Genomic DNA, 60948 nt, shown 5'->3' on the forward strand with positions numbered 1-60948 from the left:
CCTCACAATGCTGCAGCACTTTCTTTCTGCAGGTTGCCAGACTCTCCTGAGGTGCATCGTGATTTTGGGTGCCAGGGGGTTGCAGAGTTAAACTCAGGTCCTCTCTCTCCAAGAAAAGAATGCAGGACAGGTCTTGTGACAACCAAGGAACCCAGGCTGCTCTCCAGGAGACAAACCCACTGAGGGCTGAAGACAGGAGGGGAGAGAGCAGCAAATCCCCCCGCCTTGGCATGCCAGCCTGCCCAGAGCCCTTTGGCACAGGGCACCACGCTGCTATGGCCAGGCCAGGATGCCACCCCCACAGCCCCAAGCAGCTCAGGGCTGCCCACCTTGGCAAGCACACCAGGACGGCTCCAGGGCAGCAGCTGAGCACCCATCGGAGCCGGCACACAAAGGAGACGCGGTGCGGGAGAGCAGCCGGCAGGGTTACGGCCGCGCCAAGCACGGTGTCTCACCTGGGATCAGCACGCGCCAGGGATCCCCGGTGGCACCGGCGAGGCTGTGACCCCGGTGTGCCAGCTCTTCCTCACTTCTCACTGCTCCTGGAGTTGGGGCCGTATTGATCTCACGCATCACCTGTGCCAGGACACAGCTGGGCTCATGCTGGGTCACCGAGGAGAGGGAGAGGGAGAGGGAGAGGAGAGGGAGAGGGAGAGAAGAGCTGTGCCACCAAGCACCACCCCCAAACCCACGTCCCACGCATGGCCAGGGACAGTCCCCTGCCTCCCCAGGGTCCCTTCAGGTGCACTTGGACAGGCAGGGGCTTGGCTGCCCACCCTGCCCGTACTCCCCCAGCCGGCCCAATGACCCAGCAGAGGGGTAACCATGTCCCCCCGCAGACATCAGGCTCATACAGCCCACCCAGGCAGAGGGACTGGCGTCTCCCAGAGTGGCGGTGCACACAGGAGCCGTTGGCCCACAGATGCTCAGCCCTCTGCTGCGAGGGGAGGTCTGTCCTGCCCCTGCTGCAACGCACGGCCGCAGATCCACCCCAGCGGAGCAATGCCTGGCTCGGGACACGTTCCCACACGTGCTGCAAAATCCCAGCCGCTGCCCCAAGCAGGCGATGGAGAGGTCCCGGGGTCAAGCTATTAAGCCTCCTATCTGTTTAAACCCTTAAGCTGTCCTGTGATCTTGGCCAGGCATCCCCGTGCTGGAGCCCACGGCGGGGAGGGAGAGGGGCATTCAGCAAACGATGCTGCAAGCACCCCAAGGAGCCAAGGATTGGGGGCTGCCAGGATTTAGGGGGGGGGAAGTGGCAGAAGCAGGGTTTGGGGGGCTGCCAGCGGGCAGGGAAGGCTCCGCGGCACAAAGCGTCCCATTTTCCACCTCTGCCCAGCCCTTGGGCTCCTTTCCACCACGCCTGCACGAGCCCAGCAGCTTCCAGCCCCTGAAGGCATCTGCAAGGCCATAGGAGAGGAACAGATGGGGGGGCCAGGGCAGAGACTGGCGGATGGATGGGGTGGGTGGATGCATGTGTTGGCTGTGGTGGGAGAGCCAACCAGCCGTACCTGGCAGGACCAGGTTGTCCTTGGGCACTTACCCCAGGCAGCGGCTTGGCCTACTGCTCGGTGTCTCCTCAGTGTGTTCCACTGCTCTGGTGCATCCAGTGGCTGAGATGTGGCTGCTGCCATGTGCCCAGGGTCCTACCCTCAGCAGGGTGGGCAGGAGGGTGAAAGAAGCCACAAAATGCGAAACATGCCCTCAGATGAACTATACAGATGCCACAGCAGTGCCAGCTCATTGCAGGAACATCCTGCAGGCAGGAGAACTCCTGGGACACCTACCCATGAGATCTCCACCCTACTCATGCAAGATCTTCAGGGACAAGGGAAGAGCCAGAGCTAAGGTGGAACCTCCAAAAGCCAGGAATGAACAGGCTGCTCCATAAAGCTCCAGGCCGGCTGGGTCTGACCCAGCCCTCTCTGCCACCAGCCACGCCACCAAGCAGACTTCTACTCCAGCATCACCCCAGCTGCAGGTAGGATGCACAATGTGTATTGTCACCCATGTCCCTTGAAACCAGGGATGTGCTGCAAACACTGCTCGGGCTCAGGCAAGCTTGGAAAAACCAATGCTTCCATTTTATCTTGGTCCCCAAGTCGCCCAAAACAGAGGAGACCCTCCCAGCCAGCCCTTGTGAGATGCTGATCCAGCTCTCCAGCCACCACACAGCCAGGTCCCAGCCTCTGCTGTTGGCTGTGGTGTGGGTCTCCGCTCCTTCAAGCTCCGACAGCACCCAGAGTGATCGAAATGATCCTTCTTGTTGCTGCAATGACATCAAACAGATGTAAGCACTCGTTCTGCCCATGACTGTGCCTTCCCCCAGCCTTCAGGAGGGAAGCAGGCAAGGAGCCAGAGCTGGCAAGCTATGCCAGCAGGTTCAGGGGCATTTTTTGGATGGGACAGTGTCAAAAGACTGACAGACCCAGCTGCATACCAGAGCCCTGGTTCTCTGAGCTGCTCTCAGGAATGAAAATAGAGTGACGCAGACCTTCCGAAACTAGCACCCCTGTCCTGAGACCTTCCCGTGGGTCATCAGAGCCAGCAGAAGCCCTGCCAGTGCGGTTTGTTTTCATGTTCCCCCCTTACTCCTCCTCATTCTCCAAGACTCCAGGTCCCAGTGTTGTTCTTCGGATACGGGCATCACCCCTGGAAAGCTGCAGGATTGCTTGGGTACCCAGGAAGAAGCCTTGTTCCCCCTGTCCCAGGTTTCTTGGGGGTAAACCACGGAGAGAGAAGGGGGTCTGGCGACGCACACGCAGCACACAGAGCCTCCCCTACCACCCCGGCTGCGGCGGGACCCGCGGGGTGCACCACGCTCCCTCCAGCCTGACATCTGCTAACTCCACCCAGGACAGTAATAAAAACGCATCCGGCACAGATGGGGAATAATACAGCTGCAGCTCTCCGGCTTCGTTATCTGCACGCAATGAGATCTCCCTCCTCAAAGGCAGGGGACAGGCAAGGAAGGGACTGGAAACCCGGCTTCGCTCGCAACGCAAGCCCGGAGCAAGTCTTGGGTGTCCTGGGCTTGGGCTGAGGCTCCTGCCAGGCAAGGTGACAAGGGAGCCAGGCTCACCTGCACCTCCAACAAGCAACAGCTGCCCCGAGCACCCCCACCCCGGCAGCACGCCTCTGCAAGCACTGCGCAAGTCCCTCCGCAGCTGGAGAGCTGGGAAGGGGTGCTGGGCATCACCTCTGGCCACAGCAATGGCACCACTGGGGGACTCAAAGCCATTTCAGAGACTTGGAGCTCCCCGTGGCAGAGATGGACAGTGCTCCATCCCCCTTCCCATCCCACCACAGCCTCTGAGCAGTGCCCCAAGGCTCAGCACTTGAGGGAGGGTGGGCAAAGCCTAAGCTAACCCCCCAGCGCCCCAGCCACACGGCAGAGAGGGCCAGCACCCGATCCCCTGCTCCCTTTTGCAGGCTGTCCCCACACGGGACACGAGCAGCAGGTTGAGTGACCACCACACTCACCTTGCCACGCGCTGTGCTAATTTTTAAACACCACGATAGTCAGTTGCACCTTTTGCAGAGCCAGAGCCTGCCACGTAAACTCAGTTATCTTCAGCAACCAAACCTGCAATCTCCCCAGAGAATGAAATCAGGGCTGTTAGACCAGGACTATTGTTTTCGACCCCAAATTGCTGTAGATCCAAGATCGTTCATTGTCTTCTTCGTAGGTTTGTTAAAAACAGCCTGACAGATTAACCCATGCTGGAGCCAGGCTAGAGCCAAGCCAGAAGGGACTAGAAGGGAGCGGAGTGAGATCAAAGCAAGAATCGAACTCCAGGCTCCTCACTCAGAGGCAAAGCCTGCACCACGCTGCAGGGATCGGAGGAAGGACCAAAAAGCAGATGCCTCCAGCACCACGCTGAGGCTTTCCTGCGTTCACAGCCAAGTTCATCACTGAAGGGCAAGGCAAGCACTGCGGGCATGCCACGCATGCCCCATTAGCACTGCCGACACATCACGGCAGCCCAGAGGCTTTCCTGCTCCTCCCAGGGTGAGAAGCACATCTGAACACCCCCCTCAGCCAGCCCCAGGGAGAATCATCCCCCATCATGTCCCAGACAGGGCTGGGGAACAGGACAGGCTCTGTCAGGGCATGAGGTCAAAGCTCACATTCCCAAGACCCCCTGGAGCAACACAGTCCCATCTTCAAAAGCGATATGGCTTTCTAGGCACAGCAGCTGAGCTCCGGCCAGACACCATGGACAGGTTTTCAGAGAGATTTCAGCCCCTCATAACCCAAATTAAAGTCTGGAGGGATTTGCAGAGGCAGCTCTTTGGGCACACCAGTACCTGCATCCATGAAGCTCCTGAATTACTCGGGCATCACAAAGTCTCCTGCTCTGGGGCATCTCAAAGAGTCTCCTGCTCTCCTGCAGAGGCACTGGTGTCCCCAGGTTCTCTGGGCAACATCTGAAGCTGGCAGCAGCTTTTCCATTTCACTTGGGACACATCAGCCCAGCAGATTCAAGCTGCCTCGCTCTCAGGAGACAGAAGATGCTGCCACTGTTTCGCTGAACCCTCAAAAGAAAAGCCCCAGCCTGCAAAACTGAGCAGCATCTTCCAAAACGTGAAAGCATCCAGAAGCCAAAGCTGGGGAGAGGCATCAGTCTGGTGGCCACGTCCTCCCTGGGACAGGTTTGTCCTACTCCCCTTAGCGATGTCTTTCACCAAAGAGGCCAAACCACGCCAGGCTCACTGGGGCTGGACACTGGGGGACAGGGAGCACCCCTGCAGGGACATCTGCAAAGAGGGATGGGGTGCCTGGGCAGCATCACAGGTGGGCACAGGCTGCTACAAACCCGGATCAGGGTCCCTGAGAGCCCGCTCTGTGTGCCCGTGCAGAAACCACCACGCAGGGACACAGCTTGAGAGCAAACAGGCGCTTTGGGTGAACTTGCTCAGCAGCCAGGGGGATGCGGGGAAACCCAGGCTGCTCAGCACAGCCCATCCAGGGAACAAACTCCCGCACGAAACCCCCTTGCCTCTCTCCTCTTCCTCCTGATCCTCTCTAAACCAGTTCAGCCGGAGGAAGCCAAAAGCAACAGCGCCTGGGCTGCTCCCGGCAGCAGTCGGAGCCCAGCTGGACGCTGCTCATTCAGCCACGCTCTGTTGATGGCGAAGCCCCGGCGCAGTTGTAAACAGCTCAGCAGTTTGTACACTCTTCCAGTATTGATGTTATACAAAGGAGCTGGAAATGTAAATGATTGCACTAGACCTACAGCCGGTGGCTGCTGGTGCAGACGGCCTTCAGGAAAATAATAATAAAAAAGAAATTAAAAACAAAATAAAAATCTCCAACCCACTCCTTGGCACTGCAAATAGGGCCTGACTCTGGCCAGGAGCGGAGGAGCAAAGCTTTTACATGTTTGCCATCTAGTGGGCTTGGGAAAGCCTGCACAGAGGTGCAAAGTTTCACCAGGTTGCAGGACTGGAAAGAAAATCACCGCAGTTTGGCCGAGATGGTCGCAGTTCTGCCCACTGATGCTTTGCAACGGAGTCAAGGCAGGGTGGCAGAGCAGGTCCTTGCAAAGTATCCTGCTCGTGAGACCCCGGCTCTGGAGGTCACACATCTCGGGACAAGACAACATCCATCAGGGGCCAGGGGTCTGCACCTGCAGGGTATGAGCATCAAAACCCACCCCAGGGCAGCTCAGGTGGCCGCATCTCATGGATGCAAGGATGCCGCCTGCATGACATCTGCTTTGCCTGTTCATAGAGGAGGCTAACTACTATTTTTAGGAATAATATTTTCATTTTTACAATCAGCGGTTTCAAGGGAAAAGGGCTTAACATTTCCACCATGCTCCCAGCCAACTTGGCTGCTAGCTCAATTAAAAATCATTTGGGCTGTAAGGACCCACACAGGCCTGCTGCCCCATAGCCCACTGGAGTGTCTTTAGGATCATAAAGAAAAAGGGGCATAAGAAGAAAGAAAAACACATGATACCATGCCATAGCACTAACAAGTAAACTGTTTTAATTTTCTCTCAAATAATAATTCCTAAGGAGGAAAAACAAAGTTTGTTCAGCTGTAGTTAAGGTTGAACAAACATAACACTAATCGCTTTTGCTTTGCCTCTTGGAAAAGTGTGTCAGATTTGGGAAAAAAAAAACCCAAACAAAACAACCAAACCACCAAAAGTACCCCAACCACCACAACTCTCAGCCCCTGGGAAAGCTCTGAAGAGCCGGTGCTGCTTCACCTCCACGGGGTTTAAAAGTCTTGCTGCAACCTGGAGCAAGTGACCAGCTCCCCCCACACCTGCCCAGCTCCAGCAGCACGTTTTCACCCTCCAGAAGGCTCCAACCATACATCATCCCACGGGAATCGGCTGCACAACTGCTGGCAGACCCTACGGCATGCCGAGATGGCTGCAAGAAGGCTTGAGCACGTGGGATCTGCTGCCTGGCCCCATCTCACGGCCTTCTTTGCCGGCATCTCACCACGCTCCCTGCCTTTGGGAAGGGGGGGACCTAAGGAGAGGCAGCCCAAAAGGACAGAAGGTGGAAGGAAAAGAGAGAAGGATGCTGCAGAGGGAGGGATAGATGGAAAAGGAACACTTGTGGAGAATACGAGACAGGTGGAAGGGGTTAGAGGTACAACAGAGAAGCAGAACGAAGCCAGAGGATACTGGGAAGGCATGTGGGGGGCCAAGAGGTGGGAGAAGACTGCCAGTGGGAGAAGGGAAAGCAAGGGAAATTCAGCGGGAGCTTTCCCTCCCCTCCTCCAGCCTGCAGGGACAGTTCAGTGCAGCGCAGGGTGTCACTGCTCCAGTTAATCCCCTTTGGAAACACCAGGCTGCTCCTAAACCGCTCCTCTCAGGTCACCAAGGATTTGCCAACTAGCCCACAAGGAGCAGACAACAAGCATCTGCAGAAAAGGGGGTACCTTGCCCACCCCACAACCCCGTACCCAACCCAGCTGTACCACCCCTCTGGTTTGTCCCCACGGGGTCCACCCGCAGCAGAGGCCAAGCACTGGGGCAGACCCTGGTGCCCAGCTCCCTTCCAGCTTCACCCACAGCTCTGGCAGCGGTGCCGCAGCCACCCTGCACGCACAGGGACCTGAGCGGGCAGGAAAACTGAAAACCTCTGTCCCAGATGGTAGATTTCATCCCAGGGAAAGCTGCCAGGAAGCAGGGAAGGGGACAGCACGTCGCGGCGAGGTTAGCTGCACGGGCAATAGCAACCCATGTGCTCAGCAGCAGTGAGAAATTCCAGGTTATTTCTCACAGTCGACTCCGTCCCTGCGTGTTCCCCCTCTGCACGTAGGTGACAAATTACCATCTTTGTTATTCGAGCACATACCGAATCAGGGTGATCAGTATTTGTCAAAGAAGGGAAGAAAAATACATTGCGCAAAACATTTCAAGGTTTATTTTAACAGGGCTTTCAGTATCAGTCAGTGCCAGGTTCATAAGCACCTCTTGGGACGGTCGGTCCTGGTTTGCCATGAGACTTTTTATTTTTTTTCCCCTTCCCTTTTTCTTTTCATTAATTCAAAGGAAATAAAAAAAAAAGCCTGCTGCCTATCCCATCGGAGGACAAACCCCGCGCTAAGCAATGCCAGCTCTGCTGTACAGCAATGACTTATGCAGAGCTGGTGCTTCCCGTTGCATCCATGCGAGCCCGAGACAGGCAGCAGAGGCTAAACCCCTGCCTGTACACGGAATAAAACACTTTTCAATCCCCAAGCAGTAACGGGGCTGGACTCATCTCACCCTGCACCAGTGGGCAGAGCTCCCAGGAGATGCCAGTCCGCACCAGGCAGAGGGGAGACCCACACCAGCCTCCATGGCTGCTGGTCTCCCACAGCATCAGGTGTACTGACACAGACAGGCAGCTGGCCAGCCTCAGAAAGGCCGGCGGGCTCATTTCTTTGCCCCCCACCACCCCCCCAAATCCAAAAATCACTGCAAGCGCTCCCCAGTCCTGTAAAAACCATGCCAACAGCAAGTGGTACCTGCTGGCTTACCCCCAGAGCCCCACTGCGGATGCAGAATGTGAGCAGAGAAATGTGGCGATATGGAAGATGTTTTTTCTTGCGCTTCAGAGCCAGATCTGTGGGTGCTGGAAAGCTGCGATTGCTGCTGTACGCTCCGGTGAGACTGAAGGCAGGCGATGGTACAGGACAAGCTTCAGAGCGACCCACAGGTATCCTGACAGCGCAGGACAGCAGGGCGCAACGCCACAGCAGTTACAACCACGGTATCTCCCGTTTAACCCTACAGGAGCCGCTGAGTGTCCAGCTCCGGTCCCACAGACCAGGAGAGCAGAGCAGATCCCATCCTCCACCAGGATCTGACCCAGGGTCACAGCTAGATCAGTGCTCCTTAGCTCAACCTTCGCTGGCACAGGAGGCTCCTTAGCAGGGCCAAATACCTCCAGGGATCTGCCGTAACCACCACCTTGGTTGCCAAGTATCCCCTTGTGGTGGCCACAGCAGCCACCTGCACACCCCAGTGTTGCCACCACTCGGGAGGAAGCCAGGGATGTCGCGCTCCAGGATGGGCCAGCCAACACCCCTGAAAATTGAACTTAGGATGAAAACAGAGAGCAGCAACCATGCAACAATACCACTGCCTTCTGTCCGCCAGCCCCGCCGCTTCTTCCCACTTCTGCGTTTCAGGAAGCGGAGCTGCTTCTCCTCCGGAGCTGCATTGCTCAGACACGGCCAGACTCCCCCCGTCAGCACACCGGCAGGTCGGACACGGCCAGATCCCCCCGTCAGCACACCGGCAGGTCGGACACGGCCAGATCCCCCCGTCAGCACACCGGCAAGTTGGACATGGCCAGATCCCCCCGTCAGCGCACCGGCAGGTCGGACACGGCCAGATCCCCCCGTCAGCACACCGGCAGACCAGCCCCTTGTGCCTTCCCGCAGGAAACAAGCAACAGCCGCTTGGCTGCCAGGACGATGCCTCCACAGTTTCTAAAAGCAGTGCCCGAGTCAGACACTGCCCAGGCGAAAGGAAGAAGCCGGAGCACGTTTACGGGGCAAACCCTTCACATGCCATTAGCTCCTACGCAGATCCAAGCATCCCCTCCACACCCTGCAGAGCCCCGCACCTCCACAGCGCATATTCAGCTCAGACAGGGCATGAAGGATCCCACTGCACCGTCGGGCCACGGACGAGAAGGCTGACACACTCCTCGAGGGCCAAAGCAGCCGCTTACCTCGCTCGGAAGACATCGGTTCCCAACCCACACGCAAAGGTGCTCACTGCAGGCTTCCAGTCGCCGTCCGACATCCGTGCCGCTCTGTGCCCACGGCTGCATTGCCGAGGGATTGCTTCTCGCCCTGCGGCGAGCCTCGGGTGTAAGGAAGGTACCCAGCCCAGAACTGGGACGGGCAGGTGAAAGGCAGCAACTAACGCATCGAGAAGCAGGGGGCCGCCCTGCTGAGAGCTCTAGGAGGCAGGCTGTACTGTGCTGGCATCTCAAGTTCTCCTTGGGTACCAAATTGCGAAAGGCGGGAGGGAGAGGATTTGGGAAACAGAGAAACCAAAGCAGGGCAAGCCACTGAGCGGGAGCACAGGACTTTTTGAAGGCTCCGTCCTGACAGGAAGAGAAAAGCCTTCAAACCAGCACAGCATCATGAAGAAGGGGGCAAGATACCGACCTGCTTCACTGCCACCACAGCTCTCGGCAAGGGAACCTCCCCACCCATCTGATGCTCTCAAAACATTCAGGAAGAGTCAAGAGCTGTGAGTTTCTCCTGGGTAAGCCTCCTTTAGCTGTAACCATGCTATCAGGAGCACAGGGAGGTCACATCCACGTGAGGGATAGCACCCTTTAGACTCTAGAGCCCATGCTAAACTTGAGGAAGACGTATGCAGCACTCTGCTGCCCACCTGTCCCTCTTTCCAGGGCTGCATGTCAGATAAAAGTAACCATTCCCCCTCTGCGTGGATGTGAGGCATCCTCTCCCCTCCCCGTGCAGTCACAGCTACACTTTGGCGAGCATCATTACCGCTGAAAAAGAGATGCTGGTGTCCTCCCACACACTGAGCGTTGGCAGGTCGGCAGTGTCCCAGAATTGTGCAGAAAACACTTTTATTCAGGAAAGAGGAGCCAGACTTTTCAGCAGCAACATTTCCTGAGGCGTGGGATATCTGCAGGTACCGCGCTGACGTTTTTACACAGCTCAGGGAAATATCAGCCCATCAGACAACAGGCAGATGTATCTGGGGTCAGTTCGGCAGGAATAAGCCACACAAACCTGCCCAGCGTTCATCCAACTCCAACCAGTGCCTCCAGTGACTGTACAGATGGGACCAGTACACAGCTTGTACTGTGGGGTTTAGGCTTTTTGCTTGCACGCTTACGGCGACATCTTTCACACGGGCACTGCTCTAGCTTGAGAGGTGCAGCAAGTGGAGGTGAAGGAGTGAGCAGATGAACACACATTCCCTGTATGTGTAGGCGCTAACCCCAGGCTGCACTACATAACCCTCAGCAGGGTCCCAGTTTCTTCAAAACGAAGGAAAAGCCAGAAATTCAGAACTAACAGAAGTATTTTCACACACGCATGAAGTCTAAAAGTCAGGAACTTAGTAAACATCTAGTTCAATTTTTTGTTTACGTAGTTTAGCGCACTAATACTGATGGTAAGGTGATAGCAAAGCTGTGCCCCAGAGCTCAAGCCCACCCCTTACCAGAAAGCCCGTAAGGCAGCTGCTGTACAGCCCCTGGCTCGCATTTTCCTGCTCCAGAACTCCACCACCGCACCCCGAAACCTCCAGTCACCTCCCATGCACCTACTAACCCGTGTGACCCTTACAGCTGATTCATTTAGTCCCTCATCAGGCTTTATTAGCAGCACCCATGACCCAGGCACGGCTGGAGGCCATCCAGGAGGCCCAGAGGGCTGCTGGAGTGGAGCCCACCATGTCCCACCCTGCCAGCTCCTGCTCCGAGCTCCGGATGCTCCCTGGGTGTGGTGCGGGGAGCGCTCGGTCCAATTTGCTGCAGAAGCTCTTACCAGCGGCTGACGTAACGGAGGCTGATTTTTCATCTCATCCTTCTGTCCAAAACCACCAGAGGGCAGCTTGAAACATAACCATTTCCAGGCTTGGCGGCATTAAATATTCCATTTCTGAGCACCGAAACCTGCCCCAACAGTAACTTCAAAGTGACACCCCACCCCACCCCACCCTCTCTACCCTTTGGATGAGCTTCAGGTGTGACGAGGCAGCTGTTGATGTCTCAGGGAAGCCCTCTTCCCTGCTGTAAAGTATTCCCAGTGGCCTGCCAGCACGCATCACAGCGGGTCTGTGTCTATTTGTCTATTTATTTGTCTATATAGCAGCAGGCTCACCTTGAAACTCAGGCCCAAAATCTCCTGGGAGTAAGGAAAAGACTTTACTAATTTCGAGGGACCGCTAGATTGGGCGGTGAGCAGACAAACACCCTGCCTTTGTTACTCTCAACCTCTGACAAGGCTGGGAAGCAGGCAGAGGGCAGCAACATCAGGCAAGGGCTAAAAAAACCTCCAGAATCCATACCCAAGAGAGTGCTCAACATCGGACAAGAGCCCTGCTGTAACATCAAGAGTTTCATTCTGCTCCCCCTACAATCCAGGCTCCTCTGTCTGAGCCAAAATAAATGTCTTTTTTATCCAGGCTTTTTATCCTGGTCTAAACCCATGATAAATTATATTTTTATCTCACCTCGCTATAATGGGGAGTTGATTAGCTGGCAGCAGCTTACCAGGGAGGGAGGAGGTCCTGGACTTGCCAGTGTGTTTATGACTGGGCAGCAGGATCTCTAGTTAAGATAACCTTGTTGTTGAGCTCAAGCCTGTGCCCTGCTACCAGTTTCTTACGCAATGCTGAGCAAGTCATTTAGGGCAGGAGTTCACAGGACAGCTCCCAGCCACTGACTCCCTGCTCATAGTTTCTTTTTTCCCAGGCTGGGTTTCAGGAACTGATTCAGCATATGAAAAGGACGGGACTAAGGTAAAAAAAAAAAAAAAAACCACACACACACCAGAAATGCATGGCCAGGAGCAGGGGTCTGCTTCTTTCACCAGCAAGAACTAATTTAATTCTTAGTTCAATCCCTTCAGGATTATTCTTTACAGGTTCTGAAGCAGTACTTCCCTCTTTCATGCTTGACCTTCCCTACTTGTTTTACCACTCGCTAGCAGGAAGGTCTCCAGGCACCCAAATGGTGACTTGCAATCCTGAGACAGGAGACCAGGGGGTGAAGAGGAAGAACAGCAAGGAGGAGCGTTTCTCAGAGGAAGCAAAGAATGGGCAGCCAGAGAGCAAAGCAACGCATCTCCCCAGCACAGGACCCCAAAAGCACCCCACATAAAATAGTTACACAGCGACAGAGAGGCTGGTCTAATAGAAGTTAAGGCAAGAGGAAAGCTGGGTCAGGGGCAGTGCTGACAAAAGCTCTTGCAAATCCCACTCAAAAGTCTGTTTTTAAAAGGAGGCAGCTGCTGCCAGCTGCAAAATGAGACCTAGATGGTGGCCAAGTAAGAGAGGACACTGCTGCCGCTTGGGAAGATGCCAAAATCATCAGTCTGTTTTTAGCAGCAAACAGCAGAGATGGTAGGAGCAGACCTGCCAAGTGAAACCGTACCCCACAACACCACCGCGTGCTTCTCAGGGGGCCCTTCAAACAAACTCCAGCCAGGTCCCAAAGACCCAAACTCCATTTGCTGCTGGAGGACAACATCCACGTAAATCTTACCTAGTACAAATCCAACCAGCACACTCCAAAAGCACCCTGGGATGTGAAATCAAGCACGTAAAGTATGGACAGCTTGGGAGATTTGCACATCGATCTGACCTAACCATCACTGAGCTGCATCTTGTCAGATCTCCTTTCTGGGAGTCCTTTAAGAAAGGAAGAGCAGACAGACATGACCCAAGCAGAGACAGTGAACAAGGCAGAGGACCATCCCCAGGTCAGATGAGGCACCGCGCTGCTTGGAAAGCCTTTTAGGTGCTGGGCAGCATTTGCCCGGTGGCGTACCACAGTTTGGGCCACACCGTGAAACAAACAGCTGAGGAGCCTGGGTGACTCAGTGGTGCTGGTAAAGATGCAGTTGCTCCCAAAAGCTCCTCTCTCAGAGGTCTTATCAAACGTGCTCATCTTTCCTTACACGATACCCTACCCACGTTTTAATAAGGGCCACACCTAGGTAAGTATAATGCACAGTGCTGATGGCAAGAACTAGCACATTACTAGGGAGGAGAGGAGGAAATACGGCTGAGCAAATGAACTCCCACCTGGGAAAGCTGCAGAGCTCAGCCTATCTCGCAAACACTTAAAAAAAGATGACTCTAGCTGCGTCCGTTCACAGCAGCACCATTTCTTTCAAGACATAACATCGCTTCCCATTGCCCCATCGAGAAACAGGCAAGGGGAGAGCAAGTAAAAGCTCACGTTTTCAGCATGTTCCTGATGGCACAGCACAAGGGAGCTTAGGGACAGCTTCTGGTTTACCAAAATCCTATCACCGGTCGGAGTTACAGCAGCCGTGCAGAGACCATGCCTGCACCAGAAGCTACAGAAACAGCAGGGTAAGTTACACCAGCTGACACACAGTGGGGAATTTCCACATATTAACCAAATCAGCAAGGGAGGAACTGGGCATAAGGGTGTGCTTAAAGTTATCTCCTGCTCAGGGAAGCAACCGCTGCCCTGGAGCACTCTTCCCACCAGTAATCAACCCTGGAGTCCAACCTCTTGTTTTGGATTTCTGATGCAAGTATGTCCCTTACAAGAGAGGCAGGACTTTTCTCCACGTTAAGTACTTGCCCATTTAGCTGACAGTCCTCAATTTCCACCTTACAACTCTGTTGACAACAGCACAGTGGGAAAACAAACTGATTGAAGCTATTTGTCACCACAGCATACATGTGTTTACCTGATACAGCTGAACTGGCCAGCCTGTGCGTGTGCTTCCACCTCCTCCCTAATCCTCTGAGCCAGATCTGCTCCCCTACCTCCTCTCTTGCAGTCATTTTAGCATCAGCTTGACCATGAAAAACAGGCAGTAGAGTCCACTAGTTCAGCAGGAAAGCGTCCTGCAAGATTTTACTTCTCCATGCTGAATGTAAACATCTTCCTATACAGCTTAATAGAGTTAATATGAAGGATGGGAACACGCAGAGCCGAGGCAGGGAAAGGGGGATGATCGCTGCTTCAGGGACATCAAGCAGCTGATAAAGATACAGAGCAGCCTACAGAAGCACGAGCTCCACTCGCTACCTGCTTTTCAGTAAAACTGATTTAGTACCAGGAACTGGAGGTTCACACGAGAGCCAGCTGAAACCCAGAACTCGCTAACCTATTCCTTGTGCAGGAAAAACCAAAGCATTTCATTAAGGAATCGCTGTGTGTCCCAGCCACTAAAACAAGAAGCTGCTCTTCAGCTTCCATGCCTTCCATCCTTGGAGCAATTTTAATATCATGCCTTCCCATCAGAGATTTTTAGCCCTTTACAAGGGACACCATTAACACGTGTAGCAGCTGGTTAAGCAGCCAGCCCGGCCCTCGCGAGTGGTTTGTGCTAGCGAGCTGCCACGGGAACCTCAAGAATCCTCAGAGATGAGAGAGAAAACAGCCTTGAGCTGTGGGTGCATCCTCAGATAGGCAAGTCCTCTACGGTAAAAGCAGTCACATCAGACAGCCCGGCTCACACCATGTGTTAGCTTGCCAAACTAGTATCAAGGGAAGTGGCAAGCATTCCCACCTGCCTCCAAGACCTTTGCTTTGGAAGAAAGCGGAGGTTTTGCCTGCTTTTGTGCCAGTTTTGCATGCCTTCACGCCGCGAGACAGTCATCAAGGAGCTCCTACAACCTGGCAACACAGAGCACATCTCACATACCCAGCTTAACACAGACCTCACTACTGAGCTCTAGCGGGGTGGAAAAAAAAGAAAGCATGGAGTGAAAAAGCTGGTGAGCTAAGGGGTTTGAGCTTCTTTAACAGATTCCACCACCTTGTCCTCTCTTGGGACTGGGACAGCCATGTCCTAGCAGATTTATGGAGCTATCAGACAGATTTTTGCAAAGCTAATTCAACACCGAGGGGAAGGAAGCAGCACCACTCCTTGAAGTGGATGTTTTTCCATCATCCAGTGCCTCCAGGATTCCCTCCAGAGCCAAGTTTAACCTCGTGGCACCAATTTAACAGAACAGACTTTATTTCTTTGCCAAATGGACCGGCATGAAAGGACTGGCACAGATGACTGCCATAAAAATCTATGCAGAGGGACCAGACAGCTATAGGCAACCCTCATGTAAGGATCCATCCAAGACAGAAAAAGCTTGACAGGGTAACCCTGCTACTTAAAAGCAGAAATCCTAAAGCGTTCTCTACTTCAGAGGCAATTTCCTGCTTGATTTCATGCAGGCAAACCCTTGGTCACCAGTCCTGCTGCTGGCTTTAGACAGACAAATTTGGTTTAGCTATTAGAAGGTGCAGAAGCCCATTTCAGTCTGCTGCGAGCACATGGAGCAGCCACCAACGCTGAACTGTCACCAAGCGTTACAAGTACCAGCCGTCCTTTGAACTGGGAGCCACAGACCTACAGCCAAGCCTCCCACCAGAGACAGCAATTAAAAACTGAATTGCAAAGTTGAACAGCACCACTAATTGCTAGGGAAAGTGAAAAAACACTTATTTTACACTAAGCTTCTGGATTACAGCACTCACAAGGCAGCTTCTTAAAATAAAAGTGACCTTTAATAAGGCCCTTTAGAATGTGTTTTTATCATTAATACAAGTTATGCATCAACAGTGTGAGACTTCACCTTTTCTTTAGGGAATTAATGAAAAGGTGTAATTAACCCTATGTGCATTTCTGGGAGGGAGATGGGTATGGTGTCATTTGTCCCTTTAGGGTTTTTTTTTTTTTGCTATCTGCCCATGAAGGGGGAAGAACAGGAAACTTCCCCAAAGACTAGCTTCTTGACAAAAGACGTGCAAGAGCCCAATAACCCCCAAAAGCCAACTTTTCGTATTTGGGAACACACACAACAAGGAGCATTCATTCCACTGAGAACCGCCGTATCCTCTCCTCAGCGCTGGGTATGACAGCAAGGACATTGCAGCAAAGATTAGAGCAATCTCGACAGAACTGAAGCCAGCAGCAGAGATGAGGGAAGACATGAGCTGACAGGATTAAGCATTAAGGAGAGACCCAAACTAACTTGCAAGGAGGAGAGTAGGGCTCACAAGGGGATAAAATCTGTATTTACAAGTCCTCCACACTCAAGAGATAGGCAAGGTAAATAACTACCCTCAGGCAGGCTTGTGAAGATACTTTATGTTTAATACATCTGAAAAGAATGCATATACAAAGAACTTAGACATGAAAAAGCATTGGTTCAACACTAATGAGTCTACAAGAAATCGGAATTTTGGAAGATGGAGAAGATTCCTTAAGTCTTAAAAAACTTCGAATTTGCAAGCCGAAATATATTTTTGGTAAAATCCCTCCAACGTTGCAGTCAGTCTACATAAAGACCCCGCACACAATCTTCAGCGGGCTGGAGCCAATCTTACAGGTTCAAGGTTACTTAGAAGCACAATGCAGAAAAAGGGGATTCCCTCAACTGGTCCCTATATGGTGCCACGCTAAACACTAGAAACCCTTCCCTGCAGTCCCCTCCTACTGACACAGGTCTAGCTTTCCACCCCTCCCTGAAGGATGACAAACCATCCAGCAAGAGATGCACCACCAGGGCCAGCTCCAGAACTCGTCTTTTAACATACACCACCTGCCTTCAGAGTGTCCAAAGAGCAGTGCATACACTGGTCACAGTAAAGTTTCTCTAATAATTAAGGACTGGCAAGAGATGGATTTGTTAAAAGCCAACTGCATCAGTTGGGCGTGCTTGAAAAGATGCCGTTACTTCTTCACCACGTGACAAAAGCTTAGAATGTGAAAGATTAAGAAAGAGACTGGCAAGCTAGTTTCAAGTCTGATGGTGCATCCAGAGAAAAAGATTCTCCTATTCCTAAGGCTTCATAACTTAGAGGATGGGGTAGAAATTCATGACCTGCACAGTGGAAAGCCAGGGGAAGAGATACAAGGCAACTTCAGAGGAGATGCAGATACATTTTCTACACTCCTCCTTAGAGGAGCACCAGCTTGGGACATTTTACTTTCCTGTATTTCTCTTAGTACTAAAGTCTTCTCACACCCAGGCTGCTGGCTGGCTGCAGATAAGCCCCAGAAGTTCTTGAAACCAGAACCAAGTCTTGCCAGACTTGCATAGGGGACAAGGCTTCAGTAAAACAGCCTAGAATTAGTCTGTTACGGAAAAAGTCATCACAAGCATGCCTGGATTTTAAACAAAAATTAGAAACAGTAAACAAAATAAAAAACTAGTACTGATCAGTGTTTTCTGATAATACATAATTACTCAAAATTAACTAGTTTAACTGAATTGAGGGGGCACTGGGGAATAAACACTAACATTCTCATCTCACACAAGGATCGTGTGGGGGAGATGGGAGTGCAGGGCATTTGTCATTATTGCGAAAACAAATTTTAAAATTTGTATCTTTAGTTTGATTTAAACATTGCTTTTAGTATGACATCAAACACCAGCTTTGCAGAAGGGGCCATGGAGGGATGTTCATAGCAGCACACACCTGCGAGTCTTCTTCGGCTCCGGAGGCTCCAGGGCAGCCAATATCGCTTCGTCAAATACATTCTTTAGGCCTTTCTGAAAAGGGGCAAAGAGAGAAAGGGGCAGTCTCATTTTTAAGTTTTCACACAAACAAAACCACAGAAAGCCAAGTGGCAGACAAACCCCTCCAATGCCGAATCGAGGTTTGCCATCTACAACTCCCAGAGTCTCCTCTGCGTTGCTGTGGTTCGCAGTTCCTTAGCACAGCAGCTGATTTTCTGAACAGGAACGCGAATCCTTCGAGACCAGACCAGTATACTTCACGAGAAGCAAAAACACACGTACCAAAGTCATTTCCCTAAGGCAATTTTTTTTTTTCATTAGTTGGCTACTAACATGTTTCACATGCTAATGACAAAGCAGAAAGTGCCGCATACAAATGGAAGAGCTCAGTTTGGAGCACGTCAGGTACAGCAGCGCAGGCACCCAGGTGTCAGGGGAGAGAAGAGACAAGGCAAGCATGCAACGAGATAAATCGGTCCGGTACACACGCTGGTCACACCTCCGGCCCCAAACACCCGATGGTTAGAAGCAGCCAGGTAGAGCCCAGAAGCTGTGCATGGCATCAGAGAAGTCAAGATGGGAGGAGGACGAAGCAGGTACTGTACGCTGCGTTAAGTGTTAAACTGAAGCCAGGAAATGCAAATCGGAATAAAGCTTCATCAGTCATTTATACAAACAACTGCAATTTTTAATTTCAAAATTTAAAGACAAGCTACAATTGATGTTTTCTCCTTCAAACAATAAAAATCAGAAGCATGATATTAAGAAGCAGCTTTACATCTTACAGTAACAGGCTTAAGGATCTATTATTGAAACGAAGAGGTCTACCATGTTAGGGAAAGCAAGAATTTTAACAGTTCATAAAGCAGTAGCAAGTACATTGATATTTCCTTCCCCCCAAGGACTGACAAATACTCCACTATAGCACAGACAGCCAAAGCAATAGCAACAGAAAAACATCTCACTGCACAAAAGGAGAACCAGAAAACCCTTCACATTACAGCGTAACTTGCAGATCACCGTTTCATGTACTTTTGTCATGCAAATACAGTTAACAAGAGTCACAAGTAGAAATTGAAAAACACACGCATCGTTTCTTCCAGCTGGATTCAGGAAGATCAAACAACATGTCTCATTCTTTTGATCTTTCTTTAAATAATGATGTTGTAACCAGATCCTTTCCCCCAAACAGCCTGAATTATAAAGCTACCCACATCTGGCAACCCAAGCAGCAGAGAGTTAAGCGAGTCCAGTTCATGTTCCACGGTCACGTTTTACTAAAGAGCTTAAATATATTGTTTTCAGTCCAAGAGTTAATACAGAGGTTGCTCTAAGATGGTAAGCAGACACAACAGCTTTCAATCAAGGTGGTTTTATTCTTTTTTTTTTTTTTAACCAGGTTTCTACAGTAGTGGGACAGAGGAAGCAGCAGCAAGAGGGGAAGGAGAAAGTTTAGAATATACAGCACTTCCTTTTGGGCTGAGTTTCCGGAGGCTCGAGGGCAGCTAGGATAGCCTCATCAAACACATTCTTCAGACCTCTCTACAAGACAGAGGGGAGGAGAAAAAACAGCAGCCAGGTTAGAGGATTAGAGAAAAACAAGCAGATACAAAGAGCATTCAGGATAGACCAGGCTGAATTCACAGAGGCAGTAAACAGATTTACTTTGCAAAAAACAAAGTAGATCCCAGGAGGAAATCTCATGTAGATGACCCAGAAGTCAATGTCAGAGACAGACAGGACACGTGACAGACCAAGTTGGACAAAATGAACACCCAGAAGGGCAGAGGCACAAACACAGCAGCAACTGGCAAGAACACAGGGGTGGGAGGGGCTACACAAGAGATGGTGCTTTCCACTTCACTGCTGAATGTACACTTTGGGAGTTTACAAGGGAATAAACACAGGGGAGAGCAGCTTGCCCCACCACGGGGATCCAAAAGGTCAGGTAAACCTTTTGTAGTCACCCACTGCGGATAAGCAAGCACCTCAGATGCACCGACTTACTGCTGCCAACTTCCCCAGCGGCAGCTAGTCCAGAGCAAGGACTCCAGACAACTCTTCTACTTTGTGAATTCAGCCCCTGAATAACTGAAGATCTCCAGATGGCTGGGAGAACAGGATCTGGGATCGAAGCAGTACCTCTCTGGTAAGCCATCATCACCTTCAGACATTAGCTATCGGTCTTTTAAGAAGCGATGCAATACCTTACCAGCGCTGCTATTTCGACATTGCGAGCCAGCATGGAAACGATGCATTTCAGTTATTCAGTTTAGTTACCAAAGCAAGTATAACCACTCAAGTCACGGGAAAAACAGCAACGGTGTTAGGATTGGAATAACGGAGCTCCAACACCAGACAAGCAGTCACAGAGCTGCAAGGAGTCTGCAGGGATCACACCGGAGCACGAAGCATGCGTTGGGTTTGCTGTAAGCACAACAGGAACACTGCAGTGTGTTACCACTCCCACAGAACCCTGCCAAGTTACACAGAACACCAGGAGTGAAACCTGGCTCAGTTTATGCTAACTGGACTCGCCTAAATCTACTGTCATGAGTACAACCTTCATAAATTCAGAAGAAATGCTTTATCCCAGCTAAAAACAAACAGAAAAACTTGAATTACTTCCTGTAAATAATTGCAGTCTTTGCAAAATTAAGATTTTAATTTTCTTTTTTTTTTATATCATTTAAATGTAACTGGTTTCTCCCTCACAGGTTCGACTGGGTATAACGCTTTAAAAAGGTCTTTAATCTTATTTTACTGAAGCACATACACGGGCAATCTCTAAGGCAATTCCATCTGGAAGCATTTAAGTCCATCACGTTACAAGCAAGATTATACTTGAAAGAACAGAAGTTAAGAAAATTACCATGTACAATCATCCTGTACATCTTCCCCAGCAACTTTTTTTTTTTTTTAACCCAGCTGACAAAAGAGCTAGAGACCTCAGATAAATAATGCCTATGTGAAGTACTAATTAAAATTCTTCTTTCTTTGCAAGAATGAAGTCGCAGTATAAACTCAATTATGTACTGTTAGATAGATTAAGAACCCAGGCAGGCCAAGAGTCAAGAAAATCTGCTTCCTTAATTCTCCTACTCAGGGACTTCTCTTTCGGTTTCCTGTTGCACAGGAGAAAATTTGTTCAAGAGAACAGAATCTGGGGTTTGTTTTGAAGGACCTAACAAAAACGTGGGATAAGGGAAGAGGAGAAAAACAAACAGCACAGGGACAAAATTGTTGTGAAAAATGGGCCTGGGGTTAAGAGCCTGGATGATACAAGAGTAGCCACAGGAAGGGAACTGTGTTGGATGCCACTGGCACACAGACCTCAATACTCTGGCTCAAGTAATGGCTCTGTGCTGCACTGGGGAACAGGCAGAGCTCAGGCTCCCTTCACCCCCTCCATTCATGGACAGTTTAAGACCCTTTATAAAAATCTGTCAACCCAGCATCGGGGGGGGGAGGGGGGGGGGGAAGGAACCAATTTCAAAGTTCTCCCTTGTGTTAGGTACCAGCATTGAGCTTCAGAAAGTCTGCTCAGACCATTTAACTCTTAAGTGTAACAGAAGCAACTATCATTTTAGTTGTAATCTATTTGTCAGTCACCCTCTCCTAATAGCAGTGTTACCTACTTTTTACAGTGGTATTGGGTACTATTTTTTAGAGAAAAGTTGAAGACAGACATTGAAAGTGCCTTCATCACAAAAAGGGATTCCACAACCTGAGGAAAGGAGAGAGAACTGACCCCTCAGTACTGCAGTCATCCAAACTCAGGGAGAAGATACTCTGTCTTTACAGAAAAGACTCAGAAACTCAGCCTCGTAAGGACTCACCTCGTACTTGCAGAACATCGATTCTTCCACACAAACAAGCAAATTCCTCCCAGGAGAAAAAAAACCAAAATGCTCTGGCTCCAGGATTTTATGATCACTTGCTACTGTGGTGTCAAAGTCGTTTGTAAATTAGTTGAGAAGGAAAAAAACAGCCTAGACTGCCGAGGTGAACTGTGCAGACAGGAGCCAAGGTAAAGAGAGATTGAGCTAGGCAGGTAGTCTAGCTTTAGTTGAAACCAGCTACTACAACACTGCCTGGCAGGTAAGAAAACAACCCTCCTGGCTAGGGAAGCCAGCCGACTTGTGTTTAACGAGCTGCCAGCTAGATCAGTGCCGGGAACTTCAAACAACCCTTTGTAGATAATCTACACTTCTGTTTGGCAGCTGTTACTGACAGCTGAGGAAAAAGGTGTTTTGTGAGGGGAGTCAACAACAAATGAAGATGAACAGAGCAGATGCGAACTGACTAGTCTTCCAGGTGAGAAGGCTTCTGAAACCTCCTCCCAGGTTACTCTTGATTCCTAAAACCATCAATGGGTTTGCAAGCACTAGTGTGCTGGAAGAATTCAGGCTGAGCTTCCAAGTGCGTAACGATGTTCTCTGCAACAGATACAGTTTAGTCTATCTGGAAGTGGGGAAAAGAGGAAAAAAAAAGGATAAACACTGAAACTTTTAATCATGTCAGCTCTTACTCGGGTAATTCTAGGTGCTCCCGTGCAATTTGAGCAGACTAAACAAGGCAAGTTTAAAGATAGAGGAAAGGGTCTCAGTGAGCAATACAGGACAAAAGTCCTGGTATGTATTTATCTAATTATCAGGTTCTACAGCCTAGTTAGCAGCAGCACTCAGGATGAGCCAGACACCATCTATAAAATGGTATTTTGGGACTGAACGGATCTAAGAGAATTACAGCACAAGCACGATTAACCCTCAGTTTGCACGTGGGCAGTAAGGAAGCACAGCCAAGGCCACCTTTTGATCAGGGATTCCCAGGATGAAATGCAGCGTGCCTTGGCACAATACCTCCAGCACCACTGTCCTGCACCTTTCCATCAAAAGCCTCTTCCTTCTCAGCAAACACTCAAAGCTTTGTTACAAAAAAAAAGTCTCAGGATCCCAGATGGAAGAGTCAACATGCAATCTGGGCAAAAGGTGCAAGACAAGGAGAACTTCAGGCTCCATGATGTTTGGCAATAAAGATTTGTACTCAAGAAACTCTAGAGATGAACACACAACAAAACTGAGAAGAAGAGTGAGGGACGATACTGTGCACCCCTAGTTCCCTGCACATCAGGTAGCGACAAATTCTTTATACAGTAACATTAAGGAAATCGTTAAAGAGTTGTAGCCAATTCTGCAAGAGTAGGCACACAAGATTCCCAGGGCATCCAAAGTCAAGGCAACATGCCAGCTAGCCAGCCAACAGCTCCCATCCACTCCAGCCTAGTATTCCTAACTTAAAGGATAACCAGGTTTCCTGGCCTCAAATCAGCTATTTTAGCCTGCTTTAGACTCACATTCACGAGTTAGTCCACACAACGTCACCACGTTTACATCTTAAGAACTACTTCATTGTTATTTTCTTTCAACACTTGCCTCTTAAGGTGGACACAGGAAACTTAGCTCATCACCAGCTGCACAGGATGAGAAAGAAGCTCTCAACTATGAAGGCTTCTAGTCCTACGAAGTACCAAAACTGACTTCTCCAATAGGGTTTTTATTTTTCTTTGCCTGCTCTCTTCTACAGTGACCTGCATTGTGTCTTAACCCACCTACTGTCCATAAGACACCCTCTAAGTTTTCAATAGTTATCTTCCTCCAACACAAAAGCAAACATGGCAAGCACATCCTCCTCCATCACCCCTCTACACTATGCCTAATCTTCACAGGCTGGTTTTCTTCATACCACTGCCAGCTCCTTGTTCCTTAGATCAACAGGACAGAAGAGAAAGCTACACCGTCAACAGCACAAACAGAGCTTATATACCCTCTCACATCCATATTGAGTTGGTTTTCCCCAATACTGAAAAAAAATTATGGCATACAAGCAAACAAAAATAGTCAAAGACCAATCCTCACCTGCGTAAGTGCAGAGCATTCCACATATTTGACAGCCTTCAGGTCCCGGGCCAGTTTTTCAGCCGTCTCTGGAGTTATGGGCTTCTGCTTATTCTTGGCAAGTTTCTCAATTGTTGAGGGATCATCTCTTAGATCAATCTGGGTCCCAACAAGCAGGAAAGGAGTCTTTGGACAGTGGTGAGTAATTTCAGGTACCCACTAAAGACAGAGAAGACACAATTATTTGTTACTAACCACCTAAGATAACGCCTGATGTATTTCCAGAACCACTGCAGCAGCCCCATTTTTAGGCAGAGTTCAACCAACCTTTTCTTTCACATTTTCAAATGAAGAAGGAGACACCACTGAAAAACAGACCAGAAATACATCTGTCTGTGGATAGCTGAGGGGTCGTAATCTATCATAGTCTTCCTGACCTAGAGAGGAGAAAATGAACACAGTATTAGACCCAGACAAGAAGTACTGCCCTTTACAGGTGGTAGGGTGCATATTCTGGCACAACAGTATTACTGTGATTAATCCTAACTCTTAAGCAAATACACATGCCCTGAACCCAAACATTCTAAGATCCTAGTTTTCAAATCCAGAATTTATTCAGTTGCTATGTCACAGTAAGCTGCCTAAAGTCACAGGAGAGTTGGGAAGTCTGATAGGAATATGATCTAATAAATTTTTAGATCAAACACGCTTTAGACTGCATAACGCTTTTCTCTATTATAATGAAGTTTCAGAACATGGATCTAGTTATAGATGAGGTCTTCCGCACCTAGTCCATTCATTAGAATTATTATGCCATCAAATTTCATTATCCTGCAAAAACCCTGCAGTTTGGAGGGGAAAAAAAAGCAATTTTGTTTACTAGAATGTTCTGACATGCTTGCAAATGCTTAGTGAAGTGTCCTCCAAGCAGTAAGAGGAGAATGCTGCTGTTACAGGTGAGACTGTGTTCAGCTCGTCCAGCGGCACTCCCCCAAAAATGCACCAAATTCCTGGCGCAGGCTGTGCCTCAGGGGAAGCCAGGCTCTCCCCTCTGGGTCCGACAGACAGCAGGCAGTCCTTGCAGGGCACCATCAGCACTGACCCACCAGCCTGACTCTGCTTGAGCTCATCCTTAAACTTCCTCCTGCTCAATTCAGCAGTATGCTGTTTTTAGAAACTACACCTGGCACTAGAGAAACTACTGCACCAGCTGGCAACCAAATCAGGACCGCTTGCTCAAAATGCCTCGGATTTCAGCTGACACTCTCTTGCCTACAATGCAGGACAAAAACCTCTGAGATTCTGAAGGAGCCAACCGAACCCTGGGGACATCTCAATGGAGAAAGAGCTACAGTTTGAAGATGGAGGTCTAACAGCTTGTTACAGCTATCATGCTTAGCTGGACACAGAGGAGCTAAGCACTGATGAAAAAAATTCATTGCAGTTAACAGACTACTCGAGAAAGCTTTGTCTTCATAGCCCAAGTTCAAAACAAGGACTTTGATTTTCTTTCTAAATTGGACAGTTAGTAATACAGGGTTTATCCATTGTTAAGATCTGTAATTTGTGCTGGCCACTATTTAGCAAAAAGCAGGTGACCCTTAAAGCACAAAGGCCACTTCAGAAGCCCAGCTCCAAAAGGAAAGCCTTTACATTCACAAGTACGTAGCATCACCCACATGTGCTAAAGCCACTTTCTTAAGTTTTCAGAATTACTAGATGGTTACTGCACTCATGTTGCTAGACAGTACACAGATCTGCCCGTCTATGCATGCAGCAGCTTCCAGAGCCCTGAACCTAGAGGACCTCCACAGAAAACCAGGCAGAAAAGGACCCAACGCAGCTTTTACCCACACAGGTAGAAGAATGCTTATAACAGAGACCCATCTAAGTACTGATCCCTACAGCAGCCTACACAATGTCCAGGAAGGAGCCTCTCTTCTCTACTTACCTCCTTTATCCATGAACTAGGGAGTTTGCAACACCTAAGCACACGAATCACATTTGGGAGAAGAATGTGAAGAGCTAATTGAAGCTCCAGTGTTTAATTGGAAGCCTAAGACCATTTCATTCATCAAATAAAGACACTAATGATGCATCTGTACGAATACAGCTGGCAACAGTCAGGTTAAGTTCTATCAAGACAATTTTAGGTAACAGCTTATCAACTAAGCTCTCTGGAAGGACTCTCCTGAAGAAGACTTCACAATACCAGATGCTGCCATACCACTTTGATATTATTACAGGTTGAGGACTGGTAACTAGCAGTTGAACCAGTTTCTACCCTTTCTTGCTAAATCTTCACACGTGCAAAGCAATGTGTGTAGCTGTTTAATCACTGTGCAGCTCTCCAGCCAGAAACTGAGATACAGTCTAACAACCATAAACAAAGAAGCCTGCAGATTTATTTTTCATTTTAAAAAGGCACACAATGCGAGGGCTTACAGAACTCCAGACATCCCGATTTCATCGGTGTTAAGAACACGGACACACATGCACATCCAGGATTTTGTAATGTTAGTCATTCTGTCTTGACATTTGGTCAAAAAAATAGGCTATTTACTAAATAAAAACTACACAGAATCCACGTATTTTATTCAACACAACTTCTTCCTGTAAGTTTTGTTTAAAAACATAAAACCCCTTTATCTTTCAGGTATCCTGTAGATGAGAGGTGCAAGTTTGTAAGTTGTCATCTGGTGTCACAAAATAGCTCTAAAAGAAGTAGAGGGTTTTCTTGTCTTGGTTTGGTTTTCTGTTGTTTGGCCGGGTTGGGTTTGGTTTTTTTTTTTGTTTTGTGGTTTGTTTTTTTTTTAATAAGTAAACTGAATTTAGCAAAAAAAACCCAAAGGTCAGGAACAAAAAAAATGATGAAAAGGGAAAATCTTTCTGGAAAACAAAACAAACCGTATGTCTTCATGTTCAACACCACCTCAGCTAAATCTTGGGCAGTTACAATGATGCAAGCACTTGATTTCTCACCTGCAGTATCAAAGAGGCCTAGGGTGTAAGGCTCTCCTCCAATCATCACTGTTACAGCATAGTTATCGAAAACCTGGTAAGAAAAGAGAAATATTTAAGAGGATGTGAATAAGCTATTTTTTAAACCATCACCCTACTCACCTTGCCAGACAACCCCCACCTTGTACAATAGCCACCTGCACAGGATAACAGAAGCCATCAGGCTTACAACACTATCATCATTAAGGCTGTTAACAGGCCAATTCAACTGTGAATAGGGGTGCAAGAGACATTTCCATGAGGTATCTAAAGCAAAGGCACCCTAGGCACATTGCTGCATTCAACAGGTTAAAAGCAAAACACCTGCAACAGCTCTTGCCTGTAATTGCAAAGAGGTCTGCCACATCGCCACAGAAATTTCAACCAGCATGCCTGGGTCTGTATACAGTGAACACATCCCCACAAAGACAGAACTGATAAATTCCAGCCCTGCCCTTCAGGGCACAGAGGTACGAGGCTTCTTCTAACAGGACCCAAGTCCTCTGATGTTCATCTTTCTGAGCATCGATGGAATTCAATACAGGGTCCATCTTTTCAACAGGAATTTATCCTCCATCTCTGGAGGAAACCATATAGTTGGCCACAATCAGTCTGTGTCAAATTCACTCTCAATCTAAACTGAGACTTGCACTCCAGAAGACCAAGACAGATTGTCTCGCTGTACAGCATGTGGCACAACAATCCTGTCCTCAAGGGCAGACCGACTACCAAAAATGTTTCACCCAGTAACTTGTTTACAACACAACTGAGCACAAGGGCCTACACAAAGCTTTCTCCTTCAACACCCACATACTCAGCATTAAGGAGTATACCGTCTGAGGTCAGTATCCTTCATTTCAAAAACAATTCTATCTTCAGAACCACGATAAGACAGCATTTCAGAAAGTAACCTCAGCAAAAAATCCTTCCCACTGGAAAAAAACACCAAACCCTGTCCCTGCATACAGTGCTGCAAGGTTACCCAGAGAGTGTCGAGGTCTCTGAATAAGGATAAGGAAGCCCTGCTTCAACACAGACCTAAAGTCTGAGCAGCCCCACACCTGCAGGAAACTGCAACATCGAAAAGGCTAGCAGTCACCTCAAAAGCTTTTCATGGAGGCTAGGAGGAAGGAGCATGGAAAAATGAGGAGTCACATGCATGTATTTAGAGGGCTTTAGTAAGAGCTTAGGTCCTTGAAAAAAATCCCACTAAAAACGGAGGTAGGACCAGCAAGACAGCACTTCAAAGCTGAACTTCCAAGAGGTCAGATGTCTCCTTTCCATTCCACCTGACACCACACCGAGTTTTTTCAACTTCTCGCAGCTCCCAGTGACCAAGCAAGCAGCTATGGCCAGAGCATGCTGCATACCCCCAAGACCACCAGCTAGAAGCAGAAGTCCACCTCGTACAATTTTCGATTAGCATTCAAGATTTTTAAAGCACTGCAAGAGATTTCACCACTTACCTCCATCATCTGCAGCCCGATCCTTTACACATTGCACTGATTTTGCCTTACTGAACACCTCAAAGCATCCAGCTACAAATAAGACCTTCAGGCTGGAGGAGTGCGGAAGGCATTTCACATCACAACTACTACTTCAAGACTCCAAAGGACAGGTTCAGGATGAGAACTCATCTATTGCCAGGTACAGAACAAGAAACCAGTATGCTCTGCGCTGAAGGTCAGAACACATTCACTCTTTCAGGTATCAGATGGTTGGCAGCTTCATCCCCCAAAGATATCCCCTCATTTTCACCCAGTGGACAGGGAGTCGATAATACTACTTGTAGCTGCCCTTTAGGGGGATCAGCATGCACTCCCCCTCATTTTTATTTTATTTATTTTTGTTTAAGCTCTCAATTTCCAAAATGGGAATAATTTTTTTTTTAAAAGGTACAGCCACTATTGAAAAGGTCTGGGATTCAGCCCTAAGGAGGCCAGGATTGCAAGGCTAGCCTTCAGAACAATCCGGCAACTAATCTCACAGCATAATCCACAGACGATTCCACCCTCAGTGACACCAAACAGGCTAAAAACCAGAGCAAAAATTAGCCCAATAAGGAGTTTTAATTCCTGCCAGTGCCAGACATCCCACCACAGCAAGTGGATGAGTTTGTTACAGGACTCACACCTGATCTGCCACTACCCAAACGTTACCAGTGCCTTTCCACAGCCATACCCCTCGCTGCCATTTTTGTGAATGGCAATGACATCAAAACCATGCAGGTGACAAACCATGTGCAGAACCAGTATGAAACCCATCTCCCACTGGGAAATAGCCTCAAAAAAGTGAAAGGGTCGCAAAACACAGAGCCAAGTGAAAGACTCATCTGTCAGTCTGAACTGGCGCACTCTCCAGCAACATTTTGGCCACAGAGCTGCACAAGCACAGCCACGCAGGGCGACAGCACGGGCAGGTTACACCAGCCACTCCAGTGCTCGCACACACGGAGTAGCTCGGTTTGAGGCCAGCCCGTTAGTGATTTGCCTCAGCACCCCAACATTTACTAACTTTTGTGCCCTGTACTGCTGGACACCCTGAAGAAAGAAAAATGTAACCTTCCTCTCAAGGGAGGCCTTGCAGCAGCTGCTGCAGCTGGATTCCCAGTGTCTGTGGGCACACTGGCCTTGAGCTACCACCAGTGTTTACCAGGATCTCAACAACAGAACTTTATCTCTGGGTTCTCTTCCTGCTTCAACGTTCTCGTTAAGCAGTTTTGAGTCCTACCTACTTTTCTCCAGGGTCCTTATTCAGCCACAAACATTCTGAGGACATTAAGGCTTGTTGGCTCTTGGACAGCTTGCTTTCATTTTGGGAACAATGCTACCTGTTACATTTCTTCGCCTATTTATTACAAGTATTAGCTGGAATATCAGAGGTTACTTACCAGTTTCCAGAGTCTGAAATACACCTCTAGGCCATACACAGAATTGGGAATAGGCTGTGATATCCCCAGAACAGTGAGTTCCTCAAGCCGTGAAGTACAGAGGTAAATACTATTCCAGAAACACGGGACAGTTTTAAAAGGCGCTATAAATAAGCCTTAACACACCTTGGTCACACTTTACTGGCAAGTAACTTGCTTTGTTTTTCCACACTGCTCATTAGCAGAGATTTACAGACAGTACTACAATCTGCAGGACAGCAGACAAACTCGCAAGCTTTCAAAAATACACATTTTAAGATTATAACATTTTTCAACATAATTAAGGGTCATTTCGCTAGGGGCAAGTATAGAAACACTCGCTGCCTGAACTCACCGACCACTTTCATTTTGTCTTGACCATAAAGAATAGCTTAAATAGGGCAAGCAGTCTCCCACAGGTTCAGCACAGGATGTGGTTGTCCTAGAAGCATCACAGCTGGCTACTTGATACGCCTCAACTTGAGAATGGCAAAAGGCAGTTTCAAACGTAACTTTCTCTCTACCCATCCCTAAGAGAGGACCTCCGTGAGGGAAGCTGAACGTGGGTCTCCAAGCCTGCAGCACAACCCTCAGATTCCTAGCAGCGACCACTGCATCCAACCTGAACACCCTCGGGTTTAGGAGCCCTTTCATCTTTAGTTCCTGCACTACAACTAAACACAAACATTTTCATTCTGTGGAAGCCTGTCCTATTCTTAAAACTTTCCATTTGGCAGGCTGCAAAAACAACTTTAGATAGCGTACAAAGCCAATACCTCAAAAAGAGGCAGTGACATTCACTGCAACTTATCTTCCACAAAGAGAAAACATTTTTATGAATTTTTATGAAGTAACTATTCCAAAAGAGCTGTAAGGCAGAGCTACCTGGCATCTCAGAGGAGCTATCTGTTCTTTTAAGTTGCTTTATAATAGCAGAAAATATTATTGACTCTTTCACCAGCAGGTGTTCAACCTCTTTGCAAGGCATTTCCAGATCCGAATTTGTTTGAAGTAACTCGGTAAACTCTTCAATTTTCCTATCAGTAAAGATAGATTTTTTGGGTCCATAACAGAAAACTAGTAAAAAGAGCATCCAGATGTCAAAGTCTCTTGCAGCAACCACACTAAAAAACTGAACCGCCTCAGTGTCAGTGTGCTGATCTTGTATATGCAACATTAAGAAGAAAAGGACTGTTCTATTAGAAAGATAATGCACATGCCTCACAGGCAGTCAGCAAACTGCTCCCAATCTGATCTTTAGGTAAGCCAAGGGATTCAGTATCTCAAAAAACTGAGCCTGTAAAACTCAGAAATGTTATTCATAGTGAGGGACTACACACAAAGTTGGCAAATGTTTGGAAGTTCAAATGAATGAGACTGCGTGGTCTAAATCCAAACATATTTCTCATGCTTAGCTGGAGCGAATTAGCCATGCTCCACAGTTCACTGCACGACCTCAGGATCTTTCAGAGTTGCAAAGCACAAATCTGCATCCGAAAGCATTAACTGTAGTCACTGACTATTTTAACAACAAAATACTACTTTCCCTAAAAATGCAGATGTAGCAAGAACCGAGAGAGCAAGCTGAAGAGCAGGTGTTCCTGCTGCTTGCTCTCCACTTAGCAGTCCTAACTGCAAATAATTTTGTTCACTGAATCCAGCCAGTGGCCATCAACAAACAGAAGCTCAGAGTCCACAGAGCAATTAAGCAGCAAGAACTGACCAGACACAGGAAAGGCATCCCAGCCCTACCCCATAATATGAAAGATAGGTAGCAGCAGTGTATCAGACCAATCGTTACTTTTCCATCACGTATTAGTCTCCAAGAGGAAAGCAGACTGTAGGGACAAGTATTAGGGCATGCACGCTATAAAGGTTAGTTATAAAGGAAACTCATGCTACCCGACCCCATCATGCCCAAAGAACTGGAGCCATTCTCACACTTACCGTTGGTACATATTCCGATGGGAATTTATTTGTTGTGTAAGAAATTAAGAGACAGGTTTTACCGACAGCACCATCACCCACGACTACGCACTTGATCGTCTGCATTGCTGAAGTCAACTAGAATATCAACTCCAATGAGAACCTAGGAAAAAAAACACACATATTTAGATGTTTCTCATACTCACTAGATAACAGTACATTTCACTGATGAGCTCTGATGGGAGCCCAAACCACTAACAGCACATTTGGGATCTAAAACCAGGACATTTCTAAGTGAGTTGGTAGATCCATCCCTCCATCTCACACACACACAACAGGAAGCTGTGCATTTGCATAAATGCAAATACCTCCTCCGTACAGTTAGACCCCTCTCACTGCACACAATTGCCAAACACCACCCAAGACTACGGCACCGTCACTTTTCTGCACTGGGAAGAAGGACTAGGTAAATACAATCTCTCTAACACAGTGCCATTTTTGACTAGTTATCTAAAGGTGGGCAAAAAAGGTCTTTAGGCTTTTCCAGACTGTTTTTAATGCATGGAAGCATCCAGTCTTAGATGCACTGAAAGCCTAAGCTTGGGTCTTGATAGCTGCTAAGTAACACACATGCCTCCCAAGAGATCTTCCCTCTGGAGAGCCCTTCAGCCAAGAAACCTCAGCAGGAAACAGCAGTATAAGCTTTGAAACTAGTTTATGGGATAAAAATAAGCACGTACAGACAGAAGTAAACATGATTACTCCTCCCCTCACCTTTAAGGCCTAAATACAGTTCCACAATCTTTTGGTTGAAGTTGCTACCTAACACATACCCCTATCCCCACTCTGAAGCAGCTAACAGCACTGAGCAGCTCAGCAGGGCACGCGGCTCCCAAGGAACCGGATTGCTCTCCAGCCATTACAAAATCACGATGCACCCAGCTACTTCAACACCACCCCAACACACACTTTAGCACGTGAACTAAATCAGTATTTGCCACCAAGAGCCCCTCCAAACATGAGCTAGCTACCTCCAGTTCCAGGCACAGCTGCCTTTCATTAATGTATTACTTTAATTAGAAAAGCAGCAGGCCTCTGGCCATTCATTCACATACAGGTGTGAAATCCTGACCCCAACAGCCTAGTGGCAAAGCTCCCACTGACTTTCAATGTTTCCATATTATTGGAAGTACTTTTATTTACAGCAAGGAAGACTTGCAAACCAAGTTACCCCCTGCCAGGGTGTGGGGGGAGGAAAGAAGAGACATCCCCTGCAGCAAATTTACCCTCAGAAAGGTGGCAATCCTTTAGCCTAGCAAGGATGTTGCAATGGCTCTCAGTTCTGGGTAACTGCATTAAAAAAATTGAGTCAATCCCTACTGAACTATGTATTCCAGCACTTCCTGGGGATTTAACTTAGAGTGATCTGGAAGAAGTCCAGTGCAATTCCAAGTTTTTGAGCGCTCTGGTCACAGCTAGCAACATGATTTGATATTGCAATTCACATTTCCAAGGAAAGACAATTGCTAGTGACTCAAAACAAACCTCACGCCACTAGCTTTTTCTTCAGGTGCTGCAGGGATGCTCACAGATTTAGACAAAGCCAGCTACCTTCACAATAAACATCCTCAAAAGTTCCTAAAAACAGGACTTGAAGGGGAATACTAATCACACACACACCCCGTTCCCACAAGCCACAGAGATATCCACAAACAGTCAATTTTAGGAAATAGCAGCAGACTCTTTCTCAGAGCAGGACATCAGCCAGTACCTGGTACATCACACACTCACATTGCTATCTATACATCTTCTTTCAACACATACAGATGATTAAGGATTTGCACAGGCATCAGGCATTATCGCCACTCCTCTACTTGATACTGTATTTCAATATCAAAATAATAGAATTTGTTGATTTATGCATCAGACCTCAGTTTCACACAAGACAACCCAGCAATATGCACAGCAAAGCCGTATCAACAGGCCCTTTATTAATACTACAAAAAAGTCTGAAATCTGGCCCTGAAGCGTGCACACATTTATTCAGAATGACAAAGCAATTGTTTCCATTTCAAAAGACATTTTCTACAGCTCAAACGTTTGTATTTAATATTAGTCAATATTGCCTCAGCTGCGAGGGTGCTCACATAGTTCTGCCTCACCACACTGGTGGCACTGATCACAGAGAAAAAGGTCACATTTTAGAATTTAAAAGTCACCAGAAAGCAGGCAATGGAACAGAGCAGCTCAGTCCCAAATTAAGAAAGGCTTCATGCTCTAAACAAAGGTGGAAAAGGATGAGTCACTTGTTGAGTACGTTTTAAAAGGAACACACATCAAAACAGGTATCAGGCCTAGCTAACCAGCTCAAGCATGCTCCAACTAAAACCAGCCTGAATTACCAGCATGCTCCGCAAGCTTGCCAGCCTTATCCATGCAATACGGCACCGTCATTGGCCTTTTGGTTTGGGATTTGCCCAAACACAGCCAGCCATTCAGCTGTGTCACTGCACAGCACAGGTAGCAGCCTTTGCTAATTCCTTTCGGAGTTAATAAATCAAGTGCAGAACAACTCTTCGCACTGGGTTTCCCAGCCACTGCTCATATGCTTTTTCAATTTCAACTGGCACTCATTACAGCGCCCCCCAGCCCCAGGGAGCCCCTGCTCCAGCTGTCCTTGCTCACTCCAAGTGCTATCACAGAAGGATCAGCACATCCACCTCCAGGCTAACAGCACTGTGCAACCACCCCTTGGGAGAAACCCGGCCCCACTTTCCACCCTGCCCTCCCCCCAGCAGACGCCTCCTCCTTCATCGTGTATTCTTCCCCTCCCTTCCTGCTCTACCTCCTCTTCTACCCTCTTGCCTAATTATTTGTATTTCCTTGTTTACCCATAATTTGCAGGTTACACATCTGCTTCAGACAGCCTACCCAGAAAGCACACCAGAGGAGAGCACTTCCTATGCACATTGCAGTGCACCAATCCATGAGCAACTATAAATCTTAAAATTCTGTATATGCACTTTGTACAAGAAAAGCTCACAGATGCCTCTGAAAAAAAAAAAGGGGGGGGGCAGGGAAATGTGTTTAATTGTGTTTAATGTTACTCTTTGACAACTTATTATTCCAGACAGCATAAAGCAAGCAACAAAATGAAACCACAGTATCAGAAAGCACAGGAGATCACCCGAGGGTGCTACATCCCTCTGCTTCTCTCCTGTCCTCAGACACAGCCAAGCCCGCCGCCGCCGCCCCCCCCCCCCCCCCCCCCCCCCCCCGGGAGACAAGCTGCTGTGCTCTGCTAAGGGCTCAGGTCAAAGACTCCAGCAAAGCCAAAGCACAAGGTGCGCACACGTGCCTTGCACGCCGATTGCACTATCCCTGCAACAGTCAACTCTGACTTTTCCAGTGAACCATCGACTTTACCTACACAATTACTCTCACACAGCAGAGAACACCAGCAAGGCAAATTAGGAGTATTTCCTGCAGAAGACTGCTTATCCTCAAATTCATTCGCAAAGTAAAGAGCGAGTATGGTCCACATCACCGATTCAAACAGGTACCACCCTACACTGGGGCATTAGTGTGAGGCAAAGGCTCTGAACTGAAGCCACACACCACCTTTTCCTGCCAGATGCCCCAACCCTTTAAGCTTTCTGGCAGCAGGAACAAAACAAGAGTGCAAATAACCCGAGGCATCACTCTGGAGGCGTAAAGCAGAACCTGAACTGCACAGCAAGGGACCTGGAAAAGCCGGAGTGGGGGTGGTTTGTTGTTCTTTATTATTATTATTATTTTCTAAAAGAAGAAATTAACAATATTTACCATGAAAAACACTGAACTGGCCCACCAGAACTTCTCTAACTACCAAGCAACTAATCACTTCTCTTACAGTTGTTTAATTGCCCCCCTACCCCACCAGACACTCCAGGATCACATCCTTAAAGGACCAAAAATGCACTCAAGCACATATTTAGGTACAGGGATCTCCTCACCTGTTTGGTTTTTTTTTTTTTTACGCATATATATCTTTAAATACTGAAATAAGATGGGCTAAGTTATAAACAGATTTGGAGTCTTAAGCATGGGCCTCCAGAATCTTACCAGTGGGAAAGCAGAGCTGTTGAATACGTTATTTTACTTGGATTAGTAGGCTTTCTAGATTAGCTAGATGAGCTACTTCATGTTTCCTACTTCTAAGGAGTCCACAAAACACAGCTGAAAACAAGCCCATTTTTTAGGGAGCTTAAACATAATATCCTGGGACTTACTCTTCCATAGGAATGGCTTTAAAGACGCATAGAGTTTAAAAGTAATTTAATCCAATAAGAGATATGACTAGAAAATAACTCATCCCCAGAGTACAATGCCAAGGGAGGTAGAAACAAAGAAGTTACAAGGGGTCTGGGTTTGTTCCACCTCCAAAGTAACCTAATAAAAGGAAGTCTACATAAACAACACCCAGCAGGACAAGAAAAGTAGTTTTAAATATCTGAGGGAATTGAAACAGACTGGAAAGTGCACAAGTCATCCCAGTTTGAGGGCAGTGAGTGGATTCTGAGCCATGTAATAATGAGCAATCTGGCCAAGCCCAGAGAGGAGAGCTGATAAAGAGTGGAAATGTAATGCAAGTCAGTGTGACTTCATTCTGTTCAACAAGTTCTAAAGATTATTTAAAAAAAAAAAAAAACCAAAATCCAGAACAACTGAATTAATTTCTCAAACTTCTCTGTATTGTAATCAAAAACTTCAGTGCTGCAGTAAAGTACACGTTACCAGACCATACTTCAGGTTGGATTTAACCTGTTCAGCATGTGATCACACCAGCAGGATTTCACAGAACTCAACAGCATCCCGGAGAGCCAGGATCTAGCACCCTGGAAACTGCAGATTACAAAGCCTTGTAAACTCTGTTAAATTCATCATAACCCTATCCCAGGCTGAATAGGCCCCTTTTACAGAATTTTGGTTCAAAGCTTGGTTACGCTTTTATGAAAGGCAGCTGATCTGCATTTAGGATTAATCCCAAAAAGTGGTAAAGACATGCAAGCAGTGCAACGAACAGTTAACCGAAGTCTCCAGTGGGGTGTTGTGTAGACAGGCAACCCTTTCTAGTGCAAAGGAAAATTTGGAATTACACACTTTCTTCACACAGGCCTGTGCATGCACCAGAAGACACTGACAGGCCGCTAAAGGCTGAAGAAATCCACGGTACCTGTAGCAGGTTCCCATTTACCAAGCACAAGTTGCAAGAAATGCTGCCCCAAATGCACCCTGACACCGCAGGCCACTGCCCCTCTTGTGCAAGCCTAGTTTTCCCACCTTAACGGCAAGCACATGAAATGTGCTGTTATTGTGGGAGCTCTTTAGTTTTAAAAACTGTCTGTAATTCAGAGTAGCTGCAATATATTCTAGTTGCTGTATGAACTACCAACTAAAGAATTAAGTGAAATTTTGTGGGTCTTTGTACACAACCAGTGTACCCCTACTACACCAAGGGGTAAGAATCTGCACGATCTTGCCCTCACTCGTAACTAGACATGCAGTATGAAGTAGAAACCACCAGCTTTCAAGCTTGTTAAGATGCCTTTTATTTTTAAGCTACTGCAGTCTGTTTTCAGGTTAAAATGTGTACATTCCCCTAGCCAAAGGAAACCGAGCTGTCAAATCTGTCTACACATCCTGCACTAGCTTCCTGTGGAGCCTCAGCAGCACCATGACTTCCTCTTTCAGGCGGGACTGAAACTGCTGCCATTTCATCACAGGTACCGGCTAAACTCAGCCTGCTGCAAGCAACCGCCACTGATGACCAAGAACCATTTCAGGATGCCCTTTAGCACACACCATTAACTCACAAATGGAAGCCTAACCAGTCCGTCACGGCTTCCAGATCCTGTTTGAGAGCCTGCTTCACACATTGCAAGGAAAGAAACACAGCCATTTCTAAAAAACTAAGAATAAGACCTCCCTCCCACAAGCAATGCAATTTTATAGTGAACAGGTTCTATAACCAACGCCTGTGGGGTCAAAGCACTCCAGAGACCACAAGGAAAGCAGCAATATACACAGGATTTTACTCGTGATCTCCATTAACCACTTCTACACAACTTTCGTATCTTATAAAAAACCACACATTCCTAAATAAAGTATTTGTTTGAATTCCATAATTTCTTCCTAGTCACACCAATTTCAAGGTACCCCTGCCCCACCATTTCAAGGTCCTTACCCTTTGCCACCTCCTCTATCCCTACTACAAACTAATATTTATGCTTTTCAAAGTGACAAGGCTCCCAAATCAAGAGCACCAAAGAGAGATAATCAGCTACTACAATCCAAGGCGTCAGGTTTTCCCCACCAGAGATAGTACCTTCTCCATATAATGCTGGTAGGTAACTGCACACGCCTATGACAAACCTGGCGCAGCAAACACTTCATCACAAAGATCACTGCATACAACACACCAGTTCTCTGCAAAGATTGCAAACCACTAATGAAGAGACAGCACAAGTTCAGTCATAGAGTTAAAAAGACCTTGGACCTCTTGGTACACCGCTACTGTCGCAAGCCTATGATGCAAAACACCAACACAAGTCACTCCCTGATTGAGAGCAGAAATCCAGAAAGACTAACAGGCACAGAAGGCAGAACTGGTTTCAAGAGCAGTATTACCACGGCCAGCATTGTCCTCTGCAGGTACACAGCAGTCATTTTACAGACGAGACCGAAATCTTCCAGCCCAAAGCTCACCTTTCAGCTTGCTAGGAATCATCTTCGTCAAGAAGATCTCACCCCAGGACTTCAACACCTCTGCCACTTCTGTGCTAGTAACGTGGTAAATGACATTTAAAAGAATGTGGTATACTCTAAACCACCTGGTGCCCGAGATCACCTGCTTGTCTTGCCCATACCTCAGGCTGCCGCAGGCACATAAGCTCTATACACAAATGTGTTTGCTCCCAAGGGCATCAAGTTGAGCTTAAGACCAGAGTATTTAGTTTCTTAAACAGAGCTTAAAAAAGGCTGTCAAACTACAAAGCACCACAGGAGCTGCACTCCCTTAGAATAAGGCAAATCATGAAGTCCAAGGCAAAACCTGCAAAAAGCAGAAGGGCCAGACTCAAGAAACAATCTTGTACCACATCAGTTCAGGATCTTGGAAAAGATACCCTTCTTTTTAAGCACTGGTTGGCTGGCTGGCTGGTTGTTTTTAAACTGCCACTAAGTAGTCAGACAATCCTTTAAATCTTATCTCAGAATTTGTACTCCACCAGGGAGAACTATCTCCAAAAACCAGTGCTGCTGTTTGGTTTATATGGCAGGTGTCTAATTAGGAGACGTACAGCCAAAAAAAGCTCTGTTGTGCTACAGGCTGGTGTTAAGACAAACAAAAATTTGGGTAAAGATCCAGACCTGCAGCCAGCAAGCCTCAATGTGCAGCTGGAGAGACTCATCACAGCAGAGCACGCTGGTGGGCTCTGCCTTGCGTGCCTGCTCACACCCACACTCAACCTGCTGTTGGGTGGGAAATGTTTAGGCAGGCCCAGAAAGCGAGCTGTATGAAGAGACACAGACGGGATCACCATCACCAAGGTAGCTGGACCAGCACCACAACAAAATTGATTTAGCTCTCAGGCTGATGTTCTTGAAACCCACAAATTTGCTACCTTTATGGGAATCCCTGTTAGAGATGAAGTATGTGCCTGGGATCTTGGCACATCCCTACGTCTGCCACTTGACAGGGCTTATCCCAACATCTCTGGTTTTGAAGCATCCATTTCTGGACAAGTTACTATGAATTACCAAGGAAGTCGTAAGAGATTTAAGAGGTTTCTTCTCAAAACACAACTGTCTGAGATCAGACGGTATTTTCTACACTTAATTCAATTTTCTTTTTCTGATTAGGCAAGAATTGACAGCTACTTTGTACATCTCCATACAGGCTCCTTATAACAAACCAGTAAAGCAGAGATGTACACAAGATAGGAAGCGAAGGTAGCTGGGTGGATGAATTTTAAAAGCCTGAACCCAAGCTACCAGCAGTACAGTAACACGTTTCAAGTTCTACAACTTCAGAAAAAGGTGAAAGCCATGTCATTTTGGTTTTAGTCCTCAATTCAAAACAAGAAAGCTGCCCGTGCAGCCCGATCAGATAGAGCGCGTGACTCGGTGGGCTCTTTGCTGCCACACCAGTTACCCGCCTGCTTTAGCACTGGCACTGCTGATCTATCCCACTTCACGGCTCAGAAAACCTGCCTTAACTTTATCAGGAACTTGACAGAAAGAAGCAAGTGTGTCAACTTTTCTGTTATCGCTCTGATTAAGGTTACACTGTCAAAACTAGCCATCAGCACTGGGAAAACCTGCTCCAGACTAAACACTGGGAAGTATGTGGGCTTCCATTAAGTCCTTTTCTGTCAAAGGCATTTTAATCTTACATTATTACTCTTCACTTGCATACTCTACAGGAAGCTGTTGTACTCAGCCATGTAACAAAATCCTGTTCAGTATTTTAATACCACATTAAAAAAAATAATTACTTCCAGAGTGTTAATATTTAAAAACACAAGCTATACCTATACTCCTGTTTGCACATACTACCAAATCACAGCGCTCACTAGCCCCAACATTTCTCTCCTCATACCCACAGCACGCTACATTTAGCGGTGGTAAAACAGAAGTTCCTCTATTTTGAGGCACATTTTTGCATAATGGGAAGCACCCTGCATGCACAGCGGTTGCAAGACATTACCCCCATTTCGGTTAAGCCCAGGGACCAGGACAGTTGCGGGAGCTCTGTGCACACGGCCTGACAGGTGCCTGGCGTACAAGGTGCTCAGGTGGAGGATAGCTCAGGCCAAGTAACATATACTACCTGAGGAGTGAAGAAAGCAAGCTTTGTTAAAAAACACTGCAAAAGCAACTTTCCCCAGAGATTGAGCTACCTTGGTGTTTCTGTTGAAAGTAAGGAAGTAGCTAAGAAGCTCGCTGACTCCAGGACTGAAGAGGGAGAGGTCGCCCTGCACTCACCTAACCAAAGGAACCACAGCAGCCGAAACCACCCTCCACCACACAGCAGAAGGCAAGCCACCCGCAGCGCCATGACTCCAGCCAAGGCTGCAGGACCAAGAGCATGTTGGGCAACTGGTTTCTCAGTTTCTCAGCAGCAGGTAAACACAGAATACTCAAGAAGTAAAAGCCCCCACTTCAGGATGTAGAAAATGAGGATCCATTCTCATAAGGAGCCAAGCCTTTAGCTCAGCAACACTTCACAAGCACTAAAAAAAAAAAAATAAAAATCACTAAACTTGAGCTAACTGGTCAAACACACCAAGGTGAACCGTAACCAGAACATGCCTGCTGTCAAATTCAAGCCCAGCACAGCCCTCCCACAAGCGCTTTTGCATTCAGCTGTTTACCAACCACAGCTGGCCCAACGCAAACAGCTACACCGTTTATGAAGTGGCAAATGCCTTCTTTCCTTACATCCAAAGCTGCAGGAGCATTTTTGTCATTTTTTTCCCCCAAAACAGAACATTCATCATTGGCCAAAAACATAGCACAGGATCTTTCAACTTGAGAAGAGCTGAGCAATTCAAAACAGCTTGTTGCAAACCAAGACAATTCTGGCAGCCTTGGCTATTGCTGCGAGGCTGGCACCACAAGTGACAGCAATCCTCTCCAGGCGTACCCGGCCGTCTGCCTCTGGGCCTTGATGAGTCCCACTCCACCACACAGTGTAAGGTTTGCTCCAGCACCGTATGAGCAGAGTAAAAACCTTCACCTTGCCATAGTTTGATCTACACGTAGAAAACACACACTGATCCCACACAATCTGACCACAGGCACAGGAGTCTTAGTACAGACCAGCTAGTACCTGCACACCGCCTCCAGACAGAGAGGCTCAAAGAAAGCCCCTGCGTTACTTTTTTAATAAAGGGTTTGGATTTTTAATGAGACCAGAGAACAGCGCACGGACCAACTCTCCTGCTAGGAATTACACCATAACATTTGAAAGTAATGCAGTGAATTAGCAGTGCAACAGCTTAAAATAGAACAACGGTTTTTAAAAGCTTTTGCAAAACTAACTCCTTGTTTTCTTTTTATAGAATGTCATTATTTTAGAAGAAAAGTCAATACATCTCAAGAAAAGAACTCCTTTACTGAAAACAGGCCAAATACAGTATTTTGAAGTTTTTTTAAACCTCTTTAAAACTGAACCCGCTATCTGAAACTCAATGGGAAGATTACAAAGATTAATTACACGACAACAACATTGAAACTTGGCTTCTTGCACTCGCCACTTTAAATTTACTGCACACATAGGGCTGGTGTGCAAAACAAATCCAGTTCTTCCGTCCAAGAACAGCCTAAAGGTTCCACACCAAAAGCCGGGATACCTTGTCCCAGCACCATTTCTGCCATCTCCTACCTGCACAGCATTGTAACGACACAGCAGGGACTGCACAAGGCAGCTGACCACACACAGGGGAGGCCGGACAACCTCGGGGAGGGCTAACTTTGTGCCAGGCTTTAGCCCTGGGCGATACTCTGGCGAAAGGCTTTTACCTGCCATTTCTAGGGGAAAACAATCCTTTCCGATGGTGCAAGTCTGGTGTAAGCTATTTTAAACAGATCATGAAGGAAGCCACTTAATTAAATGACAATAAGCTGCAGAAGTGTAGAGATACTTCATGTTTCTCTAAAAACTCAGCCTAAAAGCTTATCTAGTCACTAAGTTATTTGTCATATATTAAATACTAAAAATAGGGCTTTTTTCACCTGCTATTAGTGTAATGGGGTGAGAGGACCCAAGGCAGAAGCCTACAATACATTAAGTCGTTAAAGAGAGCTTCTTGCTACCTGGAGTACCAGAAACCAGTTTCACTTCCATTTAATTTGACAGCACCTTCATCTTCTACAAAAGGTGCTGTTCTTTCCTCAAGAGCAAAGATAACTACACCCCCTGCAATTCCTCCTTACAGGCTATTTACTCTAGAAGCTCAGATCATTGAAATTCTTATGATCGAGCCTAATGACAGCATGAAGGCTTGGCTGACCACAAAAGGCAGGGAGAGGAAAGAGCTAGCTAAAATACACAAGCCCACAGATGACTTTTAAAAGCTGTGAGCGCTCACATTAGCGTAAAGCAGAGTACACACACCTTGGCTGCAATGATGCATGTTCATTTATTGTACAAAACCCAGCTATACCAACACGCTGTACTAACTTAGAAGCTTGTAGGGTAACAGATAGCTGTTGAAAAAAATTTTAATTAAAGATGTCCAGCTGTCTATATGCTTGTAAGACTTGGAAATTTACGGTAGCACCACAGCTGCATTTTAACCAGAAGGAACTTTTACATCAGGATTGGCGGTCAACTTCATCCTGCACTTCACATTGGCCCTTCACATGCTTTACAGGAAAAGTAAGAAAAGCACAGTTGCACACTCATCAGGGAAATCCCTAGGAGTTTCAGATGGGCTCCATTTCTCTTCACTATTTTTCTTTTTGTAGAAGATCCCCAGTTTCCATTTCAGATATTCTAGGATTTTCAGAGCATTTCCATTAAACAGTGAAAACATCATTCCCAAAACTGGCCATCAGGTTCAGGCAAACAAACAGCCCCAAAGCACAGCATAATAATGAATTAAGAGCATCAGTTCCAGGTCATGAATAACCAAGTTCAAAGTATGCAAATCTAACGATTAAAATTTCTGCCTAGAACACATTACCAAACTGCAAACATGTTTTATCTTGCATTGCAGTAGTTTTTATTCCTTGCCAAGACTTAAAAACCCTTTTCCTCATTGTTACTGAAGCATACAAATCAACAGTTTAAACACAGAATCATTTCTACAGTTAGCGATGCACTGATTCAAGTTTTATGTGCATCCGTAAGACCTGTTTCAAATATACTTTGCCTATATTGCCTTCCCCATAATCCCACACTAACAAGAAGGAACAGTTTACAAAGCAGAACAACAGATTTTCCACATATAGCTAGCCGAATACAAAGGCTTTCTATCTAAAGTTGGTTTTGCATGAGACCTTTTCGCTAATTGGGGGGAAAGAAAAAAAAAAAAAAGAGAGAGAGAGAAGCTTTAAATGCTTTCTGAGTTATTCCAATTAGCAACGAGGGGCTTGAACCAGGTTTCAAATACACTTCCAAAAAAAAAAAAAAAAAGATATTTGAGGCACTGCGGTTTAACACTTTGAATCAAGACAGCTAGCACCTCCTTTCCTAGGAGAGAAGGAGCAGAGATGAACAGGAGACAAAGACGATCACAGATGGCCACACCAAACTACTTCTGACTACCCGCTTGTCAGTTAACATGGCCTCCTCCTTACGGCCTGGTCTCCCCCGTGTCTTTCTCAAAGGAGAGTAACAAAGCTGCTGTGGCTCCACCGGCTGCAGTACCCACACAGACAGGGCAAGAGGAATTTGAGCATTTTACAATTCTTCATTAAGCACAGGTTTCCCGGTGCTGATTGGTATGTTTGCAGCTACCTGGCTCGCCAAGCGTCTCCCGCTGCCGCTGCCACCAGCTGCAAGTTCTACCCGCATACAGGAAACAACACACGGCTGAAGTCCAGATCACTAAAACAAACCTTTAAAACACAACTAGGTGATGTGCTGCCGCAGTGTATACACCCTGATGACATTTTTCACAGGAGAAACATATGTCAACACCAGCCACACCGGCTCCGACCCGGGCCAAAACCAGCGACATCGTTGGCACCGTGCAACAACAGCTACCAGGCGGTCTTGGAGCAAGACAAACACCTCGCACCTAGGGAGGCAAAAGCCAAGAAGCGTCTCCCAACTCCTTTTTGTGCGGGAACTGAGTTTTTGCGGTGCATCCAGCTTGAGCTAAGCCTTCCACAGCGCCTGCACCCCCCCAAGGCTCACCCCCTACCAGGGGAGCCGGCGTTGCTCGCCTGAAAGCGGCACGACAGCTCAAGCTGCAGCCCCATGGGCCCAAGCAGCCCTTGGGACGCTCCCCAGCCCCAGGAGCAGCACAACCCCGGTGGGGAGCGGGAAGCCCCCCGTGACGGCCGATGCACGCAGCGCCGCAGCGGCCTCCCGAGCGCCGGGGGTCCGGCCCCCGCCCGCCGCGCCAGGAAGCGGGGGAGGGGAGGAGGCGGCGGCCCGCCACAGCCGCCCCCCGGTAGACCCGACCCCACAAAGGCCGAGCCCCCCCGCCCAGCACGCACCGGAGGAGCTCCGCAGAGCCCACACACACACCCCTCCTCCGAGCACCGGGAAGGGCCCCACACACACACACCGGCGGCTGCCCGAGGAGGCCCCACACACACGGCGAGCCCAGGAGAGCGGCTCCCTCTCCGTCCCCGGGAGGGACGACGGGGAAGAAGGGGGGTGGGGGAGGTCGTAACGGGGGGGGGGGGGGTCGCGGCGCTCCCGTGCCCGCCCCGGCGCGGCCGCTCACCTCAGAGTCTCCGCCGGGCGTTGGCAGCTCGCTGCGGGGTCTCCTCGGCTCAGGCACAGGGGCACGCCGCCGCTGACGTCATCACGCACCGGACGTCGGGCGGGGGGGTAGCGACGGTGTGGCCGGTAGGGGTCGCTGCTGGTTTGGCACGGCACGCCCCGCCCCTCCCCGCCCCGCCCCGGGCGCGCGCGCGCGCCCGGGGCGGGGCGGGGCGGGGCGGGGCGTAGGGAGCTCGGCTGCGGCTTGCCCGCACCCTGGGGGTGGGGGTCCCGGCCACGGGGGAGGGGGCCATGCCAGGCGTGCACAGCCCTCCGTGCACCCCCTGAGGCCGTGGGATCCCCCAGCCGCACCGCCCTGTGTGCACCCCTGGAGGCTGCAGGACACCCCCCCCTCCCCACATCTGCATCACCCTGCATGCACGCTGGGGGACCCTGCACCGCCTTGTATGCACCCGGGGGGCTGGGGGACCCCCACCCTGCATTCATGCTGGGGGCTGCAGGACCCCCACCCTGCACCGCCCTACATGCACGCTGGGAGCTGCAGGACCCCACAACTGCACCACCCTGCATGCACCTGGGGGGCTGAGGGACCCCCACCCTGCAAGCACCCTGGGGGCCATGGGACCCCGCAGCTGCACCGCCATGCAGGCCCCCCTTGGGGACCGTGGGAGCTGGCCTGAAGCACACCACTGCTGAGTAATTCCATTTTTCGAAGCCAGGAAAGCCCCCCGCCCCAAAGGCCAGCGAGCGTCGGCTCTGGGGAGCAATGGCAAGTGGCTCAGGCGTTCGGAGCATCCTTCTCCGCTGGCGCTTCGAAACGAGCCCTGGTTTATCTGCCCATCCAAAAACGGAGCAAAACCCACCCTGCCCAAGGCTAATGGTGTCAGAAGCACATCCACGTCTTCTCCTGCAAAAATGGTCCATCCCTGGGGATTTCGCAGCCAGGCGCTGCCTTCAGACCATGTTCACTGCTGCCCTGAGTGCTCATGAAAGAGCAAAAAGAGAGGAATATTTTCAAAATGCATTTTCAAGACAAAATCGTGAATGGAAATGAAGTCTTGCAGCAGACTGCTGATTCTTAACCTTTTTTACCAGGAAATGCATTGCAGACTGCAGCTGCGACAGCAGCATGAGCCTGCAGCCCCCAGTTCTGTCTTCGTCACCCCTTACCAGTTGCTCCTCTAAGTAGAGGGCACACGCTTGCCTAAATGAAGGGCTTGAAAAACATGCAGGAGCGAGACATGGCCCATATCTCACCTGCGGACAGCGTGTGCCCTCCGGCACCACGTCCCACTGACTCTACCCAGCTGCTTTTTGGATTAAAACCCTGCCCCGTTGAGCCAAAAACCCATCAAGGCACCGGCTCAGTAGAGGCTGAGCCAAGCAGATGAGATCATGAACGAGGAGTCCTCCACCATGCACCATCTCCTGGGCTCATGGACACCCATCCTCGCTGCGAGCGCTGCAGGAGGCTCCGGCTCATCTTCCTGCCACCAGCCCCATCCCTGCCCGCTTTCCAGAGGATGGGTTGCTCAGCTCTGCAGCAGCACCCTCCGGTATTTCTGATGCTGCCTCGGCGCTTTGGGTTTAATCAGAACAAAAACCAGCTGAGATGGTGACACTGGGCGAGCTGTTTTGGGGGGGAACAGTTCCCCCTTTCCAGCATCACCTCCCTGCACCGCAGCAGGACCATTTGGGAGCCACATCCCTGCTTCCCGCAGAGCAGGGAGCACCGAGCATGAGCCCACCGTCTCCATGTCCTGCCTCTTGATACCTCCTGTGTAATTTAATACAAAGCTACAGCCAGAGGTTTTGCTCTTCTGGGAAGAATCCAAGAAAAGGCTGGCTAGTGCCCAGAGGAACTGCAGGACACCGGCGAGTTGCGGGGTACGGAGGGTCAGGGGGGCTTGTTGGAGGTGTAGGAAAGCACACGCCAAATCCCACCAAAGGCCAGCGTGTGAAATCCCAAGCTAGAGCTCTACGAACTTCACCCCGATCCCTTCGTGCATTTCATTGTACGGATTTTAATGATAGGAAACAGAGATAAAACTGGGGCAGGAATCCCCTCTTCCCAGAGGAGCATAAATCAACACATGAAGGTCTGTGATGTTGCTGTAATTAGCACCGTGGCAAAGCCCATGCAGTAATTAACTTTCTCCCTTCCAACTTCAGATTTAATAACATGCAGTAAAATAAGACCTAGGGCATTGAAACAAGCAGGGAAAAACCCCATCAAATTAGACACTTGCGACTCGATAAGGAATTAATTATACTCTGGGCTAATAATAACAATCATACATTGCTTTTAATCTGCCCTTGTGCTCCAAGTGAGGGAGGGCGCACTGGGAAAAGGTGACTGAAATGTCCCGCATTGACTCCGAGGAGCAGGGCTCTGCCAGAGGCTTGGCCACACTGGGATGGGGCTGAGCTACCGCACCTGGCAGAGCTGGGAGAAGAAAATCTAGGACAAAAACATCCTGGGCTGACAGGGAGCTGTCCCAAACCGCCCATCCCTCTGTGATCCTAGCAGGGAACAGCTCTTCCCATGGGGAACAGGCGCTGCCAGCAGCCTCGAGCATCAATCAAGGCAAATCCCAGGGTGTGCCAGGGCTGTGGGGATGAGAAAAAGAGGGAGACCAGAGGCAGGAGGAGAGGCTGCACCCTGCCAAAGTGGGAATAAACCACAGCAATGGCAAGACCCAGTGATGGTGCTGGTCCCCAAGGGTCTCTTGGGGATGCAAAGAGGCCCTCCCCCACCTTGGCAGTCACTGCAGCACCCAGCCCAAAGCAGCAGGTTCTGACATTGAGATGGAGAGGCACAAGACGAGGGTGACCTGGGAGAACGTGGTGCTGAGCAGCCTCCTCTGTAGGACTCTGGTGGGGCACTCAAACCCCTCCCAGCTGCAGGTGAGGGCCAGGAGGAGCACAACCCTCTGGGGACTTGGCATAAGACGAACAAATCAATGCTAGAAAGGGAAGAAGGAAGTTTGGAGGAGTTAAGAGATTATTTTGAGACCGTATGCATGAACCGATCCAAGATTGATGCACAGAATTGTGTCAGGCATCACCCAGCAGAGCTGAAGGCAGCAGCGTCTTCCTCAGCAGTGGGTAAGGGGAGATGGGCAATGCCTGGGAAGGTCACTTGGAGCTGAGTGATTGCCTGGAACAAGCCAGCCCCCAGGAAGGTGAGCAACTGCTGCACCCAAGGCCATGCTGCGGGGAACAGAGAACACCACTCTTCCACCACCACCTCGGAAGTCAGGAGAGCCCGACCACAAAGGCTGGTGGAGGTAGAGCTTCTCGCTGAAGCCCAACTGCAACTGCACTTCGGTTGGGCTTCACCAAGAAGCACCACCTCCACCCTTGGTGTGCCCAGACACCAGGGTCACAATTCTCCTTCCACAAACGGTCCCCAACCCTTACAATGTCACCGGTGGAGGAGGAGGCTGCAGCCAGTGCGCACATGCAGTGCCTTGAGCAGCACGTAAGGTCACTACCTTGCCATCTCAGGGAGGTGAACAAGTCATAGGAGGGTCTGTTATATGCCAGGATCCAACCTGGATGTCTCCTTCTCCATCAGTACATTCCCACCTTGGCACTTTTCCGGGGAGCAGGCGAGCTCCTGGAGGAGCCCTGTGCAGCTGAGCTGAGGGAGGACACCTCCACAGCTCTGATCTTTGCTTCTCCCCAGTTCTTGGTAGAAAAAGAGAGGCTGGAGATGTCCTACCGGCTCCACGCGCCACCAAGTCTCCCTGGTAAAGCCAAAGGGATGCTTGCCGTGCAGAGAGGACACAGGGCTTGTCTTGGAGGTACATGTGAAATCAAGATCGGTTTATTTCCTCCACAGCTCTGGCACAGAGGCGTTCAGTGTTCCTGCACGTTCCTGTCTCACCCTGGCTAATCCGCTTAAAACTAAGGGCAACACACGAGGACTGTGAAACACCCACATTTTGAGGAGCACCTGAAGCCTGCACAGCACTTTTGAGGACACTCTTCCCAGAGAAGCGAGCTCCAGGTCACCTCATGTCCCAGACTCAGGGGTCTGGACAAGCTGCAATGCAGACCAACAGACTCCAGTCACAACAGACTCTTCTGCACAGGATTTTGACTGCTCTTCCCAGGCCAAAGAGCTTCCTAAATAGGTGCATTTTAACGAGAGGCAAAATCCAGCCTTGAAATCATTACCTGCTGCAGGTAGTCACAGGGAGGTACACCAGAGCCGAACAGGTAGGACATATTTTATAGCATTATCACACCTGCCCCGAGCAATTTTGCTTTTTGCCCCAAGCCCTCTTGGAATTGACTCCACCTATTATCCCTCTCTCGCTACAGCTTGGCATAAGTCGAAGAAATAAATTACTCAATTACCAGAAAATCCAGTAAGACTGAATGCAGAATTAGTCTCTTAAAGCACAGAGCAAGTACTGGCGGCATCAGCATTTTTGGTTCTTGGTCTCCTTCCTTGCCCTGCCTTTGGCAGCACGCAGGGACTCTACTCAGGAGGTCCTGTATGGTCACTTGTGTCACTTGGTCAAGCCCTGGAAGTTGGGCTCTGTACACGGAGGCAGGGCTGCCTGCCGGCTCAGCAGCTTGTCCAGGATGTTTATTTCAGCATCTCGTCTCTCAATGTCCTCAAATGGAGTCCAGGACATGTCGTGCTGGAGCTTATAGGCACCAAGAAATTCATGGGGACTGGTCCCCCATTCCTGAAGGAGAAAGGAGATATTCACATCACTGCTCAGTTTCCCTTGGAGCTGGGCTGCGCTGTCCCTCAGCCCAACTTCTGCCCGTGCTGGATAGCCCTACCACCTCTGAAGCAGTCCCAGCGATGTGACCATCCAGTTTTCTAACTTAAAAATAGGCTCAACTACCCTGAGTCTAGGACTCGGTAGAGCTACAAGCACTGCTGACGCAGGGAGGCTTGGGCATACAAGATCTCCCTGACCTGCACAGAGCTTCTCTACATGCTCTGTGCTTTGCTCTGAAGCCTTCACCCTGCATGTAAGAAAATGGGTGGCCTGGAAGGAGGATCATCTCTCTGAGATCACCCCTACCAAGCTGCAGACAAACTCACTCCCAGGGCTGAAGCACCAGAGGAGACAGTACTGCCAGGCAGGGAAGGCCCTGGGCACGTTTGCAGTTCTTTATTTCCAGAGAAAGCACTGCAGGAACCGAAAGGCAGAATTCAGGACCAGACACCAAAGGTCTTCTTGCCCACCATCCGCTAAGAGAACTTCATGATACGGTTCTTACACCAGCAGAGTAACTCAGACCAAACACCAACTGAGCAGGGGCCAACAAACACCCCCTCGGTGCTTTAGTCTGAGCTCAGAAGTACCCAAGCACCAGAAAAATGGGGGGTTTCCCCTCCATGCTTCCCCAGGGGCTGTAAACCACCCACCTTCGGAGACAGGATGGAGAAGTATCGCTGACCACTCTCCCGCCTGTACATGTAGTAAATGTTTCCTGGCTTCTTCACAAGGTTGCAGGCCACGTGGTGCAGGTCAGCGTCTCTGTTAGCTTCATCCAAGACCTAAAAAACCCCAAATTTAAAATTTCCCCACTTGAAATAAAATGACAACATGCTACTGCCTCTCAGCCAGAGCCCAAGATACATCGCTTGACACACCACTTGCAAGGCCTCATCCTCCCCCGCGCACATCTGACTTCAAGCGGCACATCTTTACTTGCCCCAGGAAGGAGATACTTTCCAAAGAGAGAAAGTTTTCTCCAAGTTTCCCCTGTCAGCTGAACCTCAGAGCTCCTGCAGTCCTCTACGGAGGTGGAGATAGCTCCAAGCATCAAGGACCTCTTCACCACAGCCCCAGAGTTCACCTCCGTGCCTGACCCCACCATGTGCTGGACTCGTTCTTTGTCTCCCTATGCAGCTGCTGGACCCCGGGGGCTTCCCTGCTGCCATCCCCAAGGGACGGGACAGCAAACAAAGGGGGAATTCATCTCTCCAGCTCCACCAGCTGACTGCGCCACAGCTCTGGCTCCACCAGTTAATGACTACATGACGTAGTGGCCTTGATGGCAGCAGGCCAGTCACAGTGACTGGCAGATCCTTTCCCACTCAGGCTCCAAGATTTCACCCCCAAGGATGAAGTCTGAATTGAAGAGGACAGCCGAGCCTTGCTGGGCTTGTTGCCAGGGCCACCTGCTCCAGCAAATGAGCTGGGACAAACTGGAAAGCCAAACCCATCATCAGGTAACAGCTCATCTCCCCTAGGGACTCAAAATATAGCCAGAGCCACCACCTGTCCACCCCACTGTGCCGAGTCCTCCTGGGAGCACAACACACACACTACAGTGACAGGAGTCATCTGTCCCCAAACTAGTCATCTCTCTGTCCCTTCTGACACCTGGACTGCTTCTGACTAGCCACCGTCTCCTCTGCCATAACAGAAGTTCCTCTGATGTGCAGAGGACTCGGGGAAAACACCACAACCAACCTTCCCCCCTCCCCAGCTGATACCAGACAATGAACCCTCCTTGTTTCTTCACCGAACCGTCTCTGCTTGTCTCCCAGCCATGACTCACATCCAGGCCATGACTCACATCCAGGCCGCAGCTCTCTCAAGTGCTTGGAGAGCTCGCAAGCCCCTCGCAAGCACAAGGTAACAAACCTTCTGCCCAGCAGATGCACCCTCACCTTCCGAGCCTGCTCCTGCAAGTACCGGATCTGCTCGGCGATGACGGTCAATTTATTGCAGGCGTTCGCTCGGATGAAGTCGTCTGCCTGTGGGGAAGAACGAGGTTTGGTCCGGACAGGGGAGAGCCGCGGCCGCTCGGATCCTGCCATGTGCATGCCAGTGCAGCAGCGGTGGTGGCCTCGCTCGAGCCTTTAATGGGGCTGTGGGTGCTGCAGGAGCTGCCCCACGTGTGGCTGTGGGGCAGCTGTGACACCCCACACGGTGGGGCAACAGCCACGGAGGAGAGACCAGGCACTGGGAGCTGCCTGAACATGCTGGGTAGCAGTGGGAGCAGTAGGGTGTACTGGGAGGCACTGGGGTGGACCAAGAGGTAGTGGGATGCACTGGGAGGAGGCAGGACTCAGGGAAGCATTTAGTTGGACTGAGAAGCTCTGGGGGGCGTACTGGACTGAGAGGTATTATTGGAAGGCAATAGGATTTACTGGGAGGCACTGGGGGTGACAGGAGAACATACTGGGAGTCGCTAAAGGGGCAACAAAACGTATCAGGAGGTGCTGGGATGGAGTGGGAGAGCAGGCGGTAGGCCACGCTGAAGACACTGGGGTGGACTAAAGGCAGTGGGGCATGCTGCAAGGCAGCAAGCTATACTGGGATGCACTGGGAGCTTACTGGGACGTTCTGGGAGTCACTGGCGGGCAGCAAGACGCGGCAGGAGGCACCGAGGCGCAATGGGCGGTACCGGCAGCATGTGGCGCACTGGGGAACACTGGGGCGCACTAGGAGGGGACGGCGGGATACGGTGGAAGGCACCGCGGAGCACAGCGGGAGGCCGTCGGGGACAGCGGCGAGGGGCGAGATGTGCTGGGAGGCACAAGGGCCGCCGGCGGCTACGGAAGCCCTACAGGCGGCCGGGAGGGAACCGGGACACCGGGTACGCTGCCTCCGCCGTCCCGCCGCCGGGGCCCGGCCCTCACCTGCTGCACCTGCCGGGCCAGGGCCACCAGGTCCCCGGGGTCCCCGAGGCGGGCGGCGCGGCCCGCACTGCCCTCCACCAGGGCCAGGCCCACGCCATGGGGCTCCGCGCCACCCTCCGCCGCCATTACCGGGCCGCTAAACCCCCCCTCTTCCGCCCGGCGAGGAGCGACTTCCGCCGTGGGGCGGGGCCAGGGGAGGTGCGGGCGCTGATTGGTCGGCGGGCGGGGTGCGGCGGAGGGGCGGGGCGAGCCGCGCTCCGGTGCCCGGTTCGGGGCGCGGCGGCGGGGGCGCGCGCGCGGCCCCGGGCTCGGCCATGGCGCTGCCCGCGCTGCTGTCACTGCCGCTGCAGCTGCTGCTGCTGCCGCCGCTGCTGCTGCTTCTGCCGCGTGCCGCGACGCCACTGGAGTCGGTACCGGGGTCGGTACCGGGCGACCCCCCGCTGCCGGCCCAGTCCCCGGATGCTCTGTTCGCCGCCGGTGCTGAGGCGTACACTCGGGGCGACTGGCCCACCGTGGTGCTGCAGATGGAGCGGGCGCTGCGGGCCCGGGCGGCCGTGCGCTCCCGCTTGGTGCGGTGCCGCCTGCTCTGCGCCAACGGCACGGCCGGACCGGCGGAGGGCACCGGGCCCCAGCTCGAACCGGTGCTCCGGGACCTGCTTTTCTTCCGGGGGCTGCTGCGCCGCGCCGCCTGCTTGCGGGGCTGCGGGCCCGCTGCGCCCACCCGGTACCGCCTGGGCGACGAGCTGGAGCGCGAGTTCAGCAAGCGCAGTCCCTACAACTACCTGCAGGTCGCCTATTTCAAGGTACGGCACCGGCACCGGGAACGGGAACGGCCGAGGGGGGGGGTGCCGTGACCGGCGGGACCGGCAGAGCCCCCGGGAAGGGCAGCGGGATGTCCCGGGGAGGGATGGGCGGGATGCCCGGAGGGATCGCAGAACCGGGCGGGGGGTGGTGGGATGGAACCGGGGAGGGAAGGGGGGTCCCGAGAGGCGGGAGGGGCCGGCTGTCTGCGCCGAGGGGGGGGGGGGCGCCGAACGGCGGCCCCGGGCCCTGCCCGGCCCTCCCCTGCCCCCCCCCCCGCAGTGCCACGTCGGAGCTCGCCGGGGCCGCCCCCCGTCCCCGCCCTCCATCCCGGCTGCGGGACCCCCCGGGGCCACCGGGATGCTCCGGCGGGCGGGAGTCCGCCCGGTACCCCTCGGTAGCCCACCCCGTGGGGTCTCACCTCTGCTTCTGGTGCCACCCAGCTGAACCGGCCGGCAGCGGCGGCGGCAGCGGCTCACACTTTCTTCATGGCCAACCCTGCGCACCAGGAGATGAGGCAGAACCTGGAGTACTACCAAGCCATGGCGGGTGTCCGCCAGGAGGACTTCACCGACCTGGAGGCCAAGCCCCACCTGGTGAGACACCCCCACCCCCCCCAAACACCCATCAGCTGCTGGACCCAGCCAGGTCCCACCACTGCTGTTGGCTTGGCAAAGCTCATGAGATGCCACCTGGGTGCTGTGAGGTCCATCCTGGGGGGGTGAGGCATCCCCGGGGGCTCCGTCAGGGGGAGTGGAGTCTTCTGTCCCCCCCAGCCCCTCGTTTCTCATCCCTCCGCAGAGCGAGTTTCGGCTGGGTGTCCGGTTTTACACGGAGGAGCAGCCGGCTGCCGCCATCCTGCACCTGGAGAAGGCGTTGGAGGAGTATTTTGTGGCAGACGCCGAATGCCGCGCCCTCTGCGAGGGCCCCTACGACTACGAGGGCTACAACTACCTGGAGTACAACGCGGACCTTTTCCAGGCCATCACAGGTGGGATTCACTCAAGCTGTGTCCCCGTCTCAAGAGTTGGGATGATCCTGGAGGGTGGTGGTCCCCAAAGAGGGCAAACCCCATCTTAGGCTTCTCTAGGAGCGTGGCCAGTAAGTGGCAGGAGGTGTTTGCCCACGCTTAGCGCTGGGGGTGATGCCCAGGAACCCCCCAAATTCCAGAGGGATATGGAAAAACAGGAGAGGGGCTAGCGGAGGGTCACCAGGATGCAAGGATGGGAGGCTGAGGACGGCCATGCCATCTCCAGAAGACGGCACAGCCCCATCACCGATATGCGGAGGTGGGCAACCACCATCCTTGAGGGCTTCCATCACCAAAAAACTGGCAACAGCCCCGCTGTGAGCCGGAGATTGGAGTGGAGGCCCCCTCAGGGTGCTGTCCTCCAGCCCTTGGGTGACCACGAGTGGTGACCTGAGGGGTTTTTTCCAACAGATCACTACATGCAGGTGCTAAGCTGCAAGCAGGGCTGCGTCACGGAGTTGGCCTCACCGCCTGGTCAGGACAAGCCTTTGGAGGATTTCCTACCCTCGCACTTCAACTACCTGCAGTTCGCCTACTACAACAGTAAGCAGCTGGTTGCTGTGTCCTCCGATGGCCATCGGGGCTGGACGTCGCGTTCTGCAGAGGCAGAAATCAGAGGTTCACCAGATGGGTTGGGGTTGGGAAGGGACCTTCAAAGATCATCTAGTCCAAGCTGAGATGGAAGGACATCTTGCACTAAACCAGGCTGCTCAGAGCCCCATGCAACCTGACCTTGAACGCTTCCAATGATGGGGCATCCACAGCTTCTCTGACTGTCCTGTTCTGGTGTTCCACCACCCTCAGCGTAGATTTTCCTCCTCTTGGCCAACCTAAACCAACCCTCTTTCAGGTGAAAGCCATTGCCCCTTGTCCTGTCGCTACAAGCCTTGGTAAAAAGTTGTCTCCATCTTTCTTGTAAACCCTCTTTATAGACGGAAAGGCTGCCAGAAGGTCTCCTTAGAGCCTCCTCCAGACTCAACAACCCCAGCCTGTCCTCAGGGGAGAGGTGCTCCAGCCCTCAGATCATTACTCTGGCCTCCTCTGGACACCCATTTCCCCAGTCTTTACTGATACTGGTGGAGAACCTTCCACTTGACCTTGTTGAACCTTCCACTTGACCTTGTTGAACTTCACGGAGATCTGGATCTCGCTGCACCAACCCTCCACATCGCTTTAAATGCTCAGTTCCCAGGCAGCTTCGCTTTCCAAGTGAAATAACAGCCTGGAGAAACATATTTTTCCTTTTTTTTTTCTCCCAGCTATCCACCTCTTGCTCCAAACCACAGAGCCACCCTCCCCCTCCAGAACAGTTTTGTTATAACCCAGGCAAATCCACCCTTTTTTAAAAATTATTTTATCTTTTTTTTTTATTCACCTCCTTAGAAAACTATAAGCTGTTTCTGTACAAATTTCTCCAAAAGGAGGAGGAGGGAAAAAAATGAAGTCCAAGAAGATTGAAAGGCTGGAATTCTTGGCGTGAAAATGGGTCGGGATGCTTAAGTGGCTGAAAATTGGGAACGGTCGGCTCTTGCTGCCTGGAAGTAGGTTCAGGATGTTTTCCAAGCAAGAAAATTACCCAGGCAGCCTCCCCGATTTCTGGCGAGATGATTTCTGGAGGCAGGAGAGTGTCTTGGACTCTTAATTTTGCCGTTGTGGCAGCAGTTGTGTTTGCTTCTGGGCATCTGCCCTCCTTGGGAGACCCTTTGGAGAACAAGAAGGACTTTCTTTCTTGGTTCTCCTCCGTATCCCTGTTTGCTCCGTCTCAGATGCTCTTGGACGCGCTGTTAACGGCCCCGTTTCTCTTTGCAGATGGGAATTATGAAAAAGCCATTGAATGTGCCAAAACATACTTGCTCTTCTTTCCAAATGACGAGGTGATGAACCAGAATTTGGCCTATTACACCGCCGTCCTGGGGGAAAACCTGGCAGGACACATCCGACCCCGAGAGGTGAGCAAGGAGCTGGGGTGAGCCCTTGCAGGGACATCTTTTCCCCTCCTTGGAGACCTTGGCAGAGGTTTTGGGGTCTGCTTTGGATGGGTCTGCTCTGGGCAAGCCACCCTTTTTGGTGGCAAAGTGGAGAGGACTGGATGAAATGCACGACCCAAGAAGCTAGAAAATAGCCGAGAGACCGAAAAACATCCTTGGCAAAATGTCTTTGGCCAAGTGAAGGCTTGGTGGCTTGCCCAAGGGGACCAGCTCTTGTGGGAGAGGGCTGTGAGAGGCAGAGGGACAGGCTTTTTTGGAGGATCTGAGCCCGCCTCTGTGACACATTCCATAACGGAGGTGAAATTGCTGAAAAAGGAAAGGATTTGGCTTCAAAATAGCTGGATCCGGACGCTCGCGTGCTGCCTGGGAGGTGGTGGGCAGGGATGGAGGTCTCTGCCCCACGTCAGCTGGAGCATCTTCTAAAGAGCTTCCTGCAGGAGGGATGTGCATGTGCCTCTGTCTCCCCCGTCCTCTCCCCAGGACTCGTCCACGTGGGACAGGGAGGTTCATGCAAGATGGGGAAAGCCACTCGCTTCCCGGCTGCCAGAGGGACCGGGAAACCAGGGCTGTGGGTCTGGAGCGAGGACTGCGGGAATGATGTAAACCCTGCGCCCTCCCGCCCTCGCTCGGGGTCTTCCCAGAGCCCTTGTGCCATGCCCTCACCCTGCCCCCTCTGCCCCTCGCCGCAGGAGATCCAGGCATACCACCAGCGAAGCCTGATGGAGAAGGAGCTGCTCTTCTTCAGCTACGATGTCTTTGGCATCCCCTTCGTGGACCCGGTGGGTGGTGCTGGACCAGGCTGGTGGTCCAGCATGCAGTGGCCAGATGGATGGGGCGTGAGGGGTCTGCATCCCAGCCAGATCCTCGTCCAGCTCCTGATGTTGTTCTTCTGGCTGCAGGACACTTGGACACCCGAAGAGGTGATACCAAAAAGGCTGCGAGAGAAACAAAAGTGAGTGCTCTCCCAAGCTGATGGCCAAGCCAACCCAACGGGGGCTGACGGGACGTACCCCTCTTTCTCCATGGGCTTTGGGTGAAAGGCCATGGCCATGGAGCTGCTGCCAGGGAGGGGGGGGTTGGTGTTGGGGCTGGAAGAGGCTGCTGGAGGGCAGAGCTTTGTTCCCTATGTGATGGGGTGGTGGTGATGGGCATGGGTAGGTCATCCCAAGCAGCTTGGGGTGAGGGATGCGTTGAGATGACTCTCTCCAGCCTTGGGCTTTGTCACCGGCCCCTGGAAGCAACTTGTCCTGCTGCCCCTCGTTCCTGATGTGGGGAAAGTGGGGCGGTGGAGCTGATGGCTGCCGCGTGCCCAGGGTGGAGCGGGAGACAGCAGCGCGCATCTCCGAGGAGATTGGCAACCTCATGAAGGAGATCGAGACGCTGGTGGAGGAGAAGGCCAAGGAGTCCGCCGATATGAGCAAGTTCATCCGAGAAGGTGTGGAGAGCTGGGAGGGGAGGTGGGATGGGAACCTCCATGTCCTCTGCTGCCATGCCAGCTCATGGTCCTTCCTGCTGCCAACTCATGGTCCTTCCACATGGGTGGTGGCAGGAGCAGGTCCCAGGACCACAGCTTCTCCCAGGACTGGTGGCACCTATCCCCACCTCCTCCTGATCCTGTTTGTGCCACAGGTGGCCCTTTGGTGTACGAAGGAGCCAGTGTCACCATGAACTCCAAAGCTCTGAACGGCTCCCAGCGTGTCGTGGTGGACGGAGTCCTTTCTGCCGAGGAGTGCCGGGAGCTGCAGAGACTCACCAATGTGAGTGGGGGGACAGCGGGCAGGGTGGGACAGGGGGTGCTGGGGGGCCCCGTATTGCAGCTCACAAGCTGGACCGGTGGCACCGATGGGGTTTTGCAGGCAGCTGCCTCGGCCGGGGATGGCTATCGTGGGAAGACATCTCCTCACACCCCCAGTGAGACCTTCTACGGCGTGACCGTCCTCAAGGCTCTCAAGGTGAGGGTGGCTGTGGGGAGCAGGGAGGAGCAGGCTGTGGAGACAAGGTGGGTGGTGGTGGTTGGCCAAGCCACCTGGGGCTGAGCCCATGTCCCATCTGTCCCCACAGCTGGGCCAGGAGGGCAAGGTGCCCCTGCAGAGCGCCTACCTCTACTACAACGTGACGGAGAAGGTGCGGCACATGATGGAGTCCTACTTTCGCCTGGAGGTCCCGCTCCACTTCTCCTACAGCCACCTGGTATGCCGCACGGCCATCGATGGTGAGCATGGCCTCGGAGGAGCACAGCCTGAGGAGAAGCAAGTCTCCTTCAGCTTCTTGTCCTGTCTGGGTCCCCTCCAACAGCTGGGGTGGTCTGGGCTTGGACCTTGCCTTGGAGACCTCCTTGCTGCTCCCAAACCTGCTGCTTCTCCCTAAGCCGGGTTTGGGAAGATGAGCAGCTCCAGTGGTTGCCCCCAGCGGGGCAGGTGGCTTCGTGCCACGCAGGGTTCCAGCGCTTGGAGGCGGTTGGGATCGGGTGCTGGGAGAAGCTGGAATTGGAAGGCCATGGAGATGCCATGGGACAAGTCAACAGAGGCTTGTGCCACCTGAATGGCCTCTCATAGTCCACGCTCCAGTGAGTGGAAGGGCTGTAGGCTACAGGTGACTTTCTTGTCACCTCCAAGCACGTGACGCTGGGGGACAGACCCTGGTCCTGCAAGGATGGAGTGGTCCTGATGTGCCAGGTCTCGTTCCACCCTAGAGAAGCAAGAAGGCCGGAGTGACAACAGCCACGAGGTGCATGTGGACAACTGCATCCTCAACGCAGAGGCCCTGGTGTGCCTGAAGGAACCTCCAGCCTACACCTTCCGGGATTACAGGTATCAGTGGTGTGTCCCCCACGAGGGCACCGTGGCTTGGTGGCACCTGGGTTGGGAGGACAACCCAGCCTGGGCTCTCCTACCTCCGGCTCTTGCCATGGTGTTGGGGGAGCTCCAGACCCACCTGCTTGCCGGAGCTATGGTGATGGTTGTCACCTCCGCTTGTCGCCTGCTTCCTTCAGCGCCATCCTCTACCTCAACGGGGACTTCGAAGGAGGAGCCTTCTACTTCACCGAGCTGGATGCCAAGACCGAGACCGTAAGTAGCTCAGCTCCTCGAGGATCCCTGTGCAGCACCAAAGCCACCTCCTGCCTGCTGGGGAGGTCCCCTGTGCCAGCCACCGTGAGGGATGAGCTTGGGGAGGGACCCACTCGCCCCCCTCTTGTGCATCCTGACGGGGGGGTCTCCCACCCATCGCAGGCGGAGGTCCAGCCACAGTGCGGTCGCGCCGTGGGCTTCTCCTCCGGCTTGGAGAACCCCCACGGGGTGAAAGCCGTCACCAAGGGCCAGCGCTGCGCCATCGCCCTCTGGTTCACCCTGGACCCCCGGCACAGCGAGCGGGTGAGCTCCCTGCGGGGCAGTGGGTCTGGGGGGGGGAGGTGTCAGGGGCCGCGCTTATCACCATGGGTCTGCCCCACAGGAGCGCGTGCAGGCAGACGACCTGGTGAAGATGCTTTTCGGCGCAGAAGAGGGGGATTTGCTGCAGGAGACGGAGCCGCAGCAGGACCCGCCGGCTGCCCTCGCGCTGGGGAAGGACGAGCTGTGACATCCCAGAGCTGTGACATCCCACAGGCACCGGGACATCCCTGCCGGGACCAGCGATGCTCAGGCTGGATGGGACCCCCCTCTGCCCCCCGCCGGCGTGGGAAGGGGATTTGGGGGATGCCCTGCACCCCGCTGCAGATCTGACCTGGGGGTATCACAGGCGGAGCTGACCTGGGAGTATCACAGAGACTCTGGGGCGGGGGGGGGAGGTGACATGGGGGACAGGTGACATGGGGGACAGGGGAGGGATGCTCTTTTCAGGGCGAGGACCCAGTGCCACCGTAGCAGACACGTGCCTTTCCGCTCGGCTGAACCTGCGGCTATTTAAGTGCCTTCTGCAGAAAATGGGTGAATAAAGGTGGGTTTTTTCTAAGCTGTCACTTGCTGAGTGGGGGGCTGAAGGATGCCCCCCAACCCCTGCCCTCTATGTCCTCTGGCCTTGGGACACATCCTGCCCTCATTCCAAGCATTTTCCCGAGGGTTCTACAGCCCTGCAACCCCAGGAGGGCGTTTTGTGGGGACAACAGGGATGCTTTCGGGGGGCGAGCATCTCCCGTGGGTGCCAGGGGACTTCTTGGCAGGGGCCGTGCCCCCCCGCCCCCAGCTGCACCCCGGAGCATCCCCTGGCCCCTGCAGCGTGGGAAGGGACCCACAGCTTCAAGGGGGAGGCAACCGTCCTTGAACAAGAAGGACATTGAGCGTGGCGGCACCCCCGGAACAGGGCATGGAATTGTTCATGTCCAGCCCCAGCCATTTCCATAACCATCCCGGGAATGCGACTCCGTAAATCCTGCCCCACGCCACCGGCACCCGCTCCCCCATAATACCGGGGGACGGCGTCGGGCAGGGCCCGTGTGGCATCCCGGTGGGGGCTGGGGGCTCTTGGGGATGGGGTTCTCCAGGCTGGTTGGATGGTCCCGTTGGTGGTGGCCCACCATCCCTGTGTCCGCCACCTCCACCACCCCGGTGTCCGACCCCGGCCGGGCGCGTGAGCAGACTGCTGATGAGGCCGGGGCGGTTAACGATTGCCAGGGCCTGGGGCTGCCACCGGGGCGG

The 60948-nt window shown here is 51.0% G+C and overlaps 3 protein-coding genes across 12 annotated transcripts; 1 reads left to right on the top strand and 2 right to left on the bottom strand.

Annotated features, from left to right (window-relative positions):
- Positions 1-16300: 16300 nt before the first annotated feature.
- On the bottom strand, positions 16301-44970 carry CDC42 (cell division cycle 42). Of its 9 annotated transcripts, none has more exons than XM_056330803.1 (6): positions 44870-44970; positions 31443-31584; positions 26570-26642; positions 23915-24024; positions 23609-23806; positions 16301-17723 (listed from the first exon to the last, which is right to left on the bottom strand). In XM_056330803.1, the coding sequence occupies exons 2-6, from the start codon at positions 31545-31547 to the stop codon at positions 17634-17636; spliced, it is 576 nt and encodes a 191-aa protein (XP_056186778.1). In that variant the 5' UTR covers positions 31548-31584; positions 44870-44970; the 3' UTR covers positions 16301-17633. The 9 variants fall into 9 exon arrangements, with proteins under 9 accessions (XP_056186778.1, XP_056186781.1, XP_056186784.1 ...); XM_056330806.1 differs by lacking the exon at positions 44870-44970 and adding an exon at positions 44708-44729; XM_056330809.1 differs by lacking the exon at positions 44870-44970 and adding an exon at positions 44031-44052.
- A 3708-nt stretch (positions 44971-48678) lies between these two features.
- C3H1orf50 (chromosome 3 C1orf50 homolog) lies at positions 48679-52658 on the bottom strand. Its single transcript, XM_056332556.1, has 4 exons — positions 52499-52658; positions 51524-51610; positions 50270-50401; positions 48679-49574 (listed from the first exon to the last, which is right to left on the bottom strand). Exons 1-4 carry the CDS (start codon positions 52622-52624, stop codon positions 49392-49394), a joined length of 528 nt encoding a protein of 175 aa, XP_056188531.1. The 5' UTR covers positions 52625-52658; the 3' UTR covers positions 48679-49391.
- Positions 52659-52723: 65 nt separating this feature from the next.
- On the top strand, positions 52724-60265 carry P3H1 (prolyl 3-hydroxylase 1). Of its 2 annotated transcripts, XM_056332555.1 has the most exons (15): positions 52725-53301; positions 53743-53895; positions 54101-54290; positions 54741-54872; positions 56139-56278; positions 57007-57096; positions 57217-57269; positions 57631-57752; positions 57947-58074; positions 58174-58269; positions 58379-58529; positions 59010-59127; positions 59310-59385; positions 59548-59688; positions 59768-60265. In XM_056332555.1, exons 1-15 carry the CDS (start codon positions 52813-52815, stop codon positions 59891-59893), a joined length of 2205 nt encoding a protein of 734 aa, XP_056188530.1. In that variant the 5' UTR covers positions 52725-52812; the 3' UTR covers positions 59894-60265. The 2 variants fall into 2 exon arrangements, 1 of the variants encoding a protein (XP_056188530.1); XR_008820909.1 differs by lacking the exon at positions 59768-60265 and having other exon boundaries at positions 52724-53301; positions 58379-58507; positions 59548-59611.
- Positions 60266-60948: the final 683 nt, after the last annotated feature.

The sequence above is a fragment of the Falco biarmicus genome, chromosome 3, assembly GCF_023638135.1.
Source record: "Falco biarmicus isolate bFalBia1 chromosome 3, bFalBia1.pri, whole genome shotgun sequence".
Lineage (NCBI taxonomy): Eukaryota > Metazoa > Chordata > Aves > Falconiformes > Falconidae > Falco > Falco biarmicus.

Excerpts from the sequence above, each read along its gene's own strand:
- CDC42 (XM_056330803.1), bottom strand. The coding sequence starts at position 31,547 with ATGCAGACGATCAAGTGCGTAGTCGTGGGTGATGGTGCTGTCGGTAAA. Across the intron at positions 24,025-26,569 it reads AGGCCTCTTTGATACTGCAG|GTCAGGAAGACTATGATAGA; the intron begins GTGAGAAATCAA and ends TCTCCTCTCTAG. Across the intron at positions 23,807-23,914 it reads TTGAAAATGTGAAAGAAAAG|TGGGTACCTGAAATTACTCA; the intron begins GTTGGTTGAACT and ends CTCTGTCTTTAG.
- C3H1orf50 (XM_056332556.1), bottom strand. The coding sequence starts at position 52,624 with ATGGCGGCGGAGGGTGGCGCGGAGCCCCATGGCGTGGGCCTGGCCCTG. Across the intron at positions 51,611-52,498 it reads TGGCCCGGCAGGTGCAGCAG|GCAGACGACTTCATCCGAGC; the intron begins GTGAGGGCCGGG and ends TCTTCCCCACAG. Across the intron at positions 50,402-51,523 it reads TGCAGGAGCAGGCTCGGAAG|GTCTTGGATGAAGCTAACAG; the intron begins GTGAGGGTGCAT and ends GGGGTTTTTTAG.
- P3H1 (XM_056332555.1), top strand. The coding sequence starts at position 52,813 with ATGGCGCTGCCCGCGCTGCTGTCACTGCCGCTGCAGCTGCTGCTGCTG. Across the intron at positions 53,302-53,742 it reads TGCAGGTCGCCTATTTCAAG|CTGAACCGGCCGGCAGCGGC; the intron begins GTACGGCACCGG and ends GGTGCCACCCAG. Across the intron at positions 53,896-54,100 it reads TGGAGGCCAAGCCCCACCTG|AGCGAGTTTCGGCTGGGTGT; the intron begins GTGAGACACCCC and ends ATCCCTCCGCAG.